Below are 61,492 nucleotides of genomic sequence, written 5' to 3'. Positions count from 1 at the left end.
GATACTGATTGGGTAGCTGGAGTGAAAAATACAATGCTCAGCCCTCCAGGTGTTGACCAGAAACAACAGAGTGCTAATACTACTTTGCAACTGATAATTGTTCCTTTTACAATACACTATTTCATTTTGTCCTTACTTTGTAACTTAGGGGATTTTATGAGGATTCCTACTTAAAGATAAGGGAATTTAGGAGTAAAGAGGGTGAAACCCTGACAAAGCAGAAATTCTATCTTTACGAGATCTTCAAGAAAGAGAGAGGACTGTTTTAAAACTTTTATGATTGCAATTTTAGAGGTCTCATCCATATCAAACATTAAAATGTGGCAACACCCCACATTAAATAAAATTTAAAAGCAACTATATATAGTTGAATTGAGTTGCAATTAATAGTTGACATTGTAAAATTTGTGTACATTTAACAAAATATTAATTTTTTAGTTTTCTTATATTTTGTAACAAACATTGAAAATGTGTTCAGGTTTCAAATATTTCACAGGTTCTTGAAAACCAAATGCTGCTGATGGAGAAAACAATCCTAGGGGAAGGAGAATGGAGATTTCTGTCATGTTGAGGAGAGAAACAAGGCAATAAACAAGCATCAAAAACACTAAAATAGGGCCTCCCCGGTGGCGCAGCGGTTGAGCGCTGGGCTGAGAAGCTGCCCGCAGCCTCTGCAGCACTGGTTCAATCCCTGGTCACCAGCGAGGGTCGCACATGGCTTGCAGACCTCTCCTGCCGCCTGCTGCTCCCCTCAGCAGTGTATTTCTTCATCAGTCTGTCTGATCTGCTCCCTGCTTTGGCTCTGGTGAATTCTTTCACCCTCCCGCGCTTCTGACTGTACCCAGTGCTTGTATGAATGAATGAATGAATGAATGAATGAATGAAAACACTAGAATAATTTGGTAGCTAAAAACACATTGGCATGACCACTATGTGGGATGATTTAGCACTATCAGATAACTAAATACATATAGGAAATATGCATAGAATGCATGGGTTTCAGCTCAGCAATTTGCACAAACCCTTTAATCAGCAATTTCTCTCCTGTGCTTATCTTCACGAGCTCTAGGTATACCTACACAAGTGTAAAATGGTGTGAGTGCAAAGCTGTCCATGGCCACATTGTTCATTCATTACTTTCAGTAGTAAAATAGGAAAAAAAATGGATACAACTAAATATCCATCAACAGAGAATTAATTATATTAATTGAGGGAGACGGATAGGATTACAATGGAACACTAGAAATTGATAGGAACAGGGCAGATTTGTAATTAACTGATAAGGAAAAAAAATCTTCACAATGTTTTTGGTAAGTAAAAAGAGCAAGATGAAGAACAGTATATATATGTGTTCATGTGTACATATTACCTTGTGTGAAGAAGAGTTAGAGTATTTACGTTTGTTGTTTTAAAGAAATATCTAGAAAGATATATAAGAAAGTGGGTATTGATATTTAAGAAATAGTTGTTGCCTCTGGGGAGAAGTCAAATTGTTAGGGGGAAAAGGGATGTCCCAAAGCTAATTCCATATAGGCTTTGTGGACTCCACCCCCACCCTAGGTCAAAGTCAAAGACACAGGGAACCTGGGGACCACCCTGTTGCAAAAGTTCGATCCGAACCAGCCAGGGACCTAACCCACATGGCGCAGCAGACCTCTCCTGTCTCGCCCGCTGCTCCCCTCAGCAGTGTGTTTCAGTAGATCCCCCTGGGTTTTTTTAATAAATTTTATTTTTATATTCCCCAAACAATTGCAACCCCCTTATTTTGACCCCAATCCCTCCCCTCCCCGCCCCCCATCCCCCTAGATCCCCCTGTTTTGCTCCCCGCTCTTACCCCCCACCTCTGGCTTACACCCTAGTTCTCGTATGCATACATAAAGCTTAAAGAAAAAAAAACCACAAGTGAAAATAAGTCATAAAGACGAGGCAAAATCGGAAGACTTGATACAGAAACAGAGGCAGGGAGACTCGTGAAGAAGCCGCTTAGACTGTCTCGGAGGCAGGTGTCTGTAACAGCGGTGCTGGTGGAGATGGAGAGAAGTGGACAGTTCCAGGTACTTCTGGAAAGGGAAATCCGAGAGCTGGTGACAATAAAATAGCCCTTCTTCAAATAAATAGACCCTGGAGAAGAAACAAAGACGATGTTGCTAAAAGACGACTTAATTTTACTTCTTAACCCAGTCGCCTCAATATATGAAGATGACAATAAAGAGAGGGGCGGAGCCCATAAAATCCGGGAACTTTAAACTGAGGGGACGTCAGGGGACAGAAAAAAAGGAACACAAGGAACTTCCGGTTACTCCGGAAGTGGAGGCTCTTGCGCTCCTCCGCCGGCGGAGGGCTAGAGGGAAGGGATGGCCGGGCGGGCGGCGCGGCTGGTGCTGCTAGCTGGGGCAGCGGCGCTGGCAAGCGGCTCCCAGGGCGACCGCGAGCCGGTGTACCGTGACTGCGTGCTCGGGTGCGAGGAGCGGAACTGCTCCGGAGGCGCGCTGAAGCACTTCCGCTCCCGCCAGCCAATCTACATGAGCCTAGCAGGTAAGCCCCACCCTCCCGGTAAGCCCCGCCTTTTAGTCTTGGCCCCGCCCCTCAAGCCCCCAGTGCCCCTCTGTGCTCTCTGAACCTTACTCACCCCCCAACTCCACCCCCAAATTCCTGGTCCTTGTGCTTGTAGGTGAGTGGAGCCCCAGGGTGATGAAAGCCTCATTAACCAGTCTTACTTTCCCAGGAGATTTTCGTTTACTTTTTATTTATTTGGTCAAACAGGCACTTAATTCTTCAGGAGTGCAAGGCCCTGGAATGTAAGCAGGCCAGGTCCTGTCCTTTGGAGTGGCAGTGTCCTTGGGGACATTAACCTTCTCAAGTGCCATGTTGAGGAACAGTTGAACCCTAAGGGGCAGTTATATTAAGCAATAAGTGCATGTAGGGGAGGAAGGAAATGGTTTTGGACTATGAGGGTGTTACAGGGCAGGGAGAGGGGCAGCCCAGACCCGGCAAACCTGCCTGCTCTAAATAGGTTCTGCCATCTGCTGCATCAACAGAAAACATATGAGACTTTAATGGGAAGGAACTTTAATATAATTAGGAAACATTACAGGAAAGGCAAAGAATATAGTTTTTAAATTAACGCACCCAAAGTTACCCATTCTCTCGTGGGTAAAAGTCCATCTAAATGGGATTGGCCCAGAGCAATGCCCCAAAGCCTGCCACAAATCTAAAGCATCTTCTAGTGGGGACCCACAGAAAAAGATTAGAGACAACAGACAAGTCTAGAAGGAAAGAGCAAAATCAAAATCAAGGCAAAAACCACCTATGTCACCTCCCCACAGGTCTCTCACCCACATCTGTGTCACCCAGCCCACGACCAAAAGGCAAGCGCAGTTTCTTCGCGTGTGTCTTGGCTCCATGTGTCTCCTCCAGGTCACCTGAGCAGGGAGAGGGTCAGGAAACCTGGAACCTCCCCCTTTCCTGGAGACCACCCTGTTACAAGGGCTGGGGATGAACTATCATCTTGGAATATTCTGTGGATGGATGTATTAAATTTGCAACTGTGGCAATAGTGGATGGCTACTATGTAACAGATGTCACAGTCTCTTGGTTAATTTTCACAGTAACCTTTGAGGTTGTTTCTTTTAACTTTATTTTATAGATGGGAGAAACTCAGAAAGGCCAAGTGCCCTGCCCAAAGTCACACAGCCAGTAAATGGTAGAGTTTCCAGTTCTGACCTGTTTGACTGCAAGTTTGTTCTCTTTACATTCCCTTTGCATTCCAGACAGAGGGAACAGAGAGCAGAAGCCCTGGGCAGATGTGGGCAGATGTGGGCATATCCAGCAGCTTGGTGTACTCAGGGAGCAGGTGACTGAAAAAGAATAGTGGGAAAAAAGAAAGAAAAGGAGTAGTGAGAAAGTTAGAAAGGTTATTTGGGGCCTCAGAAGCCAGACTGAATAATTTGGGCTTCCTCTTCAGAGGAGTTGGACAATAACAAAGGGCTTCTCCCTGTCAAAAGAGAGCAAACCCAGGCATCCACAGATGAGTCCTCTCAGATAGGGAACCTGCTCCTCACATTGTTCACATTGTTGCAGTGTCCCCTACTGTAACATGTACTGATGCCTTTCACTCCATCTTGGGTGAAACTAGAAGAAACCTCTTTGCAACTGTACACTTCCATCCCCTCAAACACACACACCAGGTTCCCTTATATGTATGTCTCACCACCTCTAGCCCATCTACGTGGGAAGCTAGAATTTTGAGACTTCTGGTTCTTTTCTTGGGCTGCATTTTAGCTTGGACCCTATGCACACTCTCTCTGTGCCTCCCCATGCTTGGGAGTTCACTGGGCCACATTTATCTGTTTCAGGCTGGACCTGTAGAGACGAATGTAAGTATGAGTGCATGTGGGTCACTGTCGGCCTCTACCTCCAAGAAGGTCACCAAGTGCCTCAGTTCCATGGCAAGGTGAGTTGGAGGGTCAAGGTAGGTATAATGGTGGTATGGTGGGAAGATTAACCCCACCCCACCCCCAGGTAGGATCACAAAGCAATCAGAGGTGTAGGGTTGATGGCAGGTACCTGTTCTGAAAAGATACTGGTTTTTAAATTTTTTTTTTTATAGAGGCATGTTTTTATTTATTTATTTATTTGTTTGTTTGTTTGTTTTGTTTATACAAGCACTGGGTACAGTCAGAAGCGCGGGAGGGTGGAGAGAATTCACCAGAGCCAGAGCGGGGAGCAGAGCAGGCAGAAGGACCAAAGTACACTGCTGAGGGGAGCAGCGGGCGGCAGGAGAGGTCTGCACGCCATGTGGGACCCTCCTCCAGTGGCCGGGGAGCAGCTGGGGATCGAACCGGCGCCACAGAGGTCGCCGGCAGCTTCGCAACCCAGCGCTCAACCGCTGCGCCACAGGGGAGGCCCGATACTGGTTTTTATATAATCAGATGGAACTAATGTGTCCTGTCTTTAGAGTTGTAATAAATATCTGGAAGGCCTGAGGTCTCTGAGAGAGTAATGCCAGGCTTCTAGGGTGATCAAATGCCTACTTTACTATAAAGACTTACTCCCTGACCCAAGTGGCATGCTGTCACTTCTCCAGTAAGGTCTGGACTTCAATAATCATGCCCCCTTAGATTGCCCAGGGAGCCACAGTTTCCTGGTGCCTTTTGAGCCAATATGATGATCTTCTGCCTATTGAAGTTGTCAAGAATTTTCCTCCCCAGTTTGTCAGAGTAAACTGAGGCTCAGGAGGCTGTGATCAGCGGTAGAGGAGAAATCAGCACCTGTGTCCTCAGGGGCAGGTCTGTGTTATTTCTGCCAGGTCATACTGAACCATTACACTGGTCCACCTGATCACCCCAGAGACCAGGCTCATAGTGCTATGAGCACCGGCCAGGATAGGGAGTGTGCCCCTTCACCTTGGGGCTCACTGACCTAAAGGGGGTCAGAACCTGAGCTTTGACTGATGTGCAGAACTGCAGAACCAGCTGAGGCTGATGCAGCATGTCAAGGAAAGGCGGACTGGGGCAGCAGGGGGTTGCTTGTGCCTCAGGCCCCTCCCTTTGCTCCTTTTTCAGTGGCCCTTCTCCCGGTTCCTGTTCTTCCAAGAGCCAGCTTCTGCTGTGGCCTCCTTCCTCAATGGCCTGGCCAGCCTGGTGATGCTCTGCCGCTACCGCACCTCTGTGCCCGCATCCTCCCCTATGTACCCCACCTGCGTGGCCTTCGCTTGGGTAGGTAACCTGGTAGAATACCTGCTCTGCACCCTCCTTTAGAAAGGAAGAACTTTTAGATCCCCACTCTCAACCAACTTCCACCTCCCTGCCATCAAAAAAGTCATTCATTCATGTAAGGAACCTATTATGTGCCACGATCTTTGCTGGGTGGTGAAAATCCAAAAGAATAGAAAAAGGGTGGAGCCCTGCCCTAGGGTACTAATCACACAAGCAGACAATTGAATGTGAAAGTAGAACTGGGAAAAGGTGCAATGGAGGAGCTTAAGGGTATGTGATGGGACACTAGGCCTGCACAGGGCACTGAGGGAAGGCTTTCCTGAGGAAGGCACATTTGAGGTAGAGATGTGCTGAGTGAGCATTAACTAGGGGAATTCAGGGAGAGTAGGGGAGTCACCGACAGGGAAGACATGAGACATACAGTGTGCAGAGGCAGGAGAAAGCGCAGGTCAGCAGAGGACCTGAAAGCCAGGAGGCCTCCCTCCCTCAGGAAGCCGGGGAGTGCGTGTGAGATGGAGGGCCACAGACAGGCCAGCCCACGGACACTGGAGGTCTTGACCTGAAAGCATCAGGAAGCAATGAGGATTGCACAGAAGGGATTTCATGAACAGATTTCCCCTTTGGAAAACTCATCCAGAGAACAGACTGGAGGGGACAGGAGGGATTGCCAAGGACTAGCTGGTGGTTTGGGCGGAGGACACAGTAGCCTAGGCAGGTGGCACAGGGCTTGGGAAGAGGGTAGTAAAGACGAGCGCTTGGGTTATGTTTTGGGAGTGACGTTCAAGTTCTTAAAATTTTATTTATCTAACAAAAACATACATGGCAATTACCAGACACCACCCTAAGCATTTCATAAATATTAACCTTGTTAATCCCATAACAAGGTTACGAGGTAAGTAGTAGTATTACCCCACTTACAGGGGTAGGTTCTGTAAGCTGTAGGTTCTGTAAGCTGCCGGCGAGCCAGGTTCAGTCCAGGATCTCTGGCCATGGGGGCTGTGCCGACAAGCCCCAGGGGCAGATTAGGTGAGGAGAATCAGGGAATCGGGACCTTGGTGTCCACTTAAGAGATGGTGGTAGAAGCTGTGAATGTGGATGTGCTCACCAAGGGGACTGAGACAGTGAGAAGAGAAGGGTCGAGGATGGAACCCTAAGGGCCCCCAAAACTTCATGGCTAGATGGAGGAGGGTGAACAAGCAGTGGCGACAAATGGAGCAACCTGAGGGGCAGGTAGAAAACTAGGCTATCACGCGGCTAGGGGCACCCTGGGACGAGGACAGGAAGGGGGGAGTAGGCCATTCTGAATCCTACTGGACAGTCAAGTGAATGAAAACTGAAGGACACCCCTGGATCTGGCGACCCTGAAGTCACCAAAGACTTTGGGAAAATTGATAAAGAGGGGGCGCCGAGAAGTCCAGGCTACACCTCAGATTCGAGAGATGAGAAATGGAAGGGGGGCAGGGAGGGAAGCTGCTAAGTCTCCAGAAACATTGATCCTCCCAAATACTTTACATTCCACAAATATTAATGAGAATAATCTTCCAAAAGATGACAAATTAATCTGTGAGAAATTATGTGACGGGCATTGTCCTGGCACTTGATGTACATTTTCTCACTTAGCCCTCAGTGTGAGGCTCTAAGGAGGGGCAGCTTGCCTCATTCGCATCACACAGGGCTACAAGCTCCCCCTGGGAGGTGTGACCCCTCAGCAGGAGGACGCTGGGTGGCAGATGCCCGTGGATGGTGGGGGGGGGGAGAGAGGTGAAGTGTTGTGTGGACAAAGGCTGGACCCTCTGAGGTCTCGTCAGAGTCTCAGTGTCTATCCAAGGAGACGCTGAGCTTGGTCAGAGTCCAGGCAGGGTCGAGAGGGCGGTACAGATGAAGCAGGAGTTGCTGGGTTAAGAGAGGGCAGGTGCCTGGGGTCTGTGGCCGTGTCTTGCACTAGGCCTTTAGTGCCCACACTCCCTCTGATGATCCACTTTGGATTTTACACTTACACTTGCTCTTTAGCCCTGTGTGTGTGTGTTTGCGGGAAGGAGGCATTCCGAGTGGCACAAAGGGTGTGGCAGTGGACTTTGTCCTGGGCTAGGTCTTTTGGATTGAGTGGGGCTCCTGATTTCTGTTGGGGTAGGGCAGGAGGTCCCTCACCTGCCACAGGTGAGGTCTGGGGTGATTTCAGTCCTTTTCTCTGGGGGAGCACTGCCCCCCCCCCCCCAGCAGGGCTAATTAAGCTTTGGCACAAAGAAGGCAGCTCCCATCTTGACGTTTAGACTTGGGCTTGGGCAGAACGGAGGCCAGGCTTTAAGGGAGCCCACCAAAGTTCTGCACACCATAGACTTTTGACTTCACAGAACTGGTGTGGAGGCCATGCCAGTTTCCTGCCCCTTCGTGCAGCAAGGCAAGTTCCCAGAGGGTATGCCAGGAAAGCCCAGACCGTCTCTGCAGGATGATTAGTGGAGGTGGTCACTGACTGTGCTCTACCTCTGCTGAGGACACTACCAGAAAAGACAGGTTGAAGCTGCATCTGAATGATGGTTAGACTCCAGGAGGGACTTCCATGCATTCAGCCAAGAGCCTGTGGAACAGGCAATGGCGGGTCAGGAAATCCTTTTTGATGGTGGAACAAGCCCTCCTCCTCCCAATCTATTCCCGTCTTTTCTCCTCCTCACTCAGGAGTGAACTGGGGCAGGCTTGCCCTGCCTGAGGCAGGGGGTGAGACACCATGGCCTCTGGGAGGGCCCAGGATGGCAGCAGGCATCATATTTAACATTCTGCCTCCCCCAGTTCTGAGACACCGAGCTATTTAAAGCCCCACTTGTCCCCACCGCCACGGTGTCAATGACAGCCCCGAGCAGTGGGGCTTAGCACTGGGGTCGAATTCCTGACAGATCTGGCTCATTTGGCATCTGACCAGTTTCACGGCTGTGATATTTTTGTCTCAATTTTCTGATTTTCCAACAGACTGAAACAGCCTCCTGCTCTCCCTGTACCCAGCCTCCTCTGTCCCCATCCATTTCCACCCTCCCTGGCACTGGGCCCCTGGCCTCCCCCTTTCCTCAGTGTTTACTCAAGTTCTTGGCGCCTGCTGGGCCAGCCTATTGCCTTGCTGGCCTGTCTGATTGGTGGGTTACCCTATCAGCCCCCTCCCATTCTACACAAGCCTGGCTGCAGAGTGTGGGAGCAGCCATATACGCGGAGACTCTCCCCTCCTTCCTGTCCATCTGGCCTCTTTGCTTGAGTCTTGATCCAGACTTCATGGAGAGAAAGAGTATCTTTTCAGTGCCTCCTGGTGGGGTGGTGGCTCAGTGGCAAGGAGGAGGGGCCTCTCCCTATAGTTGAGGTATCTACATTGTGGGATCAAGAGGCCTTGGGGCCCCATGGCTTGACCTTGAATATTGTGACCCTTGAGGAAGAAGTAGGTCAGGGGGTCAGCCTGGAGGACATAATGAACGAAATTGACATTTATGGGGTACCTATAGCATACCAGGCAGCAGTACCAGCAACCATTTATTGAGTGGCTTTTTTTTTTAAAGATTTATTTATTCATGCATACAAGAACTGGGGTATAGGCCAGAGGTGCAGGTTGTGTGTGTGTGCAGGTATGTGTGTGTATTCACCAGAGAGAGTGGGGAGCAGAACAGGCAGATCTACCAAAATACACTGCAGAGGGGAGCAATGGGAGAGACAGGAGAGGTCTGCTGCACCATGTGGGTCAGCTCCCTGGCTGGCCAGGGATCGAACTTGTGCTGCAGTGGCTGGCGATAGCTTGATAGTGCTGTCTCTAACCACTGCTCCACTAGGGAGGCCCTTTGAGCAGCTTCTTGGTGCCAGGGCTTTCACAGACGCCATCTTCAGGACCCTCTTGTGCAGCTTTCAGAGAAGCTGTTATTTGCTTAAGATCACACTTAGGGCCTAGGCACTTCTTGAATGCAAGGTCTGGTTCTGTGGAGGCTCTGGAAATTCTTCCCCCAGCCTGGAACTGTGGGGTGGGTCCAGGCAGCAGTGGAGAAACTACCCCTTCTCCACCTAGACTTCCCTGGCCTGCAGGGAGTGGGAGCAGGCATGAGGGTCCCATGCTGGCCAGCAAGGTGGGGAGCAATCACTTAATGTAATATGCCCTGTCCTGGGCAGTGGACTATGTTCTTCATAAATCTAGATCAACACTGATTATTCCCCTTTTACAGATCAGAAAACTGAGGCACAGCAAGGCTAAAATGATTTGCTCAACGACACACAGGAAATGCAGGTCTGGGATTTGAGCCGTGACAGTCTGGTTCTAGGGCCTGCATTCTTTTTTCTTTTTTCTTTGTTTTTTAAAAGATTTATTTATTTATGCATACAAGAGCTGGGGTACAGGCCAGAGGTGTGTGTGTGGGGGGTGAGAGGACTCACCAGAGACAAAGTGGGGAACAGAACAGGCAAATTACTGAACTACACTGCTGAGGGGAGCAGTGGGCAAGTCAGGAAAGGTCTGCTGCACCATGTGGGTTGCTCCCTGGCTGGGGATCGAACTCATGCGGTGGCGGCTGCGGACAGCTTCATAGGTTGTGTCTTAACCCCTTGTGCCACCAGGGAGACCCCTGCATTCTTTTTTTAAAAAAGATTTTTATTTATTTATTTTTGCATAGAAGAGCTGGGGTGTAGGTCAGAGGTGCAGGAGGCGATTCACCAGAGACAGAGTGGGGAGCAGAGCAGGGCCTGCATTCTTAATGACACTAAGTCTCAAGTCTGAGGAGAGAATCAAAAGAGGAACCCTCCTTCTCCCTCCCCCCCATAATGGGACAGTTCCCAGGAGAGCAGGGATTTTGCAAGGATACACAGTCCAGGCTTCAGATTGGCTTTTGTAAGTGGAAGGCACCCCGAGAGGAGACTGGATAGGGGATCAAGCAACTGCCACTCCATACAGCCAGTTAGGCCTCGTCCTTTGCAAGCTGCCTCTCCTCACCACCACCTTCAGTGTTCCAGCCACCACTTAGCTCAGTAGTCATGTCACTTCCCCCTTCCTGCTATGGGTGACAAGGAGGCCTGGCTGGCTGCCAGTCCCTGTTGCCTTCCCCTCCATCTCTCTCTCACATTGGCTGCAGGGCTTTTCTCCCCAAGGATGTTCCTGTTCCTGGCCTACCTGGGAGACCTGGCTCACGTGCTTGCATGGGCTCATTTCCGGCCAACACTGACCCTGGGCATCACAGGCTTCATGGGAGCAATGTCTGAAAAGCCACCAGATGTTGTTTTCCAGGCTCTGTTCCCCTCTCTGGGGATGGAGCACAATGGCTGTTCTCAGAGGAGGAAGCAACATGATTTAGAATAATCCCCTTCAGTGGCCTCCCTGTTGGGCTAGGGGTTAAGTCTCATTGCTATCACCACTTCGGCCTGAGTTCAATCCCCAGCCAGGGAGCTACCCACATGGCACAGCAGACCTCTCCTGTCTCGCCCGCTGCTCCCCTCAGCAGTGTATTTCAGTCAGTCTGACTGTTCTGCTCCTCACTGTCTCTGGTAAATCCTCTCACACACGCAACCCTCACCCCCCCGCACCTCTTGCCCACACCCCAGTTCTTCTATGCAAAAATGGAAAAAAAACACAAAAACAGGGCCTCCCTGGTGGCACAAGGGGTTAAGACGCAACCTATGAAGCTGTCCGCAGCCTCTGCAGCATGAGTTCGATTCCTGACTGGCCAGGGAGCTAACCACATGGCACAGCAGACCTCTCCTGACTCACCCACTGCTCCCCTCACCAGTGTATTTCCGTCGGTCTGCCTGTTCTGCTCCCCACTCTGTCTCTGGTGAATCCTCTCACCCCTCGAACCTCTGACCTGTACCCCAGCTCTTGTATGCATAAATAAATAAATCTTTAAAAAAAAAAAGAAACAAAAACAAAAATAGACTAATGCCCTTCAGGACTGCAAAGGGGTGAAGGCTCACATAGGCCAAGCTGTGATTTGTCTCAGATGCTAGAGTGGAGAAGGGCAGCAGGGCCTTTGTCCGGGTCGTGAAGAGCATAAGTAGTAAGATAGCCTCGGACCCAGGCCAGACAGGCTTACATCAGGCATCCTGTGTCTCCAGAGACTTCCGGGCGGTCAGCTCTGCAGGACAGCCCTGCCTGCCTCCGGCCCACTGCCGGCCTACTGGAAGCCTTTCTCTGCCCTGCCTCAGGGAACCATCCCACTGTCTGACCTGCCTGCTGCAGTATGGGATGGACAGTGGCTACTTACCCTGCTCCCTCTGCCTCCTGCCTGGCCAGTTTTCCTGGTGTGCAACCTAAGGGCAGCGCTGGCCTTTCCCCATCTCCAGCAGGCCTCTCCCACCCTGGTGCATCCCTCCCCACCTCCAGGGCATCCCAGGCCAGACCTCTGCTGGCTGTTTCTTTGACTTGTCTTTACTGGTTTCCCAGCCCTACCTTCCTCCCAGCCCTGAGTGCGTCTCTCCACCCCAGCCCACCCTTCTTTCCGTATCTGGGCTTCTACTGTGCAGTGTCTGAAGAAAGTGGTGGCACCACCTCCCACAAAATCTAGGGTCTATTTGCAAGATAACTTGTACGTTTTCCATGCAGTTAATTTCCAGGAAGAAATCTTCGGAGTTTCCCTGGGCTCACCCCAGCCCCTCCAGCCCTGCTCTGGATTTCTGCTCGTTGTTCCTCCCGGGCGCTTGAAGCCAGAGGAGCTGTAGCCACTGGTCTGGCGGGTTGGGCAGGCCCTGCCAGGAGGAAGCCCGCCTCCCTGGGCCAGCCTCCTCCCCAGAGACTCGGCCCCAGTGGGATCTGCTTGATCTCCCTCCTTGCTTGCCTGCTTAGGACACACCCCAAGCTGGCTCGAGCCCCTCTGCCCCACCCACTTCATTCCCGCCCCCAGAGACTGAGGTCACTGGCTCCCCTGGCCGGGTGGGGCTGTCCTCACCTGCAGGTTGGGGGAGGAGGCCAGTGCCCCCCGGGGCTGTTGTCTTAGTGATTGAGTAACCTTGGAACTTGGCTCTGCAGGAACTGGTTCTCTGGCCAGGCCGGAACCATGGAGGCTGCAGCCCCCGAGGCCCAGGGGGTTGAGAGAACTGGGTTGGGTAGGGAGGGGCGCGGGTTCCAGGTTTGTTCTTTGGGCTCTCGGGGCAGGGAAAGCATGCTTCTCAGCCTGCAGAGCCCCTTCCCAAAGTGAGATGGAGGTGAGCCTCTGGGGGTCTTTCCCACTGGGGGCAGCACTCAGGAGCCACCTCCCTCCTCAGGTCTCCCTCAATGCTTGGTTCTGGTCCACAGTCTTCCACACCAGGGACACCGACCTTACTGAGGTGAGTGCCCCTTCCATCCCCTCATCCCCTCTGCTGCTCGGGACAGCCCAGAGGAGCCCAGGAGCGCTGCTCTGAGGGCCCTGACTGACCACACGTCAGGAGCACCTGCTTGGTGTGAGGCCTAAACCTGTGGGTGTGCTTGAGCCTCGCTTGGCCCCTGAGAGGTAGGGATGATGATTGCCTGGTGAGGCAGCTGACCCTCCGAAAGGTGAAAACACTGGCCCACAATCTCCGGGCCAGTAAAGGGGTGTGATCTGTCCTTGAACCACAGCTGTGGAAGCCCAGACTGCACTCTGAGTTCCGTGACGTGCTCTCGTGTTCCGCAGGAGACCCCGAACTGTGCCGCTGGAGCCTCACAGCCGAGCACTCACTTAAGAAGTTGCTCATCTAAATAAAAGGGTCAGTCTGTTAACTTCCAGAGTGAAACAGCAATAGGTAGAAGGAGCATGAGACGTGGCCCCTCTCACCCAGGCCTAGGACTCTGTATTAGGCACACCGGTGACTCTGCCGCCCCTCCCCGCCCCCTGCCTCCTGGGTCCTCTCTAGACCCTGCCCTCCATGAAGCCTTGTCCACCTCCTGCTCCGCGCACTGGCCGCTCACCCAGCTCTCTCTGTCCTCAGAAAATGGACTACTTCTGTGCCTCCACCGTCATCCTCCACTCAATCTACCTGTGCTGTGTCAGGTGAGCCCACTCAGGCTGCGGTAGGGGCAGAACCGGCCCTGGAGGCAAAAGGGGGTGGCCCAGCCTTTTCCTGAAGCTGCTATTCCCAGCCCCTTCTTCTCTGGTCCCTCAACACACACACACACACACACATACACCCTCCGGGTGGTCCTGGATGGGAACTCTGGGTAGGACTGGGGGTCCTGGCTCTTTCCCAGGTGCTGTGTAGCGCTTGGTCCCATCCCCTGGGGACTGGCAGCTGCCCGGCTGGCCTGCTTTACTAGGGGAGAGGGGGGTTTCCAGGGCCACTCACTGATTCAGGGAGAGGGCACGCATCAGGGACTGCTGCTCCAGGCTGCGCCACCCTCCTCTGAGCAGCTCTGGGTGGCGGGGCAGGACTGTGGGGCTGCAGCGCCCAGCTCTGGCCAGTGCCTTCCGGGCCCTCCTGCTGCTGCTGCTGACAGCGCACATCTCCTACCTGAGCCTTGTCCGCTTCGACTACGGCTACAACCTGGCGGCCAATGTGACCATTGGTGAGGCTGACGTGGCACTGCTGGGGCCTGGGGTGTGTGTGTGGGGTGCTGTTCCTGGGGGAGATTCTAGCGAGGCCCTTGCTCTGGGAGAAGGGGGAGGGGGAGGAGTTTGAGGTAAGGCTGGCCCTGGGGTCAGAGAGCATGGGGGTGGGGGTGGTCTTGGGAGGGAGAAGGAGGTCCAGGGAGTGAGCCTTTCCCTGCCCCGTTGGCACCCAGGCCTGGTCAACGTGGTGTGGTGGCTGGCCTGGTGCCTGTGGAACCGCCGGCAGCTCCCCCACACACGCAAGTGCGCGGTGGTCGTCCTGCTGCTGCAGGGGCTGTCCCTGCTCGAGCTGCTCGACTTCCCGCCTCTCTTCTGGGTCCTGGACGCGCACGCCATCTGGCACATCAGCACCATCCCCGTCCACGTGCTCTTTTTCAGGTGGGTGCTGCTGCCCAGTGCCCACTTTGTGCCCTGTCTTGCCCCCCTCGTCACCCCCCCAGGGAGGCTGGGCCTTCCTGCTAGGGCTGGGTCCCTCCCAACTTGCCTGCCCTCACCCCACCCCACCCCGGGGGCACGCTCAGAGCCGTGCCTCAGTGGACTCCTCTCTTCACCCACAGCTTTCTGGAAGATGACAGCCTTTACCTGCTGAAGGAATCAGAGGCCAAGTTCAAACTGGACTGAAGGCCCTGGCGGGGGTCTGGACTGGTGGGATCCTGTCCCCTCCATGTTGGCATCCCTTCTTCCCCCAATCCTGGATATGATTTATTTTTCTTTAGTATCTTGAACTTGGACATGAAGGGTGTGTGGGCCCAGAATCATGTAACCTGCCCTCCCCCTTGCTCACCCCCACCTGGTGCTCACAGGGCTTGGGGTCTGTTGCGGCCTGGTCTCTCAGCATACGGGGCTAGGAAACCTGCAGCCCCTCTGGTGCCTGGAACTGAACTGGGGGGACCTGTGTTCCTAGCACCTCCAAGAGGAGAGCTGCCTTCTCCTCCTCAGCCTCTCACATCCCCTCACAGCCTGGTGGTTTCCAAACAAAGTCCTTTGGGAGACCAGGTACCACAGGCCTTTGGGGGTACAGTGAGCCCCCTTCTGTTACCCCCCCATGTCCTCCTCCAGGGTACCACTAGGTGGCACTAGATACTCGCTCTTTGGCTGCTCAAGCTTCAGGCAGGTCTTTTTCTTCCCATGGGATCTTGAGGGACCAAGCTGCTGGGGACTGGAGATTGGTCTCACCCAGACTGTCGCCCCCGCCAGGCCCCCACAGGCCTCATCAGAAAGCCCAAGACAGGACTTTTCTGGCCCCTGGGCTGCTGTTCTGACTGGGAGTCTGCACAGGAGTGTGTTGAGGAGTGTGGCCCTGGCCGAGAGCAGAGGGGGATGGTCAGCTTTAGGTATGGGCGGGGAGCAGGTGAGTCAGTGTGGGTTAGTAGACTGTATAGACTGATGTGAGCTGCTGGTGAGTGCAGGCGAATGTGTCACTCCGTGGGGGGACTCTGGAGAAGTGGGGGTTAAGCAACTATATTGAGTACTAATTTTGCTCAAGGCCCTAGGCCAGGCAAAGGGCTAGATTATCCCTACGATCTGGCTTGGGGTTTGGGTCCAAGTTGTACGTGTGTGTATGTGTTCCATTGCCCCCCTCCTTTGCAATCTCATAGGGCCCCCCACAACTCAAAGTCGCCCTCCACAACCAGCCCCTCAGAAGGCAGAGAGAGAAAGGGAAATGGGGATCCTCTAAGTCCTTTCCGGCCTCCCTGTCTCTGCCTATGCATGGTCCGTCTTCCCCTGCCCCAGTGCCCTGCCTGCTAAGCCCCTTTGTGGCTGCCTGCACCTGGGTGGGGAGTGGACTGAGGGAGGAGGCTTGAGGCTGGGTCCAGTTTCTGGCCTCCCCAGAGGCAGGCAGGAGCCACACTGTGGCTGGTAGAGGAGCCCTCCCCACACTGTGGCTGGTAGCCACACCGTACCCTGGTAGAGGATCCCTCCCCACTGCCCCGCCGCAGCCTGAGCACATTCCGCTCCACAAGGGTAGTATGTGGAGCTCCAGAAACTTCCCATCCCATCCAGTCTGTGATTGGAGCGGGGAGTCTGAATTTGTCCCTCCTTAAGGGTAGGGGCGCTATATTGGGACTCCAACCTCAGGGACTTGGGTGGCTTCATTTCTTTTGGTATGAGACTATTTTAAGGTGGGAGAGAAGCAAGGGACATTCCTAATAAACCAATTCTCAGCCTCACGTTACCCTTGTGCACTCATTTGTGTGATCAGGGGATGGAGGAGATGGAGCTGGCAGGAGGCAGTAGAGGGGTGGGCTCTCCCCCTAGGCATGTGGGGGTGGCAGGGCCCAGAGGCTGGAGTAACAGCAGGGCCAGGCACAGCTGAAGTCCAACCCTGGGGTGGAGGGAGAGGAGGGAGCTGGTGCCAGTTCTTGCCTCAAATTTTCCTGGTCTTTGTGCCTAGATTGTAACCCTACTGCCCTGCCATTTCCACTCAGTCTCCTAATGCCCCTCCCCTCGGCCCCGAACTGGCTGCTCACTACCGCTGTAACACTGCTGCTGTTAACCTTTATGAGCTTCACCTGCAGACAGAGTACCAGCACCAGCTGCTGGGTGCGAGGATTGAGTACACCTGCTAAGAGTCTGGCCCACAGCAGATGCTTCATGACCTCTCTCTGACCTTGGCTTTCCTTACTTTGTGAAGAATGGAGCAGAAATCTACCCCCCTGAAGTTTCTGGAAAAAAGGCTAGGGCTCGTAGCTCCCACAACACATGGGTGCTCTGGGCCCTCGTAGCTTCCCAGAAGAGCCCCAGAGAACACTGACACTCAGGAGCAGGGAGTTACGTCTTTATTAGGTGCCACACCAGATACTAGGGAATCTAGGCAGGTGAAAGCACCAGCATTAGCTGTACTGGCCCCTCATGCTCCCACCTTCTTCTGGGCCCAGGCGAAGAAGATGCCCTTGACATCATCCACACCTGTCTGGAGGTGGGCAGGCATGACGTAGGTGCGCAGGTCCCGCACCTCGTAGCCGCTGCAGACCAGGGCCTCCCTCACCTCCTCCTCACACACGGGCACCACCACCAGCCTGACCTCCCCAGCTAGGTACCAGGACTCCTCCAGGCCCCCGATGAGCAGGAGGTGCCCCCCTGGCCTCAGCAGTGTGGTGATGTGGTCCAGGGCCCGCTGGAAGCTGGCCAGGTCCGGACTCACAGACTCCAGGCAGAAGGTAGAGACCAGGGCATCAGCAGGCAGGGGCGCCAGGCTCCCTGGGCCCAGGGGTTGCGGCTGGTGCACGTCAATGGGCAGGACCCGCTTCACCCTGGCTCGAAGCTGGCGCTCCTTCTCCTGCCAAGACTCACTGCGGAGGCAGAAGGCAGGGTCAGGACAGGGCTTACACCTGCGCGTGCTCAGTCCTCAGAGCCCCCACCCCGCCCAGTGGGAAGCCCCCGCCCCCGCCCCCAGCCCCAGCCCTGACCCGTTGCCCTCGATGTGGCAGACGTGCTGGCTGTACTGGCTCCAGTCAAAGGCGCCCGGCTCTTCCCGCAGCCAGAGCCCCAGCTCCCGGCGGTTCACCTCCAGGTAATCTGTCATGGTGATGTCCTCGAAGTGGGCGCAGGCACTGAGCAGCTGGTATATGGTGGGGCCGGAACCGATGTCGATGAGGGTGCGTCCAGACACCTCACCTGGGCAGGGCCGGGGAAGGGGCAGGCAGCCTCTGTCACTGGCTCCCTCGGCTGCTTCCCCGCCCTCTCTCTAGCTCTTTCTGTCTCTGCCTGGAAAGGCACCAGCTCTGGAGTTAGACCAGCCCGGGGTTCCAGTCCAGGCGCCAACAGCTGCCCACTTAGCTGGGAAAAGGGCCGACACCCTCCCACAGCTGCCAGCCAGGCACAGGGAGACCCCGGGCCCGGGCAGTTTGCTCTCCGCGGGCCCCTCTCCCCGGCCCAATCTCTGCCTCCTTCTCCTTCCCACCACCTTTCCTGCGGCCCCCACCTCCCCTCTCCGTCCCCGGCGTCCTGCCTCCCGCCCGCCCCTAAGGAGGAGAGGCTGCCCTTCTCCCGGCGCTCGGCGCCCTCCCGGCTTGCCCGCGCACCGCACGCACCCTGCGGCTCCCTGGGGACGTCTCGCCCTCTGTGCCCGTCTCTGGTGCTCACCGGTGGCAAAGGTCTGCGCCAAGCAGCGCAGCTTCCAGGGCCCGACGCCGTCCGGGCTGCTCAGGTCGCCCCGCGGGGGCGCGTGGTTGTTGCGCAGGTAGGCCCGCGGCTCGAAGCGCTGGTAGGCCGAGGCCACGGCCGCCTGGCCCTGGGCGGGGTCGGGGGCCGCGCCCGCCGCGGGGCTGGGGTCTGTGCCGCTCATGCTGCAGCCCCGGCCTGCCTGGCCCCGCTCCCTCGCGGCCCTTTATCTGCGTCCGGACCCTCCGCGGGGGCGGCGACCGGAGCGGGGAGCCGCCTGGGGCCCAGCGCTGCATCTCCCCTGACCCCATCCATCTCCTTTAGTGTCGGAGCAGCAGCCACGGGGGTGGGGGTGCGGCCGGCACGTCTGTTCCAGGCCCTGCTCCTCGGGGCTCCCTCCGCCCTCTGGTTCACCTGGCCCTGTCCGAGCCCCACTTCCAGGCCCCCCATCTCGGCTTCCCACGCCCACGGGTGTCAGAACCCCCGTTCCTCTTCTCCCGCTCCCCTCACCCCCTTTGTCTGGCACCCGGTCCCTTCTCCTTTGTCCCGGGACCCACTAGCCCCTTCCCCAGAGTCCTGCCCCGAGGCCCAGAGCCGCACCAGGCTCCTCTTCTCTGGGACACCCTTTCCAACATACACCCCCATTCCTTAATAAGGAAAGGGGCCACCCCAAGTTCCCTTCTCCACCCCTCCAGACCTCTCCCGTCCTTTCCTGCCCCACCCCCATCCCGCAGCGCCCCCACACCCGCTCCAGGACACTCTGTTCTGGCCTCTACCACGGTCCCCCCCGGGGCTGGGAGCAGGGCTGGGCCCCTCCCGTGCGATGGCAGCGGCGATAGGGAAGGCGAGCAGGGCTGACGCACTTAGCGGTGGGTACAGCCCGGCCTCCCCTGCGGGCTCTGAACCGCTTATCTGGGTGCAGCCTAGGGCCCAAGGCTCTGGACGTTCCTGCCACGTCGGGGGCTCAGGGCCCAGGCGAGGGCGCCTGGCGCTTGCTCCAGGTTGCCAGGGCCACGAGGGGGCGCAGCCTGGGCTTTCCGGAGCCGAGGCCCTGGGGTCGCAGCAGTCTGCGGTCTCGGAACCCTCTCCCAGCAAACGCTCCAGCCCTCTCTGGGGGCTGCTGCCAACCAAAGTCTGCTGGTCCTGCTTGGTGCTCCGGGTACCAGGTGGTCGAGATGCCAGGGTCGCCCCTCCTGCCCCCAAAGAGGGAAGTAGATTGTGCCCATCTATCTCCGTGGTATCCCTGGGGTGGGACCCCTCCGTCAGGGTGGTGCCCCTCCCCTGGGGGTCAGGTACCAGCCCTGCAAGACGCCCCTGCCTCCTCTGTGCCACCCCCGTCACCATGTTGTCCCAAGGGTAAAGTTCCTCCTTGGGCTCCCTGGGGCATGAGTCACCACGACAGCTGCAGGGGTCACAGACAGGAACCTGACCCTCCCTGTTCTCCCCCCTGCAACCCACTCTGGGCTCCCAGGGCAGGAAGGGTTCTGCCTGTCCCCAGTCAAGGACTGGCTCTCGGGCCTCGCAGGATTCAGAGTTGAGGTAGGTCAGCCCTGGGGGCACTGACCCGGTACACACCCCCAGGCACAGCCAAGGGCAGTCTTGGTGCCAGCCCCCTCCTTATTCTCCAGGAGATCATTTAGACAAACCCTGGATGCCAGCTGGCTTGTTGGGCATTGCCTAATGCCAGAGGGCTGGGCCCAGAGGCCAGGGCTGGAGAGCGGTTAGGGGACAGAGGGGACTGGACAGATAGCCTCCCTGTTCACAGCTGTCTCAGTCACAGCCCCCCCCGCCCCAGCATGGGGCGTACCCACCACCAGCTCTGCCATATTTAGCTCAGAAGCAGGGATTGTTCCCAGAAGCGAGCACCGGGGACACCATGAGCTGGTCTCCATAATCACGAGACAAAAGCCTGGAGTATTATTGAGCATTTATTGCAGCGCTACCTGAGGGTGCTAGGGGCCCCACCCAGCCTCTGCCCTCTTCACGTCCCCCACTCCCTCTCCAAGCCTCCCTCCCAGAGCTTCCAGATCCCCTCACACTTCCCGCCCTTCTCCGAAGCTGAAACTTGGACCAGGGTCACTCCACTTGCCCCCGCCAGCACCTCCTGTCCCTTCGCCCGGGGTTGCAGGTCCTCCGCTGTGCAGGCCCTCAGCTCCCCCGCTCTAGGGCCACCGTCTTTGCTCCCTTCCCTTTGGGGACTCAGGGAAACCAGGCATCCTGGCCTCTGGCCCCCTCTGCCCCTAGCCCCCAGTTCTGGGTAAACTACAAAGCGTCCACGGCCGGCTGCTCTTTTCTGTGGTCCTAGCCGGGGAGGGCCCAGCCCAGGGCGGGCACGGGACAGCCTGTCACGGTCCCTCTTAGCCTCTCTGGGCTTCCTGGGACATGGAGCGGGACAGGGAGCGACGGAGGGCGCCAGGCTTGCTGACAGGCATCACAGGAGGCAGCTGCTTGGTGATCTCAGCCACGTCCTGGCGCTCTGCACACTGGCCACCCAGGACTAGCTCCAGCTGGATGGGGGTCTCCTCGCGTTCCTCCTTGGAGGCGCCCACCTTGGTGGGGGTGAAGATGGGGAGAGGCAGCACCCGCTGGTAGGGCAGCAGGTACTCCTGCAGCCCGCGGCCAAGGATGCCCATTCGCATCATCAACCAGGGGGAGTGCTGCACCAGCGCCTGGCACTGCCCCTGCTGGTGGTAGGTCTCATGCCGCTCGGTGTCCTCCTCATGCAGGGAACAGCTGGAAGGAGAGGGCAGGGGACGCTCAGTTCCTGGGAGCTGGCGCCCTCCAGTCTCGGACGGGGCAGGGGCTCCCTGGGGCTGCCGGGACCTGGGAGCCAGAAGGGGGACTCCACTTCGCTTTCCCCCCAGTATGCACTCTCCTTGCCCCCACATCCAGAAACTTCTCCAGGGCTTTGTGCTCTGACCCCTTAAAGCTGCGGGAAGGTGCTCTAGGGGAGAGGGCGCCAGCAGTCCAGCACTCACCCCTCCTCTGGCCGCCTGGACAGCGTCAGATCCTTCCATTCAGCCCAGAAGGCCTCTCTGCGCTCTTGGTTCTCCTCCGACACCTGGCAGCTCAGCTCCAAAGCGGCCATGGTCACTCCTCACAACAGGGCTCTGCTCCTCCTGGGCCCTTTAAATAACCCCCACCCCTCCTCCAGGGGCTATTTTCAGCCCCTCTGGCGTCAGAGGCTATAAGCAGAGCCAAGGTTCACTGATGGGGGATTCAGCCCAGGGCGGGGGTTGGGGTACCTGGCCTCTAGCTGCCCCCAGGTCAGGGGTCAGACTTTGAAGAGAGCAAGATGCTTTAGAGGGGCCAGGGATCCTCTCAGTGACACCCCCAGGTGTCTGATGCTCCTCAGACACTGTCTGATCCCAGGCACATGTCCAGCCTCGTGCCACCTTGGCACCTGCCCTCTGCCCCGCCCCTTCCCCCTCGCGCAGGGAGGACAGCGGCTTGTCTGTAAACAGCAGGAAGTGCAGGAACCCAGGCCCCTCTGGCTCTGAACCAGGCCTCCCATCCTGCCCCCACTGCTCTCTTGTGCCTGGTTCAAGGGCACACCCCCAACCTGTACCCCTTAACAGAAGGGGCAGTGCAACCAGGTCCTCAGGCATCTGCACCCAAGACCTGGCCTCTGAGCGCCACCACCACAGCAGCAGGGGAACTGAAGTGAACTGCACACTGGGACTCTGGGCCAGCGTTTTCCTTTCCCACGCCAATGGTCGGAGAAGCGGCCTCCCAGGTTGGGCCAGTCAGGGTGGAGGGAACAGGAGGGGAAGTGGACCCCAGACTCCCCACAACGCCCCAAGCAGCAGGAGATGGAATCCAGGGGTATCGACAAGCTGCAGTCAGAAGACCTGGCTCGGGCGCAGAATCAGCCATAAATAGCTGTCACCCCGGGTCAGGCTCTTCCTCTCTGGGCCTCACTTTCCCAATTCTCTGGTCGCAGTGGACGGAGCAGAGGTGCTCCAAGCCCTGCCAGCTCCAACGTGCCATCTGGCAGGGGGCTGGCTCATTCACGGCAGGGGAGGACGGCCCAGCACCCAAGAGCTGCAACTCACAGTGCGAGACGCTGGCACACAGGGTGCAGGCACGGGGAAGGGGGGCAGAAGGACAACAAAGCAAAGGGCAGCAGAAAGGCAGAGCCGAGAGAGCCTGCGGGGACAGCAGGGCACCCGGCAGCTGGCAAGGCCGGCGGGGCCCACCGGGGGCAGACCTGCATCCTCTGCACTGCAAGGGCTTAGAACCTGACAGCTTTTAATCTCGCGACAGCCCGACGACAGAGCGACAGAAGGAGTCTCACTGTCACCAAGCAGGGCCGCTCCGGGCCGCACACCAACCAGCCCGGGATCCCAGCTCCCCGGCGGAGGGGAAGGTACGTGGATCCCGAGAGGCCAAGGGTTCCATGGCCAGACCCCAGAAGTGCCTTAGTGACCCTGAAGACCCGGCCCCCGGGCTGGGCACTGCGGGCACTGCCCTGTTGTTGCCTCCCTCCCCCCATTCGTAGGCTGGAGACCTCAGCCTGACCTCCCCTTCCCGGAGGCCTGCCAGGGGGTGGGGCGTTCCCTGGCCTGTCCTCCACCCAGCTGAACCATTTGGAAGAGATGGGGGTTCCGGGAATCAGCTTTGGCCTCCTGTGGGCTGGGAGGTTGAGAGGGCACGTGAGGGTCTTGGTGGGGGCACCTCCCGGGCGCTGCTGCCCTCCTTCCCTGCAAGCGGCCAGGCAGGTGGGGCTCTCTCTTTTTTTTTCTTGAGTTCATGTGTTTTATTGGCTCAAATTACAAAGCCCCCCCCCCCACACACACACACCAGGAGGCCTGGGGACAGGGAGAGAGCCTGGGAGAGGCACAGGGTCACTGATGGTGCCTCTCACCCCTGCCTGCTCCAGGCTCCCCCACAAGTGCATGTGGAAAAAGGTCCCAGACCCTTGAGATCCTGGAAAAGCATGATGAGAGAGCAGGTGAAGGAAGGGGCTCCCACACCCACCATAACACTGGGGACCAGGCTGCCCTGACCTCGGTCCTGCCGGGGCCCTGTCCTCCCCTGTCCAGTCTTGCAGGGTCCCCTTCCAGATCTCGCCCCTGGGCAGCAGGGGACAGCAGAGCTCCTCATCCGGACACAGGGGTGCCATGGAGACATCAGCAGGGCAGAGCCCCGGAGTCTAGACGCAGGCCCCAGCCACGGCTCCCAAGCACGTGAAGCCTGGGGGCGGGAGGCAGCCAGGGGCCAGGGTGCTCCAGCGGGAGGAGGCCCCTCCCCACTGCTTGAGGCCAGTCCTCTGTGGGCAGCAGGAAACCCAGCTGGCCCCACTCTGGCTCTGGAGGCTATGAGACAGGACCCTGGCCTGCAGGGTGGCGAGGGGGTGAGCCTATGCCCGGGCCCCCAGCTCTCCGACACGCTGCCGCAGGTGAAAGGCAAATTCAAACATGGTGGCTGCGAGGCTCTGGTGGATGAGGTACCGGGGAAGGCGGCCCTGGGGGAAGAAGTTCCAGGAGGGTTCACCCTCAGCAGGGGTCCCCCCTCTCCAACTGGTGCCAGCAGGGGGTGCCCTGGGCTGGACTGCAAGTGCAGTCCTGGAAGGCAGCCCAGGCCACTGTCTCTCCCCAGCCCTGGCAGGAAGAACATGCTGTACCAGGTCTTGGCACAGGCCACACAGACAGACCCAGAGCTGGGAGGGGCTGGGATGGCAGCCAGCCAACTGTCTGGGGGCCTCAGAGGTCAGAGGTCAGAAGGGGAAGCCCAGGACCTCTAGAAGCTCAGGGTGAGAAGACCACCTGCATATTTGCTCCAAATTTTAGAGTAAGGTAGAGAGTAGGGGAGGCCCTGTGCTGGCAGGGAGTCCCTAAGGTCACATAGTGGAGGCCCCTCCACGCAACCAAGCAGCCCCAGCACTCCCACCTTGAGATCTGTATTCAGGATCCAGATGAAGGTGCAGACTCGGGGGTTACTGGTCGACTTGAGCACGATGAAGCCCCCTGGACCATTCTCTCCCCTAACGAGAGAGCAACCATTGAGGGGAGCTGGGGACCAGACAAGGCTCCTGACCCCTCCCAATCTCTGGCCCATCTGGGATGGGAGGTGGAAGAGGGAGGTGGAAGAGGGATGGGAGGTGGAAGAGCTGCCGTGCTGGCCTAGGACCCAACGCCTGCCCGAGCAGGGCCCAGACAGGTGACCCATGGGCCACAGGATGCAGTCTTCCACCCCCAGTCACCATGTGATGCTTGAGTCCTCCTACGACAGCCGGAGATGTTTGCACAACCCCAGTGGTAGGGAGCACCACCTTCCCCTCAGCCGCTCTGCCAGGGACTCACGGGTCAGCCCGGGTTGTGGGCCTGAGCTGGGCAGATGCAGCCACCTCCACCCAAGCCGGGGAGCAGTGCAGCGCTGGTGGACTCCAGGAGGGGGCGCCTCACAGGAGGCAGTCAGGGCCTGGGCTGTCTGAGTCACAAGCCATGGCCATTTAACTTGGCCAGGACTCCACTGAGCACCCTAAATCCACTTCCTAGATAAGGAAGTTAGCACCGGAGAGAAAAGAGCTTGCCCTTCACCCAGCAAGTCTGGTGGTGCTGAGCCCAGAGCCCCACGCAAGAGCAGAGCTCTGTGCAGAACTGCAGAAGGAAGAGCAGAGCGTGCGGGAGGAGGCAGCCTGCAGCCCTGCAGCCCTGCACCCTAAGATTAGACAGCAGGCAGTAGGCAACCCGAAAGCTCCTCTCCTTGGGAGACTTCTGAGTGCTCTAGGAGAAAGACAGGCAAGGTGATGGGGAAAGAAGAGTGAAAGGGACCAGTCTCCTCAGGCAGGCAAAGCTCCAGACTCAACTCCCAGCCTCCATCCCCAGCCCAGGCCCTCCCTGGGGCAGCCCCCCAGCCTGATGGCGCTTCTGGCCATTATTCCCCAGCCTCTGGCAGACAAAGCAGCAGTTTTGCAGAATTAGGGGCTGGGAAGGGCAAAGCCCAGCAGGAGGGGGGACAGGGAGGCGGCCTGGTCAGGAGAATGCACTCAGCTGTACGCACTGGACCCGGCCCTGTTCTCACGGCCAGCAGGGGAGGGGCTGGCAGGGATGCCATGGGCAAGGAGAGGCTCACCTGACATATTTGTGTGATGGGGGCTTGGCACAGTGGGTGGTGGCGATGCCTGATGACAGGTATCGATCCCTGCGCCTCTCGATGCGTCGGACATTCACGAAGTCCCTGGGTGAGGAAGGGTCAGATCAGGGGGTGCAAGCCTGAGGTCCAAGGGCAGGGGGCCTGCTGAGGAGGAGGGAGCTTGCAGTACCCACCTGGGGGAGACAACACCACCTGCAGCCCCCGCAGACACATCATAAGAGATGAGAGTGTTGTCTTCTACTCGCTGCAGAATCTGTGGCCGTCAGGGAGACATGAGGTGGTGCCCACCCCAGGAACACTCCAGGGACAAGGTCCCAGCACCCCAGGAAACCTCCAGGTCACCCTCCTGTCTACACAGGTCCCTTTACTAAGACCCATTCCCATCAACAGGCTCTGTGCCGGGCACCCTACAAATGCCCCCCTTCCCACCTTCTGCCTCACTCTAGGAGCCACACTGTGATGAGCATCACCCCCATTATACAGATGGGGACGCTGAGACAGAGCAGTTCAACCTGGGTCCCTGGGGGTAAGTGGTCATGCTGATCCTCTATACGGCTCTGCCTCTGCCCGGAGAGGTGGCCAGCAGGGCCCGGCCCGCTCACCTGGCAGGCGGTCACCGTCTTGTTCCACAGCACCATCCTCTCGGGCTGCAGGATCACCTCCTGGTACACCAGCTCCGCGGGGCAGGGCAGGAAGGTCTGGGCGGTGGATGGGAGGTTGGGTGGTGCCAGGCACCAGCTCTCCCCTCCCGATGGGCAACCTGCCAGAGGCCTCTTCCAGGAGTCCCCGATAGAGCGTGAGGCTCCGGGACACTCGCCTCCCTCACTCACCTTCAGGATGTACGTCTTGCCATGAAAGGGAACCTCGATGGTGTACACAGTGTCCCCATATTCCTGTGGAGGGACAGGAGCATGGCAAGGAGGCAGGCACGTGGCAGGGGGAGGGCGTGGGGGGGTGGGCTGGTGGCGCAGGAGTGGGTGACAGGCAGGGCAGGTTTTTAACAGCTCAGGGTAGAAAACTTCAGGAGTTTGGGGATGTGTGCACAGCCGCTGAAGGACAGTGTGCGCCAAGGAGAGAAAGGCTTCGGGTATCAAGTTTAAAGGCAGGAGCACAGCTGTGGCCGCAACCTGGGGAGTGTGTCCCCGGGCCCAGGAGGCTGCCAGAGGCACAGGCCAGAAAATGAAGGTACGAGCAGGCCTCCCCTCTACTTTCCAAGCTCGCTGCAATCTTTTCAGATAATGTTGTTTTGATCATGAAACAAAACACCGGACACGGGGCAGAAGCTTGGCTTCCCCTTCAAAGCTTGGAGCCAGGGAGCCGAGCAGCAGGGCGGTGAGGATGGGGGGGGGGGGGGGGAGCAGGGGGAGGGGCAGTGCAAACAGTCAATCCAGCCCGCCTCCTGCAAGAGGCCAACCCCAGGCCCCTCTCCTGGGGCAAGAAGGCAGTTCAGACTCATACAGCCCTTGAGCTATTTGTCAGGCCTCAGAAAAGGGAGCAAAAACTCCTAACACGTGGGTGGGTAAGACGGTAGAGAGGTTTCTTACGTTATTCTTCTCGAACTTCCAGTTCTCCTCCTGGGCCAAGATCTGGTCCACCACCGCCGTGGCCTCTTTGCCCTGGCGGATGTACTCACGATCCTGACCAGGGATGGGAAGCAGGAAGGGGTCAGTCTGGGGCCTGCACCCCACCTTGTTCCCGGCCCATTCTTTCCCTAGATACTCCACGCCCCTCTCAGACAAGCCTAACCCAGCCAGCTCGGACTCCAGGCTGGACTCCTGGGCCCTGCAGGGTGCCTGGGGCCAGAACTACAGCTTGGAGGCTCCCTGTGCGTCGGCATGAGGCCGACCAGAGACTGACTGGCAGGGTGGATGCTCAGATGGGCACTGATGGGCATTCAGGTGGCCTGAGGTCTACCTGCCCACCCTGGCCGAGCCCAGCACCGGCCCTTCCCCTGAGTGCTCACTCTAGTAGGATGGGGGTGGGCAGCCAAATACCTGGGCAGAGAAGCTCTTCTTCCCAACTTCTTCATCTGATTCATTATCAGACCCTGCAGAAAACAAGCAGGGATGACAATGGGAAGGGGCGGGAGAGTGTGGGGAGGCAGAGGGGTTCGGGTTCGTGAGTGCAAGGATGTGGGGGGAGAAGTGTGTGTGGGAGAGGGTTGCTGGCTTTCCCCAGGGAGCTGATAGAAGAACAGAAAGAACAGGCCCAGCCTACCCAGCTCCTCATAGAGCCCCTCCCTGAGGCAGCTTCCCCCACCATCAGCCCTCACCTGCAAAGGATTCGGGGGGTGAATAGAACTGGCCCTCGGACAGAGCACCAGGGAAGAGCAGAGGTCCTCGGGCAACAGCGGCCTGGGCAGCAAGATACCCTGGGGGAGCAGACACAGGAAGTTGCTGTCCCAAATCGAGGACAGCACGTTCCAGCACCCCCACCCCAGGTCAATTGCTCAGAACTGCCTCGAAACTGATCCTTGTGCCCAAAACTCTCGTCTCTTGGGGCTGGGCTGGCCCTCACTGTACCCCCTTGTGCCCCAGCACTCACATCGCTCCTCCTCGGCCTCTTGGGGTAGGACTTTGAAGTCAAGGAACCAGGTCTCCAACCAGGCAAGGACAAAGGAGACGATGGGGAGCAGGTAGCCAAATGCCCCTTTGGTGAGCAGCTGTGGAAGGAGAGGGCTAAGCGCCATGGCAGGAGGGTCGCCCAGCCCAATGCCCCCTCCTCAGGCTACTAGCTCTGGCATACACCCCACTCCTGGCACCAGCTGTTTGGGGACCCTCGGTGACACATGGCTCTAAGATGGATTAATGAATTCTACAGCACGATAAATTCTGTTCTTGGGGTTACAGGGAGTAAGTGGGAGAAAGCAGTGAAAGGATTCCTCGGAACTATCCAAAGAAAGCCCTCTCCCTCGCCCCTCCCGACAACAGGGACAGACACCCAACAGAGAATGCTCCCTTAGGAGAGGCCCAGCCCTCAGGCCTGATGCCCACCAGACCGGCAGACCTGAGCCACTGACCTCAGATAGGATGACCTTGACAATGAGGAACGCACTGGACACCAGCGTGGTGACCTGCGCAGGAGGGAAAGCGGTAGAGAGGGAGAACAGAGGCTGGGGCGTGAGTCCTCCTCCATCCCATCCCCTGCGCCAGCCCTGCCAGGCCCAACAGGCTGCCAGGAGAGTGGCATCTTACCGCAATCACCCACCAGTGCCGGAGCCGCAGCAGAGCGTAGCCCAGGAGCAGCCCCGAAAAGCGGAAGAAGGCCAGGACCTGGGGGTGGGGAGCGTCGAAGATGGGCCAACGCCCTGTCCCCCTGCTGCAGGCTGACCTCTCCCCGTCCCTCAGCACCCCCCCCACCCCAGTGCCTGACTGGGGAGATGGCTGAGTCAGTGTTTCTTTGGGGGTGATTTGGATTTCCCCTCCTCAGATAGGGTCCTTTCTCCCCACCCCACTGGGGTGCTCTGCAGATGGGGCCTCTTTAGGCACCTCTGAAGACTGGGGGGCACCCTGAGAATGGGAACCAAGTCTCCCTGACCAGACACAATGTGTGTTGCAGAAAGAACTGTCAGCCCTGCTTCCTCTCTCCCCCCAGTGCCCTCCCAGGGTCCTGTGAGGCCACTTACAAAGATGTCAAAGAAGGAAGTTCTAAAGCGGTAGTGGATGATCTCCTCTTCCAAGTTCTTCCGAATGCCTGTGTTAGTCTGGAAAAGGAAAGCACAGGAACAGCGCTCAGGTAGAACCAAGTCCCAGGGGCTGCCCCTTGCCTTCTGGAATGGGGAGCAGGTAGGGGAGAATGTGGAACTTGGAGGAGAGACTGGAAATGCTAAGCCACTGCCCAAGGAGGCCCCCAAAGCACCAAGGAAAGCAGGCAGGGGCCTGAGACCCCAGGCACAGTGTGGTTCCTCTGTGGGTCCACAGCCCAGAGGCAGGCTGGGCTCCAGCACCCAGGCTCGTGGGCACCCTGCCCAGGAAGGTCTAGGCATGAAGGAGCCTCGGGTGGTGCAGATAGGTAGGGCTGGCAGACAGTGTGCTGGGAGCCTGCTCTCACATGATTTCTTCTCCCTCCCACCACTGCCGTGTTCTATCTTCCCGGCCAACCATCCATCTGGGGTGAGAAGGGCTAGGGGTGGGCAGCGGTGTCAGACAGAGCCTCAAGTGGCAAATCAATCGATTAGGTTTATGCTTAATGGACAGAATCCATCATGCTGCTGGAGAGGATGGTGTAGCAGACAGTAAACAGATATGTCCTTGCCTTTGTCCCCACCCCAGACACCCACGATTTTTTACAGGGATCCCTGAGACCTTGGCCTGTACTCCAATGTCCAGGGATCTGGAAAGCGAGGGGGCCTAGATGGACACTGAGAACCAGACTGCAGCCTGACTCCTCAGGAGGAATGGGGTAGCAGGCCTAGGCTTCTGCAGGTGGGGTGCCAGTACCCCTAAACAAGGGAGGACACAAGGGAACCCCAAGAAGAAAGACCTGTCACAACCATCTAGACTGGAGCTTCCAATTTCTAGCAGATGATCCAAATTTGGTGGGGAGGGGATTGAAGATAAGGGTGTGGATCTCAGGTGAGCTGAGTATCTGGAGTTTATATAAAGCTTCCAGAAGATTCTGATGCTCAGGGCAGGAGCCAGCAGTATGGACGGCATCTTCCCTGACACTCAAGCTCCCCTGCATTCCCCTCTGTGTGCCTCTATCTCAAAACTACACTGAGCCCCACAAGTCTGATAACCCTACCCCCGCTGTGGCGTGACACCCACCGCAGGCTAGCTCGCCTCTCCACTTACCCCCAGACGGCTACCTCTGGGCTCTGCAGCCCTTCCCGCCCTTCCCACCCTTCAGCAAAGGCAGTCATCTCCATCCTCTGCTCTTTTGTCCTTACAGAGAACTCTCCCACCTCCTGCACTGGCTGCCTCAGGGCTCAGAGCAGCAAGTTCTGCTCCCAGCTTTGCCAGGCTCTGCTGGGGTCCTTGTCTCCACTGGACAAAACACAGTCTGGTAAAGAACTAAAATTATATATGCTCCAAACTATAAAAATGAAACTGTAGGGCCTCCCTGGTGGCGCAAGGGGTTAAGCACTACACTCTGAAGCAATCGACAGCCTCTGCAGCACGAGTTCGATCCCCGGCCGGCCAAAGAGAAAGCCACATGGCGAAGCAGACCTCGCCTGTCTCGCCTGCTGCTCCCCTCAGCAGTGTATTTCAGTCTGCCTGTTCTGTTCCCCACTCTGTCTCTGGTGAATCCTCTCACCCCCCACATCTCTGGCCTGTACCCCAGCTCTTGTATGCATAAATAAATAAATCTTAAAAAAAAAAAAAAAATGAGGGCCTCCCCGGTGGCACAGCAGGTTGAATGCAGAGCTGTGAAACTGTCCACAGCTTCTGCATAGCCGGTTCGATTTCCGCACAGCTGGGGAGATTCCCACATGGTGCGACAGACCTCTCCTGTCTCGCCCGCTGCTCCCCTCAGCAGTGTATTTCGGTCCTTCTGCCTGTTCTGCTCCCTGCTCTGTCTCTGGTGGATTCTCTCACCCTCCCACCTCTGAGTGCTTGTATAAATAAATACATCTTTAAAAATAAATAAATAAATAAATTTAAAAAAATGAAACTGTGAACTTGAAAATTAATAAAAATTTTCAAAATGTAATTGTCTGCCAAGTAAAACATTATACTAACTCTACCAATTATCGACTAATTGTCTACCAAGTGAAATATTACACTACTATGAAATCCTGCATTCTGAAGCTTTGCGTTACATGTGAGAGCAATGTGGAGGTCGGCTGTTCTTGCTGGGCAAGAATCCCCAAGTATGTGTGTGACTCTGAGCTACTACAGCCAGTTCAGCCAGGTAATTTCAGAAATAAAATAATCAAAATTTTTTTCACTGGGGCCTCCCTGGTGGCCTAGGGGTTATGTATTAGCACTATCACCACAAAGGTCTGAGTTCAATCCCTAGCCAGGGAGCTGACCCAGCCAGGGAGCAGCAGCCCTCTCCTGTCTCCCTGCTGCTCCCCTCAGCAGTGTATTTCTGTACATCTGCCTGTTCTGCTCCCTACTCTGTCTCTGATGAATCCTTTCACCCCCACACCTCTGGCTTATACCCCAGTTCTTCTACACAAAATAAATAAAATAAAAAAATCTTACAATAAAGGAATAATTCTTTACAAATTTTTTTTCCACTTTTTTTTTTAAAGATTTATTTATTTATTATTTATACAGGCACTGGGTACAGTCAGAAGTGCGGGAGGGTGAGAGAATTCACCAGAGTCAGAGCGGGGAGCAGAGCAGGCAGAAGGACCGAAGTACACTGCTGAGGGGAGCAGCGGGCGGCAGGAGAGGTCTGTGCGCCATGTGGGACCCTCCTCCGGTGGCCGGGGAGCAGCCGGGGATCGAACCGGCACTGCAGAGGCTGCGGGCAGCTTCGCAACCCAGCGCTTAAGCGCTGCGCCACCAGGGAGGCCCTTTTCCACTTCTTTTCTGGTAAGAAAATATGTGTTGAATAAGGGATGTGGGTGACATTTAGTGCCTGCTTTGATGTTGGATGGGATCTTCAAAAGGAAGAAGGCCTGGGCCTCCCCGGTGGCGCAGCGGTTGAGCGTGGGTTGCGAAGCTGCCTGCAGCCTCTGCGGCGCCGGTTTGATCCCCGGCTGCTCCCCGGCCACCGGAGGAGGGTCCCACATGGTGCGCAGACCTCTCCTGCCGCCCGCTGCTCCCCTCAGCAGTGTACTTCGGTCCTTCTGCCTGCTCTGCTCCCCGCTCTGGCTCTGGTGAATTCTCTCACCCTCCCGCGCTTCTGACTGTACCCAGTGCTTGTATAAATAAATAAAAAATAAATCTTTAAAAAAAAAAGGAAGAAGGCCTGAGACCTTGGGAGCTCTCCTAAGGGCCTGACACTTGCTGGGTCTCAACTTTTTCATCAATAAGGTGACCTGAAGATGATCCCAGCGGCCAGGACTCCATCTCACTGAAGGTTCAGCTCAGCCTCAGGGCACAAAGGACAGTCACCCTCAGAGTTCAGCCTCACCTCTGGCCCAACATGCCCAGACCAGTGTATCCTCTTCACCCTGACACCGGCCCTCTCTGCCAACTCCTCACTCCTTTCAACAAAGGCATCATCTTCCAATCAGACCTGGACGAAGGGCACCTGCCACCCAGAACTCTGCCCCACTTTGCAGGAGGAGAATGAGGGAGCAGAGTCTCTTCCTGAAGCTACACAGTAAATATGGAGGAGGAGCTGGGACTGACTGAACCTGGGTGCCCGGTTCTAGGGGCCCTGCCTGTGCTCAGGCCCTGCTCTGCCCTGTCAGTGACTGCAGATCACGTGCCACTGCCAGCTGGCAAAGCTCTGAAGGGGGATGAGGGTGCAAACCCTGCACTGAGAGGCAGCTCTGTCTCCAGGCTGCTAGGCAACATCCTAGCAAACCCTGAGAGTCAACTGGGGGGTACTAGAAGTGTCTTATACGGGGAGGGAGAGCTGGGAGCCAGTGGGAACTGGGAGTTTTCATTGCTTTGATCCCTACTGTATCCTCTGTTTTTAGCACAATGCCCAGGACACAGTAGGGCTTCAAAAAATGTTAGATGAGGGCCTCCCCGGTGGCGCAGCAGTTGAGCTCTGGGCTGCGAAGCTGCCTATAGCCTCCGCAGCACCGGTTCGATCCCCAGCCACGGGCGAGGGTCCCACATGGTATGCAGACCTCTCCTGCCTGCACCCACTGCTCCCCTCAGCAGTGTATTTCATCAACCTGTCTGTTCTGCTCCCCACTCTGGCTCTGGTGAATTCTCTCACACTGCCGTGCTTCTGACTGTGCCCAGTGCTTGTATAAATAAATAAATAAATAAATGAATGAATGAATGAATGAATGAATGAATGAATGAATAAATAAATAAATAAATAAATAAATAAATAAATCTTAAAAAAAAAAAAAAGTTAGATGAGTGAATGAATGGGCCAGAAAGCAATGCAGGGCAGAAAGAAGACAAAGGTTTCAATAGCTCAACCAGAGCCCACAGGCCCCGCCTCTCTCAAGAGTGTCCACTAGGGGGCAGTGTGGCCAGCAGTCAGGAGAGCTCTGGAGCCAGAGGGTCTGGGGTCAAACCCTGCCTCCTCCACCTGCTTGCTCAGTGAGGCTTTGAACAAATAACCCAGTCTGCCTGAGCTCCATTTTCCTCATCTGGAAGATGACAACCACCCCACTGGCGAGGGAGCAAGGCAGATGGAGTAACTGAGGCCCAGGTGATGGCCCCCTTGCCAGGAGGCCTCACTCACGTTCAGCTCGATGATCCAGAGCAGGGAGATGAAGAGCAAGTCGAAGGTGACGAAGAGGCAGAAGGTGCGGCGGACATCGGAGATGGCGCGGCGCGTCTCGGGAGGCGGCAGGAGGAAGTGTGAGGAGAGGCTCTGGCTGTGGGACAGGGAGGAGCTGAGGGAGGCCACAGCCGGCAGGCTGCGCTCCAAGTCTCGGGTCAGCTCCCCCGACAGCTTGTTCATTCTGGTGGCCCCCACAGCAAGGCGGGGAGGGTGTGGCCTCAGCGGAGGGGCTGTGGGGAGACAAGAGGGCTGTGAAGTCAGGGCCTGTAGGTCCCGAGAACCCCAATTCCTCACACTCAGCCCCTTGGGACCCCATTTGCTCCCAGACACATCAGCTCGCATCCCTGTCCCAACCCCACAGCTCAGAAGTGTGCTCTCTGCCCCAGTCCCTTCCAGTGACTCAGGCTGTGGGGTCCAGCATCCCTGTCCAGCTGTCCCCCTTACCCACCCCACCGCCTAAAGCCCAGAGGCCCCAGGTTCACCAGGGGAGACATGGGTGCTCCCCGATGCCTGGGGGCACAGTCTGCTCCCTGCCAACCCCAGCCCAGGGGAGTTCAGCCTCTGGTCCAGTCAACAGCCTCTCAGCCTGCCCCCACCCCCAAGAGAAGAGGGCCCCAAGCTCTGTTCTTTGTTTTTCAAGCACAAAGCCACATTCCCTCCCAGCAACCAGCCCTACCCTCCCACCCCCTTAATCCATGGCAACTGGGAGGGACTTCCCAGAGCAGTGTCTGAGAGTTTGCGCTGGGACAGTGGTATAAAGAGAGGATAGCTGGGTCCCTTCTCTCTAGATACCCCACCCCACTACACCCCCATTACCCCAGATGCTGCCTCTCTCACCCTGCAACAACAGCTTCTCCACACAACAGTCAGAGAAAGAGTTTCAAAACATAAATCGCATCCTGCCATTCCTGCTCACAACACCCCAAAGCCGCCCACCCACTGGTCCTAGGACAACAGCACTCCCTCCGGGTGTCCTTACCAAAGGCCCACGGGTATGGCACTGCCCGGCTCTTTCCACAGCTCCTCTGAGGAGGCGTACCCCTCTTAGCAGCCCGGGCCTTCCTCTTCCTCAAGTCCCTAAATGCAGCAGCCTGGTCAGACCCAGCCCTCTGGGCTGAGTGGAACGCTCTCCCTTTTCAAAGGGCAGTTCCATAGTCCCCTCCACGGAGACTTCTGCCCTCCTGTCCTATCAGAACCAGATTCTATGATCGGGCTTTGCTTTCTGCAGGGAACTCAGCAGCATCTGAAGTTCTCTTATTTATTGTTCTGTGCAGCCCACCCCCACTCCCCCCAGTGTAGGGCCTTCATCTGACCTGGTCACGGCTCCCTCCCAGCACCAAGCACAATGCCTGGCACCTAGTAGGTGCTGAGTAATTGCTCCGAGGCCCTCAGCTCTGTATTAGGCAGCAGAGGGACAGGGTAAACCCTAATGAGAGTAAGAACTGGCCGGGCCCAGATCCCCACTGCTCACAGAGCAGCAAGGCCTTGTGTCAGGTCCACATGGGCAGGGACGGCTCCTCCTGTTTTACAGATAACACTCCACTGACTCCGGGCTCAGGGCAGCAAATGGACTTAACCATCCCTTAACTGCCTGAGACAACCATGTGGCTGAAATTTTCATGAACCCAAAGATGGGCCACCCCCACTGCCATGCAGGGCCCCACTGAAGGTCTCTGCTCCACTAGTTTGCAGACAACAGGCCCAAAGAGGCCCTGTTCCCCGGAGGGTCCAGTCCAGAGCCAGAGAGGTGCTGACTCAGCACAGGGGAAGTGGGGCCTGAGCTTCTAGGCTCCATCAAGAGTCTCTCTGAGTCCTCCCAGATTTGGGGGCCAGTGGAAGGGAAGCCCTAGATGTCTGTCTCCAATCCCAGAAAAGTCAAGGTCTAACCATTCCCCCCTCCTACCTCGCTCGCCGTCCCCTCCATACCTTTGCTGTGTCAACTACGTTCCAGAGCCCCCTTTAAGCTCAAGCCCCCTTCAAGCTCCGAGGTCCAAAATAAACCCCCAGTTGGGTCCAGCAGGAGATTCTGGACAAGCCAGCTCGTCCATCCCTCTGCCTCTGTGCAGGCCCCCATGGATAGGAGCCGACTGTTCTTAGCAGAGCCACCAGCCCAAGGCCACCCCCCCAATACCACATTCTCAGGACCCCCATGAAAAGCTGATCCGGAAGGTATTGAAGGAAAGCTAGCCGAGTTCTGGAAGGAGGCACTCAGAAGGGCTGTGACAGCCGTCGGCAGCGGGACCCCACAACACCCCTCAACTGGACCCGGTGCAGACGGCACACCCAGCGCATCCCTGTGTGGCAGGGGCAGCTCCAGGCTGCTGACATTTCTGTCTGATGGCCTCTTGTCTCCTGCCAGCCTGTCCCCACCTCTCCTCTTTTCTGTCTCTTTCTTTCTTACGGAAGGGTCCTGTGCCCTGCGCCACGTCTGGCTCTGGGTCTCGCCTCTCCCTCTCTCCCATTTGTGAGTGTCCTGCCCCATCACCTCTGCCTGCTCCATTCCCCCTGCTTCTCTCTCCCTCTTTCCCCATGGGCAGGGCCCTGTGCCGCCTTCCTCCCAGTCTGCTCCATGTCTGTCTGTCCCTCCAACTTGCTCCCTCCCTCCCTGGGGACAACACTTGGGTGGCAGCAGCTTGGGTGTGAGACGCACTTGGAGTGGCAATGGCACCGACACTCACACACCCAGACATCCCTGTTGAGGCGAGAGACACAGATGGGGGCTGAGAGCAGAGGTGTTGGGGAGCCTGGAGAGCTGCAGACATGGGGTGTACAGGAGTCAAGCACGGGCAGGGGGGAGGTTCTGAAGCAGGGGTGGGGCGACTGGCCAAGAGTCACAGGGGGCTGGCCACAGGGGAGGCGCCTCTCGTGCCCTCCCTGGGAAGCAGCGAGAGCTTCTAGAGAAGGAGCAGCGGTGGGGAGTCACGAGACCGGAGGCCAGACTGGGCAGGGGCTCCGAGACTCTAGCCAGTCCTCACCCAGCCTCTGTTTTTCTACCTGGGAAAGATGTCAGTGGTTTTACAAAATCCCCCTTTTCAAAAAAGGGGCGCTTAAGAGAAAGTAAAACCTTCCATGGAGCCGAGAAAACACACGCAGGAGCCGGGGAGCTGGCGCAGAAGCCGGCACCCTTCCTGCAACTCCAGGGTCGCCAGGGCACTTCCTTGCGTGCTCTACACCACTGCTCACTCATCCGACTCCAGGGGCCTCTGAGCCCCTCCGCCTGCCCCCCGCAGGCACAGCCATTTCATCTGGCACTGCCCCAGAGCACAGCACTTGTTCTCCGGGTCCCGGAGGGTGCAGGGGGCGGCTGCCGGCAGAACAGCAAGGCCTGGCGCCCACCCTCCTGAGATGAGGCGAGGCGGAGGGGTGTTGGAGGCTGGAGACAGCAGGGCTGCCACCAACCCCCTGGGAGCAGCACCCCCATGCCAAGCCACTGCCTGCTGTCACCAGCCCCCCCCAAGTGCCTTCAGAGGTGTCGGGAGTGGCACGGCGCGTGTGGCGTGAAGGAGTCCGCCATCGCTGGGATGGCTGCAGACTTGACACCCATGTGTTTGTGAAAGCCGAGCTGCTAAGGCTGGGGAGAGTGGGAGGGAGGGAAGGAATTAGTGGTGTTACCATCCCAGGTCGGAAGGAAAGCGGGCGCAGGCGGCTATCAAGTTACCTCAGCTCTTGAGGCAGCGGGGAGCCGGGGCAAGCGGGCAAGTGTCCTCACACCCTCTCCCAGGGCCCAGGAGAGCGGCGTCAGGTGGCCGGATTCAGGGTGGGCAAGAGGAGGCAACAGATCCGGGGGAGAGACTCGGGTCTGGGCTCAAATCTAAGTCTGCCCTCACTAGCAGCGGGTTCTGGGCCACAGAGAACCACTTTGAGATCTTTTTTTCTTTGATGCATTTAAACAAAGGCAACAATACACCAAATGCCACAGAACTGTACACATGCAAATGGCTGAAATGGTACATTTCATGTGCTGTCTGACCACAGGAAAACAGGCAAGGATAACCGCTTCCCCCTAGGGCTAGTGTTGATGTAAGTGTCAGGAGGAAGTTTGTGGGCGCTGGGTCCGTGGTGGTTGAGATTGAACAAGTAGGTGGCGAAGCAGGTCAGGTGAGAGGAAAATGAAGTGGAGGCAGGGGTGGGGGTGCACAGTGGTGTATAATAAAATCATCCCCAAAGGCCTGGGTTCAGATCTGAGCGCTGTGATTCACCCAGAGTGTCCCAGCTACTCTCCGAGCCTTCAGGTCGGTTCCTCTCTCTATAGAAAAGGCCAAGTGGTTCCAGCACCATGCAAAGGTGAATTCCCAGGCTGGAATGGGCACAGGAAGGGGGGGCAGCGATCCTGGCTCTCTGCACAGACTTTTGGTGGATGCTGGGACTGACCTCTGATACTACCCTTCCCACGGACGCCCAGGCCCCACTGCAGTGGGGATCCAGTCCCCACTCTCAGCCACCCCCAGTTCCCAACTGTCACAGCTCTTAGGGGTCAGGGTATAGCCCTCAGTGACACTCCAAACCAGAAGCTCTAGTCACCCCTCTGCAGCTCCCAGGAGGCATTTCCTGGCCAAGACAAGCGCGCAACTGAACAATACCACTCACTGGCCATGAAAGTCAGAGGCTGCTTCTAGAAATCAGGGATACCTGACCCTGGGTGGTCTGGGGTGTCAAAGTGATGCCCACAACAGCTTTGGAATAGTGCCTGGCCCTCCAGTAACCTCTGCCACTGAGTCTTCTCACCCTGTCCCACCTCTCAGCAGGCCTGGTCCACCAGCTGCACTGGGACTCTGGGCCTGGGGGAGCCAGAAATGAGCTGCTCCAGACCCTCTCCCTAGGCTGAGCGGGAAGACCTTGCCCTACCACTGGAATCCTCAGGAAGCCTAGCACTTGCCCCCACTGGCCATAGGGGCTCCCCAGTGGGGTCTCTAATGCCGTACACATCCGGAAGAATCAGTAAAGCCAAGAAAGAACTGGACTCCAGGGCCTCCCTGGTGGCGCAAGGGGTTGAGACGCAACCTATGAAGCAGTCCACAGCCACTGCAGCATGAGTTCAATCCCTGGCTGGGGAGCTACCCACATGGCGCAGCAGACCTCTCCTGACTCGCCCGCTGGTCCCCTCAGCAGTGTATTTCAGTCAATCCTCCTGTTCTGTTCCCCACTCTGTCTCTGGTGACTCCTCTAACCGCCTTCCCCCACACACACACCTCTGAACTGTACCCCAGTTCTTGTATGCATAAATGAAGAAGACCTTTAAAAAAAAAAAAATAACTGGACTCCAAACCAGGAGAGGGTTCAAACCTCAGAGTCCCACCTCACTGGTCACTTAACCTCTGCCTCATTTTTCTCTTCTGCAAAATGGGGATAACAGCACCAACTTTTTTTTTTTAAGATTTTTTTTTTAATAGAGGCATGTTTTATTTCTTTCTTTATTTTATTTGTTTGTTTGTTTATACAAGCACTGGGTACAGTCAGAAGCGCGGGAGGGTGAGAGAATTCACCAGAGCCAGAGCGGGGAGCAGAGCAGGCAGAAGGACCGAAGTACACTGCTGAGGGGAGCAGCGGGCGGCAGGAGAGGTCTGCGCGCCATGTGGGACCCTCCTCAGGTGGCCGGGGAGCAGCCGGGGATCGAACCGGCGCTGCAAGGGCCGCGGGCAGCTTCGCAACCCAGCGCTCAACCGCTGCGCCACCAGGGAGGCCCCCAACTTTTTTTTTTAAGATTTATTTATGCATAGAAGAACTGGGTACAGGCCTGAGGCATGGGAGGGTAAGAGGACTCACCAGAGACAGAGCGGGGAGCAGAACAGGCAGATTGACTGACATACACCGCTGAGGGGAGCAGCGGGCGAGACAGGAGAGGTCTGCCACGCCATAATAGCACCAACTTCTTACATATATCAGAAGGACCAAGTGGGGGCCTCCCTGGTGGCCTAGGGGTCAAGTCTCAATGCAATCACTGCTATGGCCTGAGTTCAATCCCAGCCAGGGAGATGACCCACATGGCGCAACAGACATCTCCCGCCAGACTTGTCCCGCCCGCTGCTCCCCTCAGCAGTGTATTTCAGTAGATCCACCTGTTCTGCTCCCCCACTCTGTCTCTGGCGAATCCTCTCACCCCCCCCCCGCCACCTCTGACCTATACCCCAGTTCTTCTATGCATAAATCAATAAAAATAAAAATCTTAAAAAAAAATTCCTTGAATAGAGGCGAGGACTACAGACTCCTTCCTCAGCAGCCCCCGACACGCCTTCCCCACTGTGGGGGTTAATGCCCCTCCCCTATTACAATCCACCCACACTGGCTGCTGCCAGACAACCGTGGGTGGCTGCTCCCCCCCACCCTCTGCCCCCGCTCCCTGTTTCCTCATTCTAGAACAACTCCTCCCCCTGAGACTGGGGGACTCTAACTCTTCAGAGCCCAGATGAAATGTCACCTGCCGGGCAGAGTTCACCATCACCCTCCAAGCTTCCCAGTCCCAGATCTCTGGGCTCTGGCTCTTCGCTCCCCCCCCACAGCTAGACTCAGGCCTCCAAGCCAAATCTTCTTGAGGCCCAGTCACAGTGCTTGGCCATGGTACATGTCTGGTAAGTTCACTGATCTATGGATCTGTATGCCCACCCTGAACAGAGTGGGGGGCGTGGGTTTGGGGGCTGGACATCAGACTTGGGAGTCGAAATTCCAAAGCTTATTAGGCTTATTAGGCTGAGTGTCCTTGACCACTGAGTGTCTCTGAACCTCAGTCTCATCATGTGTGAAATGGGGACAGAAGGGTGCCCACCTCAAGAGCTGCTGAAAGGATTAGAAATAACACTTGCAAAGGGCCTTGCTTAATCAACAGTAGCTATTACTAGTACTAGGGGCATGGCTACAGTGGGAGGGCAGGGCCTGGGCCAGGCACGTCTGGCTGCTCTTAGTGCTGATGGATGGAAGGACAGGCCTAGCCTTGGGGAGCAGCGCACATTCAGTCCTCCCATGACTCGGGGCTGAGTGGGCCCAACATCAGCCTTAGCTTGCAGTTGGCCTACTGACCCCTACCTCCGAGGGTTTGGGGAGTTCCCTGGAGGAGTGGCATTTAAGGCGAGGAGAGCGGGACACCAGTGACAAAAAATGCCAAAGTTGAAGCTGGATTCCATTTCTCCTTTCTTTCTGGGTAAGTGGAAAGGGAAGAGTCAAATCAAAACAGAAGCTATATTCATCCCTGCACTCCCCTGTCGGCCTGGGATGCTCTAACCGTACAGTTTACTGGAAAACCCTAAGGAGCTGAGATTTACTCAGTCCTCCTGCCCCAGCACATACCAGGCCTGTGAACATCAGGGATGCCCCCAGCTGAGTCCATGACCCCTGGCCCTTCAGTTTCTGGTGAGTCACGTCCTCTCAGTGCCACTGGGAAAAACTGGGCGCTAGTGAGGTCAAGTACTCAAGGTCAGTCCTCTTCCAGAAGAGAGCTCGGTCCTCTAGCCCACTCAAGGGAAGGCCCCCACAGAGGTGGGGCTGGTCAGCACAGACGCCTCCCCAGGCCAGCCCTCACCAACAAAGCCAGGGTCAGCCTCCACCCAGCCAGAAAAGGTGCAGAGGGACCTACAACTGGGCAGATGGGACGCCCTCCTTGTTCTCTGTTCCACTAGGTGACAGTTGTGGGGCTGGGATCCTGAGACAGTTTTTGGGAGACAGCTGGGAACCAGGAGTCAGGAGACAGCTGAAGTCCCTGCTGAGAGACCGTAATCTTACCTCTCCTGAGTCTCACCTCCCTCATCTGCAAAGTGGAGCCAACAATCTTTAACACTCAATGGAATAAGGACAAGCTGCCAGAGGTACAGGAATTTTGGTGTTTCCTGTACTGTCCCCTGGAACAAGCCAAGGTGGTAAGTTTTAACACAGGACATGTACCAAGCACCTGCAGCACACCAGACTCTGTGCTAGTCCCTGGGACACTCAGGGGCTCTGAGTCTAGGGGTTGGGGGGAGGTTGACAAATAATACACAGAGCCACACTTGATCAGCACTTTCAGAAAGGAACAAAGAACCACAGGCTCCCATAGAAGCGAGCATCTGACCCAGGCTAGAATGAGTGAGGTCAGGAAAGTCACAGGAGGAGGGGCCATCTAACCCAGGCCTTGAAGAATCACTTTCTATCAGCTAGAGGCAAGAGAAACAGGCCTCAGTCAGGCAAAATAGCACATAAGTCCAGAATCTGGTCTAAAGCTCAGGTCCAGCCCACAAGTATGTATGCTAACCCTACCCCAGGGGGTCTCTCCCCAAACACCAGGTACCAGGCCTCCAGGCAGCCCCAGGGCCTGGCCCCCAACAGCTCATAACTGAAGGGGACAGTTCCTCATAACAAAGGAACCCCTGCCTCTGCCCTCCTGTTCATATCAGCTCCATCCCCCTCGAGCTCTATTCAGAGAACCCAGCTCACCATTCTCTGAGCCCACCCAGGTCATCCTAGTCTCTGGCTCCCTCTGATAAACTCGTCTTCCCACTTTGAGGTCCACACTAACTGTCAGCTCCTCTGGGAAGCCATCCTCAGTCTATGTCTCCCGAATTCCATGTACACTTTAGAATTAAGGTTTGCCATGTAACGTTGACCCATTCCATAGTCACTTTCTGAGCCAAGCGACTTCTTTTCATCCTTTTTCATCCTTGAACTCTCACTTGAAAAACCCAGATCCTGGGCCTCCCCTGGTGGCACAGCAGTTGAACGCTGGGCTGCAAAGCTGTCCGCAGCCTCTGCAGCACCGCTTCGATCCCTGGCCGCCTGCAAGGGTCCCACATGGTGCCACAGACCTCTCCTGCTGCCCGCTGCTCCCCTCAGCAGTGTATTTCATCAGTCTGCCTGTTCTGTTCCCCGCTCTGGCTCTAGTGAATTCTCTCACCCTCCCGCGCTTCTGACTGAGCCAGTGCTTGTATAAATCAATCAATCAATCAATCTTTTTTTTTTTTAAAGATTTTTTTTTTTTTGAAGATTTATTTTATTTATACAAAGCACTGGGTACAGTCAGAAGCGCGGGAGGGTGAGAGGATTCACCAGAGCCAGAGCAGGGAGCAGAGCAGGCAGAAGGACCGAAGTACACTGCTGAGGGGAGCAGCGGGCGGCAGGAGAGGTCTGCGCGCCATGTGGGGCCCTCCTCCGGTGGCCGGGGAGCAGCCGGGGATCGAACCGGCGCTGCAGAGGCTGCGGGCAGCCTCGCAACCCAGTGCTCAACCGCTGCGCCACCGGGGAGGCCCTCAATCAATCAATCTTTAAAAAAGAAAAAGAAAAAACCAGATCCTGGTCCCAATGCTCCCACACACCAGCATTTTATTTACTGACAAAGAGCCAGGTTTGGGGATAGGATGAGAAGTCATATCACCTATCCTTAAGCAGCTTATGAAGTTAAGGACCAACCAATGCTCCACACTCTTCCTATAGAAGCATTAACAGGTAACACAGCTATCCTGCATGCACACACTGTTTTAAGCCCACTCATACTTTCCTTTAATCTTCACAGTGATTCTATGAGGCAGGGACATCACTATTTCCATTTCAGAAATGAGGAAATGGAGGTACCCACTTCATAAAGATAACCAAGTAGGGCCTTCCTGGTGGCGCAGGGGTTAAAGACAACACTGTCAAGCTATTGCCAGCCACTGCAGTACTAGTTCCATCCCGGGCCATGAGGGAGCTAACCCACCTGGCGCAGCAGACCTCTCCTGCCTCGCCTGCTGCTCCCCTCAGCAGTGTATTTCAGTAGATCTGCCTGTTCTGCTACCCACTTTCTCTGGTGAATCCTCTCACACACACCCCACACTTCTGGCCTGCACCCCAATTCTTGTATGCTATAAATAAACCTTAAAAAAAATCACCAAGTAGTATCAGCAGACAGTGAGACACAGATCTAGTATCGAATAGTCTCAGAAGTCTGATTCTGGAATCTGCATTCTCAACCACTATGCTATATGGATAAGGCACTGCAGGACACAGAAGGGCAATATTCAGCCTTGGGAGGTGGGGAAGATGATCCAGAGGCCTGAGCAGAGCACAGCAGTACAAGAATAAGGAGGCCTGGCAGGCAAGAGGAGAAGAGGCCTTTCGGGCAGCAGGGCTGTGGTGTGCGCAAAGGCAAGGAGACTTGAAATATTGAGGGCTGGGCAAGCACCTTAGGGTGCACATTGGAGATTGGCAGGAAAGAGGTGAGATCACAGAGAGCTCTGTAAATTGTGTTAGGGATTCAGCTTTCCCCCATAACCACTCACAAGTCATCAAAGGGTTTTAAGGAAGAAGGTGACACTACATGAGACTTGTGTTTTGAAAGGATCACAAGAGTTACAGTTTGGAGACTGGGGTGCAGGCAGCCATGACTGGAAATTGCTGGGAAGCCACTACAGTCACCCTGAGGAAAAACACATCTACAAGAGCAGTAAGAGAAGAGATGGAGATGCAGACCAGGTAGGAAGCATGTTGAGGAAGTTAGCTGGAATGGCCACTTTTTAGATGTGGGACCTGAGGGAGAAGTGGTGTACAATAATCCCCAAGATTCTGGCTGGGATGGTGTGGTGGAGGAAAGATGAGTCTGCAGGGGGAAAGACCAGTTCCAGTTAGACACCAGCTAAAATGGAGCTGTCCAACTGATAGCTGAATAGCCAAGTCTTGTGTCCAGGACGGGGCTGTGCTGAAGATGTGAATCTGGGCGTATTTCGGGTATTTAGGTGACTCAATACTGAGGGTATTTATTTAGTAGAGAGGTCATCCAGCTTCAGTGCAGAGTGAGAGGCCGGGCAGGAGAAACAATGGGAACCGGGTCTTCTGTCAGAGCAGTAGGAAGAAAATAAGATACTGAAGCTGTGAAAGCCAAAAAAGAGGAGGAAGAGGGTGGGACGCGTCAACTATGTTAATTAGGAATAAATGTCACTGGTGTTATGCACCTCCGAGAACTCAGGAAAGAGACTTTAAAGAGCCCCTTTGATGTCACTTAGGAAGTGATTCGGTTCCAGAGGAAGTCGGGGGAGCCCGACGGGCGCGAGCCGCAGGCGCGCCGGGACGCGCAGGCCCCTCTCCCTCCTCACTCCCGGGTCCCGACCCCTCCCCATATTCAGCGCCCGTCCTACTACTCAGCCTCGGCGCCCTCGCTTGTCCCCTCGCCGCCAAGAGGGAGGTTTTGGAGCGCGCCCCGCCTCGGCCTCTCCCGGTCCATCGCGGCTGGGCCGGGGCGCGGGGGACAGCGCCGGAGCCCCCCAGCCCAGCGCGGGGCGGAGCGAGGCGGCGCACAGGGGGCGGAACCCGGGACGCGGCGGGTGTGGGGAGGGTCGGACGGAACCGAGAACGGACACCGGGCGGGAGGCGGGACCCGCTGGCCAGACACAGCCCTCGCGCCGCCACCGGGACCCACCTGCTCCATGTCAGCCACAGCCCGGCTCTTCCTGCCCCGGCCGCAATCCGGCTCGGAAGCCCTGATCGCGCCTCAGAGCGGAAGGGGATCTCCCGGCGGCGCCACTTCCGCCGCGGAGTCCGCCCGGGAGAGCGAACCGGGAGGCGCGGAGGCCTGTGGCTCCGCCCCCAAGCTCAGCCTCCGCCCCCTGGGCTCAGCCTCCGCCCCCAAGCTCAGGGCCCCACTTCTGAGCGCCGGAAGTGGGGCTAGGGCGAAAGCTGGGCTGTAGGAGCGGGAGACGGACTTGGGAAAGAAGCCCGGGGCATCTAGACCTTGGGCACTTAGGACTGGCGCTGAAGAAGGGGAACTTCACCAGGGGAGTCTGTGGGGTGGGAGGCGCGTCCTTGGGAGAAATCCACAACAACTCTTGAAGGAGGTCTGTCCCCACAACTGCCTCTTCAGCCATCCCTAGCTGGATCGGGACTTCTCTTGTCCTTCCTAAGCGTGCTCCGGAGTTGTCTGCAGGAACTACTACGCTAGACACTAGGGTTGAGGCCCTGCCTCTTGGAGAAGCACCAAGCTGTCTTTATCAGGAAGTCATTGCAGCCTTCTCCCTCTTATCCCTCAAAGAGGAGTCACCGAGGACCTCCCTGGTGGCGCAGGGGTTAGTCTCAGTGCTGTCAAGCCATCCCCAGCCTCTGGGGCATGCGTTTGTTCCCCGCCTAGGAGGTACAGCAGACCTCTCCCCTCTTGCCTGCTGCTCCCCTCAGCAGTGTATTTCAGTGGATCTGCCTGTTCAGCTCTCCTCTCTGTCTCTGGTGAATCCTCTCAACCTCCGCACCTCTGGCTTACACCCCAGTTCTTGTATGCATAAATAAATAAAAACAAATCTTTTTTTTAAAAAAAAGGAGTCACAGAACGGTTATTTACAAAGATTTATTACAGCATGGGAGCAGTTCAGGCCTGGAGTCAGGGAAGAGGGGAAGGGGCCAGAGCAGCTGGAGGACAAGTCCCCCCAACCATGTGCCCCCCAAAAGAGGTATACTAGGCGGCATTCCTGGCATCAAAGCACAAACAAAACGCAACAAAGCAGCCTCTGCCAGTCCATCTTCCAGGCACCCAGGCAGGGCAGCAGGGGTGAGAAGCAGAAGTTGTCCAAAATGTTGAGGTTGTAGAGAAGGATGCCTGAAGCCTGGGTCCTGGTAGAAGCCAGTGAGGGGTGGTGTCTTGGAATCTCCCGTAGGAGAGGGAATGGTAAGGCTCTATGGGCACCTGCAGGTTCTCAGCATCCCCTTTCCCCAGATTTAGGGTCCTGCCCTGTGGGTTTCCTGTGCCCAGCGGAGAGGGTCTGGGGAGGAGAATTGCAAAGGAACCTTTCTCCCCTGTTTACTGTTTCCAACACAAACTCACATCCTACCTTGCACTGGGTGAATGGGGGAATGACTGGCAGGGGTAGGCATCAGGAAGCAAGTGCCCAGAGACTCTGGGCATCAGCCAAAGTTGGGCAAACAAGCAAACACAGACCAGCCTTAGTCTTCTAAAAGTCAGAAGCCGCAGCCCTAGCAAGAGAGGAAGGGTACAAAACAGGGTAGGGACAGAGTGGGTTTCTGGGGAACAACGATGCCCCCCTCCACTTCCTTCCTGGGAGATGCAGGACTGGGTGCCTATGTGCCGGGTTCAGGATGCTGTGGCTCCTCCCCAGGCTCTGTAAGGCAAGCAGAGGGACTTAGGGCCTGGTCTCACCCACCAGCCCCACTCCCCATTCCCTACTCCCAAGCCTCACCACTTCGTGCCTGGTCTTCCACTTGGTTCTCAGAACTTCCATCTCTCTGAGGCTCATCCAGAGGAGGGGGGCGTTCCCAGGGCCCCTCCAGACCCTGACCACAGGTTGTCTTCTGCCCAGCTGGGGATAGGAAAGAAGGGTAAAAACACAGGCTCTGCTGTCCCCCTGGTTTTCCTGGAGCATGAGCTGGGTCTGTGATAGCTGAGGCTAAGCTTTCTGAGGACACCACGTTACAGTGGAGAGAGTGCTGGAATAGGACACGTCCAATGGTTAATTTATGGCTTGGGTAAGTCAGTTGTTACCTCTCTGGAGGGAATGGTAAGAAAGAAATTGCGTAGACTCCCTTAAATAAATTAATGGTTAATATCTTGCCCAGCCCCAGAAAGCAGCTCCAGGAGGCTCCAGAGCGTGTGGCTGTTTCTTCCTGGGCAGCAAGGTGCACACCAGGAGGGTGGCGGCTGCTCTTGCTAGGTAGCCTTGTCATTTCACTCCTTGCTCTACAGATTTTTCTGAGGGAACAGTCTTCTCCCACTTCTTCTCCACTGCTCTGGGGATTTCAGTGGGAGCTGACTCAACTCTTCTAGCTGGAGTTACTGCCAGAGATGCAGACAGGGAGTGCAAGCCATTTTATCTGGGTGCAAGAACTAGACACCTCAAACATGGTGATTAGCTGTTTTTCATCCTCCAAAATAATGAGACCAAAGAGTTTCATGTGCCCTAGGAAGGACAAATGTGGCACAGCCTTTCCTGGCCGGGCATCAAAGAAACAACTATGGAGTGGCTGACATCTTCCTGCCTAGAAATGTTCTGGGCCTTAGGACCCTCTATGGACAATTTTGGGTCTGGGGCCTCTAATTCTGAGGTCTTCGGTGTAGGTTTTTGCCCCTTCCGGGTCTCTTTTCTTTCTCTGGTGGAGGTGCAGAGGACCAGAAACCTAGGTTCTCCATCGAGACACTAGAGGGCACCCTCTCACCCCCAGCAAGGGAAGAAAAAGGGAGAAACAGCCACAGCGTCCTGGAGAGCAGGGAGCACCCAGCCCTCTGCCCCCCAGCAGAGACTAGAGCTACGTCCAGAAATGCAGGTGATGACAGCACTGGGCAGCATCAGGCCTCTGCCCTGCACTGTCTCATACCCCCTCGCTGCTTTGGACGCAGAGTCCCATCTTGGGTGTAACCCTGAGTCTCACGTGGCCTTGCCTTAATTCTTAGGAAAGAGAGGAATTACAGTTGACTCTTGAACAACTCAGGGGTTAGGGACGCTGACCCGCTCGCAGTTGAAAATCCAAGGGCAACTTTCGACTTTCTAAGAACTACAGTCGTCCCTTGGTATCCACAGGGGCCTGGTTTCAGGACCCCAGCGGTACTAAAATTGGAGGCTGCTCAAGTCCCTTAGAGTCAGCCCTCAGGATCTGCGTGGTTCGCCATCCATGGAGTCAACCAACCAACATCTGTTACTGGTTGAATTAGTGAATTCTAGAACCTGGGGATAGAAAAAAATCCGAATATAAGTGGACCCGCAAAGTTCAAAACCATGTTCAAGGTTCAGCTGTATTAGGAGGAACCTAATTTGGAGAGACCCGGAGAAAGGCGCGCCCAGGGCTCAGGAAAGCCGAGTGAGCCTTCCCGGGGAGTGACAGAATGGGAAGGTCGTTCGGGTGTGACTGCAGTTTACCTGTGTGAGAAGCTGTGAACTGGGAGGGTGTCCCAGGACCATCCAGGAGAACCCCACCCTCCCTGGTGATGGACCCAGGCCGCCCTGCACTTCGTCTTACCAGATCCCCTGTAGACCTTCAGGATTTCGGCTTGGCTGTCCTCCTCCTCCTCCTCTTCCTCATCATCCTCTTCCTCCTCGTCCTCCTCCTCCTCCCTTGGGTAGCCCAGCTCCCGAAGCTCGCCCAGCTCATCCTCCTCCTCCGGGTTGCCGATGGACTGCAGGTGGGACTCGGCGATGCGTTGCACGGCTGGCAAGGGGGCACCGGACAGGCAAGGTCAGCCAGGCCCAAGAAGCAGTCTGTGGAGCTGGCCTCCTCCGCAGGGCTTGGGGCAGAGCTAATCCCTCCAGGGGTCCAGTGCAAAGGCTGGAGACTGTAGGGCAGCCTGTGGGTGGCTAGACCAGGGCCGAAGCAGCAAGGGGTAGAGCCTTGATCCTGTTTGGCCCTTAAGCTGCCCAAAGACACAGAAAGCTGTACCCAGGCATGTCCCCTGCCCCATAAGGGGTAAAGCTGGGCAAGACCAGGCAGGCACAGTAGCAGCTTAACATTCTTTTTTTTTTTTTTTTAAGATTTATTTTACTTATACAAGAACTGGGGTACAGCCCAGAGCACGGGAGGGTGATAGAATTCACCAGAGACAGAGTGGGGAGCAGAACAGGCAGATGGACCTAAAACACTGCTGAGGGGAGCAGCGGGCAAGACAGGAGAGGTTTGCCGTGCCATGTGGGTATCTCCTTAGTGGTAGGGAATCAAACCGGCACTGCAGAGGCTGCGGACAGCTTCACAGCACTGTGCTCAACCCACTGCGCCACGAGGGAGGCCCAGCAGCTTAACATTCTTTGGCTGGGGAGCTCACTTCTCCAGGACCAGGTCCTGGAAGCTGTGTCCACCAGCTACAGCTCTGGGCAGAAGGAAGAGTCTGTGGGCCAGGGGTTGGCAAATTTTGTCCTTTTTCATTTCTGGGGGAGTGCCCACTGCTCACTCCAATGCTGCCCCCCACTTGGGTCTTAGTTCTACACCTGGCACTGACCACATACTCCTGCCCCAAGTTCCAAAGGATAAGGAATAGTTCTGAGTCTGAGAACGTAATAGCCTTCGGATAGTGAAATCCATGCCTGGGGATGTGATGTCCTCATCTGCAGCCCCCAAATCCTGACCCACATCCCTAAGCTTTCAGCTCCCTCTCTGGTGACCTAGAAAGCCACAAACACCACCCACCCCGCAATACCACCAAAGCCTGCTGGGCCAGCCTAGGAAGGGAACAGTGTGGGTAGCTGGAGAGAAGTTTCCAAAAGATGGAAAGAATGGTGGGGAGGGGATAAGAGAATGGGCATGGCCTGGGGGACTCTGGGTTGATGGGGCACTATGAGGAGGGACTGGACAGAGGCACAGGGGGAACAGGGGTTGGTGGGATTTTTAGAGTATCTGGGTCATTAAATTCACAGCCCATAGACAAGATGCTGACGAGCTTCTTGGCTGCAGTGGCTGCGGCCCCTCCCCTCCGTAAGCCCAGAGGGGTAGGTCCAGGCTGGAAACCTCTAGGGCACTGTGCCCCTGCCAACTCGGGGACAGGCACAGAGGGCACATTGTGTATGCCTCGGCCCCGCCCTGCCGCGAGCTCCCAGCCCAGCGCTCCCGCTGGCTTTGGGCAAGCTACCCAGGCAATAAAAGTGCAATAAATTGCCCTGCCTTGGCCTTGGGGACTCAGCAAAACTTCACCTTGAGCCAAGTATGAGCGCTTGGCCTTGGAGAGGTCCCCTCCAGCCAAGACTCACTGTTGTCCACCCTCCCCCAGGGGCCCTTGACCTCTTACCCCATAAGCCCCCAACCCTGCCAGGGGCTCTCCCTTGCCCAGAAAGAGGCTGAAGCCCAGGAAGTGCCCTCCAGGCATGGAAGGGCCCCTGAGAGAAGGGGTAGGGGGAGTGGAGGTGGCCGCTCTCCTCCCTGCAGCTGGGGGAGGAGAGCTGAGTTCCTGAGCCTCGGTGACAATAATAAGTGTGTGCAGAGCCTGTGCCTGCGCCCCTGAGCCTCCCATGCCTCGCCTCATGCCTCCCAGGGATGCTGGGGTCTCCGCCTCACCCTTCCAGCTGTCTCCACCTCTATTTGGCTCCATTTTGGGGCCCTGAACCCCCTGCGCCAAGTCTCCCTTGTAGGCTCAAAGGTCCCTACAAAGCCCCCAGATCGCTCACCCTTGTCCTGGCCCCTGTGCACTGCCCTGCTAAGGCCCAGCCCAATGGGGCAGTGGGGTAGGGCACATTTCTGGCCTTGCAGGGTTCCCCGGGAAGCACCTTGACTTTGTCTCCCAGGGCCTCCACTCCAAGCTCCCAGTCAGGAGCCCAAGGGATGGTGCTGCCCCCATGTTCACTCCAGCCCAGAGTGGGGAGAGAGATTTCTTCTAGTCTCTCTCAAGAAGATACCACCTCCTCCCTCATGCCTGCTCTGCCTCACTGCTGGGGAGTCCTTCCTAGTGCTCCCACCCGCCTGCACACTGCCTGCTTGGGCCCTTCCTGACCTCTCCCGGGGAAGAGAGTGGGCCCCTGCCCTGCTCCCCTCTCCTCCCAGCTTGGCAGGCTAGCTGACAGGTGTACCTGCTGACCTTGGCAGGTGCTGGGAACTCGATAAACCCCTCTTCCCCCAGACAATTCCCAGCACACCCTTCTGGGCCTCCTGGGAGGAGGGGGCTGGCCAGGTGGGAAGAGCCTTGGGCAGGGCAGGAGGGGAAGGTAGGAAGGCATCTTATGGTTGTGATAGGAAAAGACCCTCACTGCACCCCACCTGCCCCACCTTCTCATCCAGGTGTGTCTCCCACAGTCCTCTGCTGGAAGCCAGGGCCCCAGGCTGGCCCCAAAGACCCCTTGTGACTCCTCACCTCTTGCCCTTCGCAGGCCTCCTTCCTCGCCTTGCCTGCTTGTCCCAGACCTCCCCAAAGCCAGGCTTAAACACCTCTCCTCTAACTCTCCTCGACCCTGAGGCACAGGGTCCCCGGGGGCAGGGGCCAAACCTCACTCCTCTGATTTTGCCTGATGCCCACAGTGAGGGCTGGTATACAGTAGGTGTATTTTCATACTGAAAGGAAAAGCAGGCTCAAGAAGAAGCCGGGGTGGAGATCTCCCCAGGGAGAGGAGACCCAGAGAAGGTGCTTGAGGTGGTGGGGAGCATGAGGGGGCCTGACAGCACTTGCATACGGGAGGCACCCCGCTGAGTCTCTTATGTTGATGACTAATAGTCACCTGTGGCCAGCTCACACCATGGGTGATCTTAAGGCCCTGCACTGCCCCTTTCAGCCTCTGGGTTCCCTTTTCACAGGTCAAGTGCAGAAAGAATTGGTCTTGGAATAGGGTTAGAGACACAGAAGACAATCCCTCCCCATTGACAAGAGCTCAACATTTCACCTCCTCCACAGCCCAGGTCAGCCCAGTTCCAGGGGTCAGGGGCAGCCGTGCTGATGGGTGGGGGGAGTACCTTTCAGCGAGGGGGGCGTGTAGGCACAGGGGTTGGATCTCTTGGACTTGATGTGGTGCCCTTCTCCCGAAGCTCTCTGCCAGGGGGAGAGCCAGGTTAAAGGGGCTCACCAGAGGCCCCCCCCTTCACCCATCTCCCATCCTGTCCCACCCAGGGCAACCCCCATGTCTGCTGAGGGTCCAGGCGCTGCTGGCCGTCAGGTCCAGCAGCAAAGCTGAGGTGCCGGAATGGGGAGGGGTGCCATGAGCCCCTCACAGCAGGATCCAAGGCTCTGAAGGCCCTGCCTGAGTCTGAGCAGAGGAAGGGAGGCCCCTGGCCCCGGAGGTGCCCACTGATATGCTAATGTGTCCTCCTGGGTGGCTCCCCGTGCGCCTTGGAAGTAATCCTGGCCACCCCACCCCCAAGGGCTCTAGAATCTCTCCTTCCAGCTGCTCAGGAAACTCACCTGGTGGGGGGAGGCCTCCTCCTCTGGGGAAGTCACCAGCGAACCGAGGAGGGAGGGAGAAAGAAAGAGAGAAAGAAAATAGGAATGACTTCCGCAAAGGCTCAGGCTCTGGGGTAGGGAAAGCATCTTTTCTTTCCTGACCTAGGGAAGGTGCCTGGTCAATCAGCGAACCCAGTGAGTGGGACCCCCAGACCCTGCCCGCTGCCCCCATCTTCTGCTCCATCTTCTACTCATGGGACTTTGGCAGGGGCCCCCAAAAGTCATCAGAATTAGTGTGGGAACAAGCCTGGGGGGGCCCACCTGGTGAGGAGTGCTCGGAGAGGCGGAACAGCATGGCAGGGGTTGGCCTCCTGCGTCGGATCTAAGGAGAAGGAAAAAGAGGTGGGGGGAAGGGAGACAGGACACCTGCAGCCCTCCCCTGTCACCCCTCCCCACCCCAGGCAGCAGGGAACCCACAGGGCTTTGGAGTTCTCAGGGAACCTTTGAATCAAAGACTGTCAAAGCTGAAAGGAACTGGAGAGCTCACCCAACCCCCTTGTTTTCCCGGAGGTGAAGACCCAAGGCTCAGAGAGGTTCCGCAAAGTGCTTAAGGTCACACAGCATGCCAGGGCAGAGAAGGGATGAGAAAAATCCATCACTGACTCCAGCCCATGCCCGTCCCACTCCGTGGCCACTCCGGAATGGACAGCATCCTCTCCAACGCCCTTCCTCTCCTGTGTTTGAAGACTTCAGACCGAGGGCGCTGGAGCTGACTGTGGAAGATGCCCTCCCGCCACGACACCCCTGTGGCCCTATCCACCAAAGGTCAGTCAAGGGCTCCAAAGAAACTGGATTCCATCGCAGGGGGAGGCTAAGCGGGGCACTGCAGATGCCTCCATTCACACTGAGGCTCAGACCAGAGACTGGGGGCTCTTCCCGGGCCTGGGCGCTCTCAGGATGTAGCACTCTTTACCCAGTGCTCATAAAAAAAAAAAAAAAAAAAAGATAAAAAAACTTGCTTTCCTTGGTACAGAAGCCCCGGTTGAAGGGTGGGGATAATGAGGGTGCGGGCACCGGGCCCTCCCAGCGACTGCCCCTCTCCCTGCTTGGCAATCAGACCAACAGTCTGTTAATTAGGTCCCCTCTGAGCTCCAGGGAAATGCACAAAAAGAACCAGGTGAATTCAAATAAAACTGCCACCTCCCCTGCCAAGTGCCTCACGCTGCCTTTGAGACCCTCTCCTCATGCCCCTTCTCCTCATAACCCCCCCCAAAGAATTTGGTCCAGCCTAATGCCCTGTTGGCAGTCCATGGCATCTCAGCAACAAGTGAACACGGCCAGCTTGGGGGGGGGTGGGGACAGGCAGGAGTATGCGCTCTCTTCTGCTCTGTCTCCCCCCCCCTCACCTTTGGGGGCCTCCAAGCCCCCAGGAGACTGAGAAGACTCGGCGGTCAGTGACGAGGTCGGGCTGCGCTGGCCAGACCCCTGTGGCCCCCATGCTGTGGCCGGGTCTGGGGGGCGGTCTGAACAGGCTCGCCCCCGTCCCGGAGCCCGGGGTGGGCCGAGGGGCGGCGGGGCGGCGGGGCAGCCTGCTCTGGCCGCCGACCCGCCCTGGCTGGGACCAGCGCCCCGCGGTCAGGCGGTGGCCGAGCAGAGGAGGACAGTGTGCGGGGCCGGAGGACAGTCCCCCGCCCTGGCGAGCACGGAGCCGCGGGGCCCCGACGCTCGCTGCCCACAACTCTCCGGCCCCGGGATCTGAACCGAGGTCCCGGGGAAAAAGTTGCAGGAGACTCCGGCGAACTTCCCGCGCGCGCCCCGCGCCCCGGCCGGCCGGCCCGAGGCGAGCCCGCCCCTCACCCCCAGACCCGTCCACGCCCGCAGCGCGCGGGAGCGCACCGGAGCCGGGGTGCCGGGGGGCTGGCGAGAGGGGGCGGCCCTTACCATCTCCACCTGGCGGGGGTCGAGCTGGCTGGGGGGCGCGGGCACGGAGAACTGAATCTTCTTGCGGTCCTTGGGGTCCATGGCGGCGGGGGGCTCGCGGCTCGGGGTCCCGGGCGGCGGTCCGAGCTGGGCTCCCCCGCGCTGCTGGAGGCGCCGCGCCGCCAGCGGGCTGCGCGCGGGGCGGCGGCGGCGGAGGAGGACGAGGAGGAGGTGGGGGGCTGCTCGGCGCGGATAAAAATACCGCGCGGCGAGGGGCGGACGCGCGCAGGAGGGGCGGTCGGCGCGGGGCGCCTGCCCGGCAGGCTCGCGGCACCCCGACTCCCGGGGCTCCCCGGCTCCGCGCCGCGCGTCCCCTCGCGCCGCCGCCCGCGGGTCCCGGGGGCTCCGGGTCTCGCCGCTCGCGCCTCGCCGCGCGCTCGGGTGTCTCCGCGGCTCGGGCTCCCCGCCCCTCCGCTGGCGCCCTCCCTGCCTCGCGGGCGTCTCTGAGCCTCTGCCTTTCCCCGGCGCTCCGGGTCTCGCCCCCTGGCCCCAGCCCCGGGGTCCCCAGCCCGGCCCCCCGGCCTGGGACTGGCGCCCGCGCGCGCGGTGGGAGGGCTCGGGCGGCGGCGGCCAATGAGCGCCCAGAGCCGCGTCTCCGCGGGCCGGGAGGGGGGTGGGGGGCGTGAGCCGGGGTGGGGGAGCGCGCTGGGGGCCCCCTGCCGTCTCCCCTGAACTTGAAGCGGCATTATTGATGGCGTCCGGCTGGGAGGAGGCTGGGGGGCGAGGGGGAGAGGGGCCGCGGGGGACGGGCCGCCGGCCTTAACCCCTTCGTGTCCGGGGACGCCCGGCAGCGAGTGCCAGCGAGTCACGCTGTGAATGGGGGTGTCCTAGAAAGCGAGTGAGTGTGAAAGAGGGGGCTGTGCGTGGGAGGACACGTGTCAGTCACCGTGGCTGGAGTGTGTGTGAGCGCCAGGGGCCCTGTGGTGCCTATAGCTAGTGAGGGGCGTGGGTGGGGGTCGATGGGGCAGGAGTGTGTGTGAGCCGATGCGAGTAAGTGTGTCAGAGTGTCAAGGATGCGGGTGTGAGTGGCAGGGTGTGGGAGGCCTGTGTGTGTGCGGGGGAGGGTGTGGGTGTGGGGGAGGATGTCAGAGGCTGTCAAGGTGACAGGCAGGCTGTGCCAGCTTGGGGGGCGGGGGTACGGGATCCACAGCTTAGCCTGTGCAGCAGAGGGGGATCGAAGTTGTGATGTGTGAACACTCCTGTGTGGATGTGTCCCTGCCGTGATGTACCCTGGATTCACGTGTCTTCAGCCTTTTCTCCCCAGGGGACAGAGCTGGGGGTGTGGGGGGGCTGCCTGTACCAGTCCACGTGCCGTCACATGTGTGAGTTGGGCGCATTTGGGAACAGAGCTGGGGGGAGAGGTGTGTGTGCGCGTTCATTCCCGAGGTGTGAGCCTCTCCTCGCTCTGCAGAGGTGTTTGTATGCATCCCTGGGGGAGGGGAGCTCTGGTCCTGTGGGTCTGAGTGTCCCTGTTTCTCCATCCAGGCCCCAGGTATCTCTGCGACAGCGGATGTTTCCCTGGCAGGCCGTGGGTGAGGGTCTGAATGCCTCTCTGTGGAGCTGAGAGGCGGGTGTGTAGGCGTGTGCATGTGCGTGTGTGTGTCTTCCTGGGGTTCTGTTTATGTTGGCTGTTTTCTCTCCTGGTCACGCTCAGGCCTGGAACAGTCAGGAGCCTTCCCCAGCCCCCACTCTGATCCTCCAGCAACTTTTCCACTCCCTGTCCCAGAGTGCCGGGTCCCTGGCAGAGTCAGGGGAGAGCAAGAAATGGGTTCGGGGGCACCGTGTCATGTCCCTGAGTCGGTGCCCAGTCTGGGGTGAGGGGGGGCAGGAGGACAGAGCCTCTGATTGGAAGCCCTGGCTGCTCAGCTCCACTCCTCCCCAACCCCAGGACTGGCTCAAACCCTGCTGTGTTTGTTGACTCTTGTGCTCCTCGGGACAGAGCCGGATGCCAGGTTGCTGGCCCAAGGGTGTGGGCACCTCTAGCAGCCCCTGGCTTGGCCTAGACCCCTCTTCCAGTTGGGGGTGTGGTGGGGAGTGGCAAAGACCAGTTTGGCAGTGCCTTGGCAGGGTAAATAAGGAGGTGCTGAAAGTAAAGAGCGTAGGAAAGGCATGGCGAAGCAGCAAGGTGAGTGGCCACTGGGTCAAGGTGAGGGTAAGGGCCTGTGGCTTCCAACCTGGGGAGTGAGATGAAGGGCACCGCTGGGTGTGGGGTAGGAGAATAGAGAGAGGGCGGCATCACCACCAGTCCTACCTCACAGCCCATCGGAGCTGAGAAGGCCTCGGGGACTTTGGAGAGGTTCTGTTGACTGGGGGAACTTGTTGATGGGGGTGCTGCCAAAGGAATTGGAGCCCTGAGAGGCCTGAAAGCAGGAAAAGATTCCTCTGACCCAGGTGGGGGCAGCTGGAAAGGGAGACACTCCCCTCTTGGCGGCGAGGTCCAGCCCCCAAAGCTCTATTAGCCCCGTGGCCCAGAGGGCTGGGGAAGACTGGCTAACATGGGGACAGGCCTGGGGACAGAGAGGAGGGAGCAGCAAAGGCAGGACAGGTGGCAGAGGCAGGAGGTGAGAGGGGAAGGGGAGGTAGGGAAAAGGAAGAAGAAAGAGAAAAAACACATGTAAGAGAGGAGAGACAAAGGGAGAAAGGGAAGCTCACCACAGAGAGAGGCAGGAGACAGAGATGGAGAGAGAGTAAAAATAGCTCAGCATTAAGATAATTGCAGCTCACAGCTCTGCCCTCCGTTAGGAATTAAATGAGGTTTTATTACTTTGATTTTTCTCTCCTGGATCCTACGCGACTTCTTAAGAACTTGGGGAAAAGTTTTTCAGGTGGGCGGCCAGGTGGCGGGGGCTGCGTGGGTGACAGAGGAGGGAGGGAGCAGGATTTATGGGAGCTGGGGGAGGTGTGGGCAGGGCCAAGGAGGGGGCTGGCAGGGACTGCAGAGCCCAGCAGGGGTTGGGGGAGGCTGGGTCAGGCACAGCCGGGAGGTGCAGAGAAGCTGAGGGGCCCGGGTGACCTCCATTCACTTTGAGTTAGAATTAATCATATGCAAATGAGATGTAAAAATAATATGCCACTCCTCGGTTATTATTCTTGAGTTGGAAGCACAGGCGGTTGGGTCCAAGGAACAAATTCAAGACCTCGTTTGACTTAACTCAGATTGAACTGTGGGTCTTTCTGCTTGGACTGACTAAAAAAGTTTACCAGAGGGTGTCTATTCACGTATCATGGATCTGAGCGCACTATTTTGAGACGTGCCTTGTTCATCATTTCTTCTTACATCATTGCCAGGTGCCTGCCACAGTGCTAGGCACACGGGAGACAATACCTTTCCCTTCTCTCTGATTTGGGGAGGGTGATGTGAGGCCTTTGCCCTCTCTCTGGGAGGTGGGGAGAGCAGGCAATTGGGAAGAGCGCCTCCATTCCACCAAGCAACATACAGTCACGTGGACAGAAGATAAACTGGGGGCGTCAGCCACCCTGGGTGGGAATCTGGTAACTTACTGTATGCCTTTAGATACATCTATTTGCCTCTCTGTGCCTCAGTATCCCTACGTTTCAAATCCCACTTCATGAGGTAACTGTAATGATTCAATAAGATGCCATTAAGAAAGCCCCTCGCACTCCAGGCAGGCCTCTGGGCGGGCACGTCTTCAACACAAAGATTCCAACTTCCCTGGGGCGCTGAGGGGTGCAGTTCCGAGAAGGGTCAGCAGGTGGCGGGGTCGGCCAGACTTTGGGCCACCGGTGTGCTGGCGCTGCTGGTCTGTAGTTAGGCATCACACCCGTGACCTTGGCACCACACCGCGGAGCCGAGCTGGCCGGGCTGGCATGTGACAGCTGGAAGGGAGGCCCCTGGAAGCCCCGGAAAACCTTAGAAGAGCCGGAGAGCGCTAGCTGGGTACACAGGTAAGGGAGAGAGGAGGAAAAAATTCCAAAGTCAGTCTCCAGGAAAACCCGTGGACACCGAGAGGTGATGGCAGCTGAATGAATGGTGGCATCCGGACAGGTGGACAACCAGCTGAGACATTTATCCACACCTCGTTCATTCATTCATTCATCATCTATCCTTTTGCCCGTTTAATTAATTCACATTGACTGTTTTTTTAAAAAAATCAACTATTGAGTTAGAATCTATAAACAATAAAATGTACCCATTTAAAATATACATGTTTGGGGTCTCCCCGGTGGCGCAGCAGTTGAGCACTGGGTTGCAAAGCTGCCCGCAGCCTCTGCAGCGCCAGTTCGATCTCCAGCTGCTCCCCGGCCACAGGAGGAGGGTCCGGCATGTGCGCAGACCTCTCCTGCCGCCCGCTGCTCCCCTCAGCAATGTACTTCGGTCCTTCTGCCTGCTCTGCTCCCCGCTATGGCTCTGGTGAATTCTCTCACCCTCCCGCGCTTCTGACTGTACCCAGTGCTTGTATAAATAAATAAATCTTTAAAAAATATAAAATAAAATATACATGTTTGGGGGCTTCCCTGGTGGCATAGGGGTTAAGTCTCAGTGCTATGACGCTCAGGCCTGAGTCCCATTCCTGGCCAGGGAGATGGCCCAGCACACCTCTCCTGTCTAGTCTGCTGCTCCCCTCAGCAGTGTATTTCAGTGAATCCATCTGCTCTGCTCCCCACTCTGTCCCTGGTGAATACTCTCAAGAACCTGCACATCTGGCCTGCACCCCAGTTCTACACACACACACAAACTGAATAAATTGAATAAATAATAAAATAAAATATACACGTTTATTAACTTTTGGAAATGTGTAACTGTGACCAGTACCACAATACAGATACAGACATTTTCATCACCCCAAAAACTTTCTTTGACCTCATCCAAGTAGACCCCCCCTCATTGGACATGTCATAACTCTTAGCACACTGTCTTGAGACGTGTCCTTCCCATCACCTGTCTTTGCATCATGACCTGGTTACAGTAGTGCTGGGAACACAGATTCTACATGCTGTAGAATGCGTGGGTCGAGGAATGAATGAACAGATGAACATAACAAGTCATAGAAATTGACTTGTGTGTAGCATTTATTCTGTGCTGGGCTCTGGGCTAAGCTATTTACATGTATTATCTCATTTAATCCTCCTTCCGTTTCACCAATGAGGCAAATGAAGCTCGGCAAGATTGGGCAGCTTTTGCTCAGAGCCTGGGTTCAAACCAGACGTCCTAACTTCTGAACTCTCACTCTTTGCTGCGGCCTTTACTATATTCAGGATGGGTAAGGGGACGATCGTTCGCCTGCAGCAGACCAGGCTTCTCTCTTGCTCCGCGTTTGACGGGTTTCTCTCCACCCCAACCCAGTTTGGACCGATGGGAGGCAGGTGTCTGGAGCGCGGCGGTGCATGAAACTGAAATCAATGTGCCGAGGCTGCCCTCTGGTGGCAGACTTGAGTAAAGCAGTCTCTGTGCCCTCTGGCGCCCCCAGGTGGGATGTTGTCGAGACGAGAGAGCAAGCCGGTAGCCCACAGCGGGGGCAGCCTCAGCCCCGGGCACCTGGAGACCCCCTGCTCTGGCCACTGCCTGGTGCCCCCTGAGGTGCCAGCTGAGGCTGCCCCCGAAGAATGCCAGCTGCCGGAGTCCGCCGCCTCCCACCCCCTCCACCAGCCTCACACACTCCAATCCCGGTCCAGTCGGCTGCTTCCATTCCCTGAAGAAGAGGCCCTAAAGTTAAAACAGCTGTTAATTTATAAACCAATTTTTCCGTGACTGCTTAATAAATCGCCAGCAGCTGCTCTGCCCCCTCCTCCTGCCCAGGCACCCGGCCCCGGGGGCTGCATGGAGAAGCAGAGAGCCGCCAGCCTGCCCCTCCTGCCTCCTTCCCCTCAGTCCCCCAACTTGCCCCCATTCTTCCAAGAACTGGGTGTATGGGGGGGGAACTCTAGTGAACCCAGCTTCTCTGATCTTCATTGGAGTGGAGAGCTGAGGATGGGTTTTCCTTTTTAATGGGCTGCAGTCCCAAAGCTATCCTTCGTAACCACCCCCCCCCCACCTCCAGAAAGCAGGTGTCAAAGTTTCCTCAATTCTGAGGACATGAGGGTGTCCCAGATTCCCTAGGGAAGTTCCAGAGACACTGGCCGGTAAGGAGACCCTGGCCTCGCCCTTGAGAGCACCGGAATCTCAATTCCCTGTACCAGGGTGGTCCCCCTGACAGATGCTAACCGGCTCCTGACCCTGCTGTTCTCTCAAGGGTGGGCTGAGAGGGGACAAGGAATGCTGGGATAGCATCCCGCTCAGGGGAGATGCCTCCCCCCCCATCCCTGGGATAAGGAGCAGAGGGATCTCGGTCTCCTAAGCATCCCCTTTGCCTGCTTCTACTAGCATATAAAAGGCACCATGAAAACCCACACAGGGTGGGCCACATGAATGGTGGACACCATGTATGTTCTTTCTCCTTGGGCTGCAAGCCCCAGAGGCACCCAGGGTGAAAGGCCCCCTGCCACTGTCATCTCTGAGCCTGCAAGGCAAAGAGGATCAGTCCAGCTGGACCGCTGTAGCCACAAGAACTTGTAAGAAAGGGAAAGCCGGGTAAAGCAGGCCAGGTCAGGAGTTCAAATCCTGTTATCCCACTTACTGGCTGTGTGACCTTGGGCAACTAACTTAACCTCTCTTTTCTTCCTTGGTGTCTCTGCTTATAAAATAGGGGGAATAATGACAATGTTGTGGGGAAAATTAAGCAAGTTGATACACAAAGTGCCTGGCACATAGAAGGTGCTTACAAAGTGACATTTGATATTATCTTCTCATCCCCCTGGAAGAAAGAGACTCCTGGGTCCCCTCAATTATTGGGGTGAGTGTGCTCAGGGGATATCCAGGGGAAATGAGGGTGGGTAGAAATGATGGGAGCAAGATGAAGGAAAAAATCAACCAGTGTTCCTGGGTTATATGGTTCTGACTGGGCTTTCTCATTGTAGGCCATTCCATTGTCTCTCACCCTTGCCCTGTAACCCCTCCCCACTCCAGCAGCTACAACCCTTCCCCAGCCTGCATCACAGGATAGAAGGAGCAGCCTCCACCCTACTCCAGCTCCTGGAGTCCCCATCTCTCAAGAAGCAAGTTCTCCCCA

General features: G+C 56.9%; 5 protein-coding genes across 11 annotated transcripts; 1 reads left to right on the top strand and 4 right to left on the bottom strand.

Moving 5' to 3' along the window:
* Positions 1-2,354: 2,354 nt before the first annotated feature.
* On the top strand, positions 2,355-14,845 carry PGAP3 (post-GPI attachment to proteins phospholipase 3; the record flags this gene model as incomplete). Of its 5 annotated transcripts, XM_084236885.1 has the most annotated exons (8): positions 2,355-2,535; positions 4,356-4,453; positions 5,565-5,717; positions 12,924-12,986; positions 13,608-13,669; positions 14,045-14,181; positions 14,398-14,602; positions 14,782-14,845. In XM_084236885.1, the coding sequence occupies 8 exons, from the start codon at positions 2,355-2,357 to the stop codon at positions 14,843-14,845; spliced, it is 963 nt and encodes a 320-aa protein (XP_084093011.1). The 5 variants fall into 5 exon arrangements, with proteins under 5 accessions (XP_084093011.1, XP_084093013.1, XP_084093012.1 ...); XM_084236887.1 differs by lacking the exon at positions 5,565-5,717; XM_084236886.1 differs by lacking the exon at positions 12,924-12,986.
* A 2,230-nt stretch (positions 14,846-17,075) lies between these two features.
* PNMT (phenylethanolamine N-methyltransferase) lies at positions 17,076-18,512 on the bottom strand (the record flags this gene model as incomplete). The annotated part of the gene is made up of 3 exons (XM_084239109.1): positions 17,076-17,517; positions 17,635-17,842; positions 18,311-18,512. 3 exons carry the CDS (start codon positions 18,510-18,512, stop codon positions 17,076-17,078), a joined length of 852 nt encoding a protein of 283 aa, XP_084095235.1.
* Positions 18,513-20,320: 1,808 nt separating this feature from the next.
* On the bottom strand, positions 20,321-21,416 carry TCAP (titin-cap; the record flags this gene model as incomplete). Its single annotated transcript, XM_084238404.1, has 2 exons — positions 20,321-21,061; positions 21,307-21,416. 2 exons carry the CDS (start codon positions 21,414-21,416, stop codon positions 20,686-20,688), a joined length of 486 nt encoding a protein of 161 aa, XP_084094530.1. The 3' UTR covers positions 20,321-20,685.
* A 2,274-nt stretch (positions 21,417-23,690) lies between these two features.
* On the bottom strand, positions 23,691-33,919 carry STARD3 (StAR related lipid transfer domain containing 3; the record flags this gene model as incomplete). 3 transcript variants are annotated; one of them, XM_084237733.1, is made up of 14 exons in its annotated part: positions 23,691-23,795; positions 24,221-24,314; positions 25,406-25,510; positions 25,600-25,679; positions 26,029-26,124; positions 26,257-26,319; positions 26,971-27,063; positions 27,421-27,473; positions 27,699-27,797; positions 27,971-28,088; positions 28,446-28,499; positions 28,621-28,698; positions 29,052-29,129; positions 33,698-33,919. In XM_084237733.1, the coding sequence occupies 14 exons, from the start codon at positions 33,917-33,919 to the stop codon at positions 23,691-23,693; spliced, it is 1,338 nt and encodes a 445-aa protein (XP_084093859.1). The 3 variants fall into 3 exon arrangements, with proteins under 3 accessions (XP_084093859.1, XP_084093860.1, XP_084093861.1); XM_084237734.1 differs by having other exon boundaries at positions 27,699-27,810; positions 28,634-28,698; XM_084237735.1 differs by lacking the exon at positions 28,446-28,499.
* A 12,810-nt stretch (positions 33,920-46,729) lies between these two features.
* On the bottom strand, positions 46,730-54,659 carry PPP1R1B (protein phosphatase 1 regulatory inhibitor subunit 1B; the record flags this gene model as incomplete). Its single annotated transcript, XM_084236478.1, has 7 exons — positions 54,387-54,659; positions 52,767-52,827; positions 52,467-52,489; positions 52,022-52,097; positions 48,620-48,808; positions 46,849-46,968; positions 46,730-46,770 (listed from the first exon to the last, which is right to left on the bottom strand). The coding sequence occupies exons 1-7, from the start codon at positions 54,465-54,467 to the stop codon at positions 46,730-46,732; spliced, it is 591 nt and encodes a 196-aa protein (XP_084092604.1). The 5' UTR covers positions 54,468-54,659.
* Between the last annotated feature and the right edge of the window lie 6,833 nt (positions 54,660-61,492).

Source organism: Talpa europaea, assembly GCF_964194135.1.
Source record: "Talpa europaea genome assembly, chromosome: 7".
Taxonomy (NCBI): domain Eukaryota; kingdom Metazoa; phylum Chordata; class Mammalia; order Eulipotyphla; family Talpidae; genus Talpa; species Talpa europaea.
This window is presented reverse-complemented; position numbering and strand designations above follow the sequence as displayed.